Source organism: Lactuca virosa, chromosome 8 (assembly GCF_052849685.1).
Source record: "Lactuca virosa cultivar CGN04683 chromosome 8, Lactuca_virosa_CGN04683_v6, whole genome shotgun sequence".
In the NCBI taxonomy this organism is placed as follows: domain Eukaryota; kingdom Viridiplantae; phylum Streptophyta; class Magnoliopsida; order Asterales; family Asteraceae; genus Lactuca; species Lactuca virosa.
In genome coordinates this window covers 224,911,687-224,983,775 of record NC_136433.1, presented here as the reverse complement: position 1 = coordinate 224,983,775, position 72,089 = coordinate 224,911,687, and the positions used below count along the sequence as shown (strand labels likewise).

Below are 72,089 nucleotides of genomic sequence, written 5' to 3'. Positions count from 1 at the left end.
TGATGCGAACTACTTCAAGATCAGAGAGTTTGAATTATGCTTTCTCACATTTTTTGCATCATAAATCAAATTTGGTGAAGTTCATGATGTCGTTTGATAGTGCAATGGAGAAGCAAAGGCATCATCAATCTTTATTAGATTATCAGTCCACAACTACTACCCCCAAGCTAAGGACTCCTTTGGCTATTGAAAAGCATACATCGAAAATTTATACACATAATATTTTCTTGGACATTCAGAAAGAGTTATACAAATCTGTGTTTTATTGTGTTCAATAATCTGTAGTTATTGAAGATGAAAGCGAAGTTTATGTTTTGAGAGATAAGAAGAAAAAAAAGTTGATTGATAAAAATGTGAATGAGGATGAAGATTCTGATGATTTTTATCGAAATAGTCTTCCTTCTCATTGTCCTAATACTCGTTACAAGGTATGTCTATTTGTCCTAATACATTTTATTAAATATAAAATGTAGTTTAAAAATGCACACTGTGAATGTAGGATGTTTTGCTAATTCACAGTGTGAATTTTTATAAAGTTATAAATTTTTAGATTAGTATGGAATATGTATTTTTTTGTGAATTTGATTTGAAGTACATATTTATATTATAGTATTATGATTTCTAATGTCCTGTTGATTAATAATGTGAATCGATGTTAATTTGTATAATTTTTGTAGGTTGTATTTAGTAGAAGGGGTGATAGCATTAGCATCAGTTGTAGCTGCATGCTTTTTGTCCAGGAAGGATTGTTATGTCGTCATATGTTTTTCATATTAAATATGAAAGAGTATGATGAAATTCCATCAAATTTCATTTTGAGGAGATGGGGAAAAGATATCATAGCTGATGGATTGTTGAGAAAAAAGTACTCATATCCTCATAAAGGCAGTAAAAATGAATGTTTGATTCAAGATGTGTATGTTATTCTTCGTTTGTCCATTAACAAGATAGCAAATAATGAGGATGAGTTGGCTAAATATATAAAGCAACTTCAGGAGGTTGATAGTGGTATTCCTTTATGTACCTCATCAAGGGCATCTTCGAATAGATCAGTTCACATTGAAAAAATTATTGGAGCTGCAGTACCTGATGTTATCAACATTCATAATCCAGAGGGGATCAGAAACAAGGGATGGACCAGTGGTAAAAGAATCAAGAGCACTAGAGAGAAAGTGATTGAGAAATCTAAAAAGGGTTCTAGGTTGTGCAGTTTATGTCATAAACCAAATCACAATGCTAGGAGTTGCATTTTGAGGTTAAAGAAGTCTGATTTAGAATCTGAAGTTACAGAAGGCTGATTATTTCTAATTTTTTCTTTTTAAGACTACTAAAATAAGATTTGATTTTTGTAGTGATCATTCAATGGTTAGAAATGTTGAAATATTGTTGTTAATTTTGATATTCATTGTTTTAGACTTTATTTCTAATAATAGAATATATTTTTTTCAAATTTAGTGTTTTTGGTTAAAGATATTTTTTATTGTTAGTTTTTTGAATATTTTCTAATAAAAATTTCATGCTAATGATTTAATTTATGTATATTATTGTTAATCTCATATATAAAATTTTCATGTTAAAGATTGTCTTAATGTAATTTAATTCACATTGTGAATCTCAACAATTAATTGTTCTAATGATCTATATGTACCATAATTCACATTGTTAACCTCACATATAAAATATACATGTTATAATATGTACTGTAATTCACATTGTGAATCTGACATATTAAATATTCACAAGGTTAACATATAAACAATGTAAATTTTCATATTTTTAATAAAACATGTAATTGTATAACATACATGTAGACATTCACATGAAAATATAAACATCTTTTAAGTATTTAGTAAAGTTCATTATATTTGATATAGAAACTAGCATCAAATTGTAACATAACAAGCATGTATATGTTCTTAAAGAAATTAAAGTGCATCTAAACTTATACTAATTATGAATAGAAAACTAAGTTTTAAGTTTTACACTTCTTTTTCCAATCCTTGAAGTACTATATCCTTTCTCCCCTTTTTTCCCATCCCTTGTTGAGCAAATCTTTTATTTCTTCATTAGTCTTTTTTGCAAACTTAGCTGTTTGTGCAATGATTTTTGACATGTATGTGTTTGTGTCACTCAATAGTATCTTTGTCAAATACTTAATGCGTAACTCGTTTAACACACTTTGTTGTTGTTTTGATTCTTTTGGCAACCCACATGTCCAATTTACTGTTATCTCCCATATATGTCTCCATATGACGCATGCAAAAAACTCCACAGTCAACATGATTATCCCTCGTGCGCCAATTCATGTTCACCCTTTCTAGTTCAACACCCTCCAAAGTTGAAGCTGATTTGTGATTGACCCTCATCAAGTACCTACTAAAAAGTATTTTCTACAAAAAATAAATTGTCATTTTCTATAATTATTATCTTATTTAGATTATTAGTATATTAATACTTATATTTATAATGTAAATTTATTATTCTTACCAATTCATTAGGTGCATCACGATAAGCTCTAGGAATCTTTGCAATTGAATTCCTATTGTCAATGACATCAACCGCTGGTTCCTCTAAGTTTATGCAGATGATGTAAAAGTGATTTTTTTGATGAACTGGGAAAAACACCTGTTTAATAATTTGAATTGTTAAACTTTGTTTAAAATATGTAATATATTCAACAAATAGAACAGTTTATTACCAAGTGAACTTTTTCAAATGTCAGAAGTTCTTTGTCCTTTTTCATTGCATCTTTGATATTTGACTCAAATTTATCAAATCTTTCATTGAAAGGGATATATTTGTCAAATATGAACTGTCTCTGCATAAAAAATTAAATATACATCAAATTTTAAAGAGTAAATTGTTAAATTCACAATAAGGTAAATTTTAAATTTATAATTATTCACACTGTGAATTATAATGGGATTCACTGTGTGAATTTTATTTTATGCAAAAAAAAAATTAAGAGATTCACATTGTGAATCTGTGTGAATGTGAGACATACATCCAAGATTCACATTGTGAATTTATGCACTTAACAGCAAAAGAGTTTGAGGTTCACCAAGTGATGTACACATACACATATTGAGAATTTTTACAACTATTTTGTTCATAGTGAATACAAACAAAAGTGTTGATCAACTTGCAAAAAAAAAAATAATAAATAAATTTAAGAGATTCACATTGTGAATCTTTGTGATTGTGAGACATAGATCCAAGATTCATATTGTGAATTTATGCATTTAACAGCAAAAGAGTTTGAGGTTCACCAAGTGATGTACACATACACATATTGAGAATTTTTACAACTATTTTGTTCATAGTGAATACAAACAAAAGTGTTGATCAACTTGCAAAAAAAAAAATTTAAGAGATTCACATTGTGAATCTGTGTGAATGTGAGACATGGATCCAAGATTCACATTGTGAATTTATGCATTTAACAACAAAAGAGTTTGAGGTTTACCAAGTGATGTACACATACACATGGTGAATTTTTACAACTATTTTGTTACTTATTCAGAACTATTGAAAATTTTATTTATTATATTATCAACATTAACTTACCACCATTGATGTATCAAAGAAATACCGATTCATTTTACAATTTGATTTAAGCTTTTCTTCATAGTTCAAAATATCAGTTCAAGCATCAATGACATGTGCATGTACCCATAATCCTGTCTGCATTGTTTCAATCTGTGACAACCCGATATTTTTCAAGTCAATGTATCATTCAAAAAGTCAAATATAATGATTTTTTTTGGAAGCAATGAAAATAGCATCAAAATGGAATGTTCTAAAATCTAAACTGGGATGCATAGAGTGTTAGATATCGTGTCAAGGTTTCCAAAAATATAAAGAACACTCAAATCCGAGTTATAACGAAGAAGTTATGACCAATCGAAAATCCGCGACACAACCGGTAAAACACTGTTAAGCATAAAATACGAAATTCCAATAAAATACTTTTTAGCCTTAAGTATCTAAACGAAAGTCGTAGATTATGTTAAACTGTGAGCGTACATAAAAAGAACGCCCAAATCTGACTTCGTATGAGGAAGTTATGATTTTTCAAAGTTCCAGACATAGCAGTAGACAACGAAAAACTCGAAATGGAGATCGAGCGACCTTTAGCCAACGCAACCTAAACGAGAATCGAGGATCTCAACAATGGTAGCACAACGGTAAAAAGTCTGACGAAAACGGACATCGGATGAAGAAGTTATGGATTTTTAACGAACTTTTCCAGTCCGGGCCTGTTAAAATTATATTATTAAAAATAAAGTCAAAACTAGCAGACGGAGTCTAAATAAAAGTTGTAGAGTACAGTCTCACCTACGCGTGGATATAAAGAACGCCAAAAACGGAATTCGTACGCGAAAGTTGCGTAATTTAGAAGTGTGGGAATTCAAATTACGCCCCGCGTAAGGAGGTACCCCCCGCGTACCAGGCGATAAGGGCCTCGTCCCATCGGTCAGCAGCTCTCCCATCGGCCATCAGGTCCGAGACGTAAGCAGTGACGACTCCGGAGTTACGCCCAGCGTACTCCTAGAGTACGCCCAGCGTACCGAGGCGGTTCAGCCTTCTATAAAAGGGGTGCGAGGGTTCTGGACATATTTGCTCATTTCTTCTCCTTCTCGTGCCAAAGCTCTGCGTTTAAACCCTCGGAGCCATCCCGAAGTCCCGGTTTTCATATTCAAGTTCGGAAGGAAGTTTTACGCTCCCGAGATTTCCGAGAAATCAACTTTTCAGGTGTAATGTGAGTCCTACTCCAAGGTCAATTTTTCCCGAACTTATCACATCTTTGCTACCAATGACATCGGCGAACGTCTAATCTCCTAAGGAAATCTTTGTCCAAATACTTTCATCCTTCTATTGTTAGAACTCCACCAAAATCACACTCTTATTTAATGGTTAAACTATGGTGATTGAGTTCACGGATCACTTTCATTATTCTCACTCTTAGGGAGACCGAAGCTTCTACAATTGGGAGACATTCAACTTCACGTACTTTCAAGTATGCAGTTAAAGTCCTGTATTATATACCATAATCTCTTGTAGGGAGAGCGTGATTCTTGTGTATAGATCTATACGGGGTTGACAATGCCGCACCTAAACTGTTAGCTACAGTTAGACCGGCAGGTCTGGGGTGACAAACGTCATATCATTCCAACGCCTGAAGAACGTTGTTACAGGCAGTCTGGGTCAATAGCATGGTTATAAAACTCACATGGAGTATTAAAAACACGTTGATTTATGGGGTTATCAAATGCCTTTGTGATTTTTACATATATAAATCTACTATTCTAGGCATGAAAAACATTACTGCATTACAGTTTTGGAACTATTAAACTACCACACACTTATGGAAAAACATTGGATTTCTAGAAGCAAACATTCAAATCAGTCGAGTCTTGGTAGAAGACTACTTTTATACTAGTAGGAAATATGGGATTTTCTAGGAGTTTTCAAACATATTATAAACAATTTCATTCAAACTTATATTAATATTGACATTAAATACTTATGAACTCACCAGCTTAAATGCTGATCTACTCTTTCAAATCTACTTGTATTTCTCAGGGATTCAGTAATACAGGTAAACTTCAGCTTTTGGAGAATGGACGTTAAGGCGTCAGTTTTAAAAACTCATTTGGTCATCATATTGTAATTTGTTTTTGCAACAAGTATCTTTCAACAATGTAACTTTTAAATTATATATATGATGGTTGTTTTACTTTCTTTACTATGTATTCAACTGTTACGATACTACATGAAGTCATCCGCCCTCGAACGATTCCGCCGTTCTGGTTTGGGGGTGTGACACAATCATTCCTCTTCCAAGCACATAACCTCTCTTAGTCTGAAATACCTTCTCACTTAGTTTGTAATCAAATAAAACAAAAAAGCAGTTAATAGAAAATTAATTTGTATTTGTATTTATATACTATTGTATTTAAATAAAAGATAACATGAATTATTACCTGCTATTACCAATTCTGGAAAAAATTCTATCTGATACTTTTACTTCATCTGGATCTACAAATTTTGATGCACAAACCTCTTTTTTATTATAAGGAGAAGATAGCTTCAGTGATGGTTTTTTTAATCTTTTTCCTACTTCTCTTTTTTTGTCTTCATCATCTTCAATTCCCAAGATATTATTGTCACATTTTGTTTCTTCTGAATCATAACTTTCTCCTTCATCAAGTTTTTCATTTTTTATTGCTTTCTTCATGTGTTCATCTTCACTGCTTTCATCTCCTTCCTGAAACTCTTGTGTTAGACCAAGACCAAGTCCAAGCGAAAAACTAGGCATTGATGATTTTCTAGTAATTTTTTTTATTTTTTTTATCATCTATTATTGTTTTTTTATTTTTTTTTTCTCTAAAACTTTTTACATTTTCAAAATCATCATAATGGTCAAAATTTAAAATACATTGAATAGAATCAGCAATCTCAAGCACTATTGGATCATTGTACAAATTTCCTGGTGTTACCATGATTGGTTGATTCTTTATTCATGTTCATTCAAATTCTCATCGCTCTTTTCTTCATCTTCATTTTGAGTTTTATAAATGAATTCTTGTTCAAAGACTTTCTTCATATTTTTCAACTCATCGCTTTCTGTGAATTTTGTTGTTGAAAACTCAATTAACTTTCCAAACTTCAGTTTATCATTCACTAGTTTTTTGTAATTCTTTTTCGCTTTGAATACCAATTCCTGCGAAATGAGATAAAAAATGTCAATAAAAATGAATTTTTTTAACTTTCTTCTATAATAAATTACAGTTCCAGAATATGAATGCATTGATGAGGTATCACATTTTTAATGCATTTTAATAAATTACATATTCACTTTGTGAATATATTATAGAAAAAGTAATAAAATACACTTTTATATTCACAATGTGAACCACTTTATGAATTTCATCTTAACTACAATTTTATAACATATATCTGTAATATAACTTCAATTTTTTTTAAATATATAGATTATTAACTTACATCGAGTTTCATATCTTCATTTTCATCAGTGTCGGATTCTTCATCATTCTCTATAACATCATCATTCCATTCCAAAGTTCCAAAGTCACCACTCTTTAACTCAGCTTTTTCCCTTTTCACCATCATTTCATAATCCCAAAAATGTAGTGCATGTATTTGTCTTTTTTCATTCTTATCATTCCTCATAAACTCCAAATAAGCTAACTGTTTATGTAAACAAAATTATGATTAATTAGTTTTCTTATAATAATATAAATAAAAGTGTTAATTATAAGAATTTTCCTTACCAATAATACAAGAAGTGGCCCACAATAGTAGTTTCCTCTATCGGTTTCATCCCACGTCATCTTTGACATTTTCATGCAATTGGTTATAAAACCACACCAGTCAATTTCTCTCATATGTGTTTTGCCTAACAAATGTGGCAATACTATTGTCTTATAAGTTCCGGGCTTATTCTGTTCACAGATGGTATTAACAAACAGTAATAAAAAGTTTGTTCTGAAAATAATCCCTGAATCTAATGATTCTTTAATTCTCTCTTCAACAGCTGATGGTCTCATAGCCTTGAAATTGTACTGTTGCTTCCAATCCATTAATTCTTTTCCTTCACATTGATTAGTGTTATATATATCTTTTCCACCTAGAGGAATTCCAAGCAAATCATGAACAAGTTCTGGTGTTATGTCTATCTTCGCATTACGTAGATGGATTTTCATATCTGATGGATTGAATGAATTCACAACAAAACGTGCCAATTTCCCAGAAATTCCATTGGTTGCAATTCTCAGCAAAGATCCCAATCCCATTTCTCTAACAGCTTTTTTCTGTTCTTTGTTTAAAGATTTAACAATATCATAAAACTTCTTTGGACTCATTCTTGTTCTCAAAGATACTCTGTCATTTGGATTTATTGGCACTTTTTCCTTTTTTTCTTTGACTACTTCAAAAGTCTTTGTTTTTCTTTTTCTTTTTCCTTTTAGTCAATAATTTTCATAAGCTTCTCATAATATAACATATATACTATAAAATAACTAACAATACAAGAAATTCACATGTGAATTTGTTTTGCAAAATATAATATAATACATAAAATAAACATGTGAATTTGTTTATAACTTTGTAAATTAAACATGTGAATAGTAATAAACAAACCTATTACTTTTTCATCAGATTCTTTCTTTACAAGGATATCATCAACTTTAATAGGAGTCACAGATTTTTTGTATTCAATCATTTTAAGTCTTGGACTCTGTCTGATTTCTGTTCATGTTTTAACAAAATTAATAAGAATTAATTTTATAATATCAAATTCAATTATAATTTTATAAATACTAACCTTGAGTTGTTTTCTTTTCAGGTGTCTTGAAAACAGATTTGTCTTGCTTCATCGACTTTTTCTTTTTTGTTTCTTGTAATCTTGGACTCCGTATGATTTCTGTTCATTTAAAAAAAAATTAAAGATAACTGATTTTATATATTAAAGTATATTATAATTTTATAAATACTAACCTTGTGTTGTTTTCTTTTCAAGTGTCTTCAAAACATATTCATCTTGCTTCATCAATTTTCTTGTTTGCTTTTTTTGAATCTCATCACCTTCTAAACTTTTTTCTTTTTCAACATTTTCATCAATAGTCTTTTCATCTTCATTTTTTCTTAATTTATTAACTATTTCCACCACGGTTCTCCTTGTTGTGTTCTTGGTATATTTTTTTGAACCTTTAACTACACAATGTGAAATTTTTAATATCAATGTCAAAAATATAAGTAGTATTACGAAATACATGTTAAACAATATAAAATTGAACATGTGATGATCAAATTGCAAAAACTTTTTAGAAATTCACATTGTGAATTTATGCATTTAACAGCAAAACAGTTTGAGATTCACCAAGTGATGTACACATACACATGGTGAATTTTTACAACTATTTTGTTCATAGTGAATACAAACAAAAATGTTGATCAACTTGCACAAATATATATATATATATATATATATATATATATATATATATATATATATATATATATATATATATATATATATTAAGAGATTCACATTGTGAATCTATGTGAATGTGAGACATACATCCAAGATTCACATTGTGAATTTATGCATTTAACAGCAAAACAGTTTAAGGTTCACCAAGTGATGTACACATACACATGGTGAATTTTTACAACTATTTTGTTCATAGTGAATACAAACAAAAGTGTTGATCAACTTGCAAAAAAAAAAAAAAAAATTTAAGAGATTCACATTGTGAATCTATGTGAATGTGAGACATACATCCAAGATTCACATTGTGAATTTATGCATTTAACAACAAAAGAGTTTGAGGTTCACCAAGTGATGTACACATACACATATTGAGAATTTTTACAACTATTTTGTTTATAGTGAATACAAACAAAAGTGTTGATCAACTTGCAAAAAAAAAATTTGTTTTTAATAAGTGTGTAGTATATGATTAGATAACTAGTTATTTTAATCTGAATGCGAATGTTCTAACCTTTATTTTTATCTTGAATATCTTCAATTTTTTCACTTGTAGTTGAAAGTAGAACATCTTTTAGATTTCTTGTCAATTTCATTCTTTTCTTATTATCCTTTTTTTCATTGTTCTTTTCTTCATTTCCTGTTTTTGATTAACAAATTAGTTCAAACATCAATTTCGTGGTATGAAAGTTATGATTTATTCATATTTTTCACAATGTGAATCAGGATTACAAATGAATTTAACATAATATTTATTCACATTGTGAATTTAGTTTGAATCAAAACATTATCAATGCAACTCTTTATAAATTTACAATGAGAAACACATTAAGAGATACAATATCAATTAAACATAGATGCATCATAAAATTTCACAAGATGAAAAAATCAAATGTAAATGATAAATCACCCTGTGAATTCACAATTTGAATAAATGATATGTTAAATTGATATATAATCATGATTCACTTTGTGAATTGTCAAATAATGTAATACTCAGAAACATTGAATCCTTTCAAAATAATCAAATGTAAATCACAAAGCACACGGTGAATTCAAAATGTGAAATTAGTTTTTCAGTTTAATGAATAAACTCATAAACCACTTAGATTCACAAAGTTTTTAGGAAATTACGGTTTGTAATTTAGATATTCATGATTTCTGTATCGATTTGAAGAAATTTATATCATTAGGTTTTTGGTAATTATACAAATTCTCAAAAATTCATGAAATTAGGGTTTCGATTTACTTAATAAACTCATATTCGAGTTAGATTCACAAAGTTTTAGGAAATTTCAGTTTGTAATATAGATATTCATGATTTCTGTATCGATTTCAAGAAATTTAAATCATTAGGTTTTCGTTATGTATACAAATTATTAAAAGTTCATCATCCGAGGGTTTCAAATCAGTCTAAAACGATTTTGTTAATAAAATAGTGTATTCACAGATTCATCGAATACATAATGTAACAGATAGTTTAGATTTGTCGTTTTGAAATTTATCAATCGAAAAAATATAATGTTGAAAATGCATTAAATGAGATAATCGGAAATGAATAGCAGTCAAATATACCTTTTAGATTCATTTTGACGAACTTTTCGGGAAGATTCACTGTGGATATTGGCTGAATCGTCGCCGGAGATTCGTTAGAAATCGATATTCGTCGGTGAAGTAAAAGATCGCTTTCAATGAGAGGGTAAAATCGATTTCACTGATATGTGAAACTGATGAACTAAGGTCGTTAATTAACAGTGATAGTTAATAAGTTTTAGGTTGACGAAAATGCCCCCTTAAGTTACGTGTTTGGTTATAATCAGCTGGACACTATTGTTTTTCATACTTTTACATCTCAAATCCAATGACTGTTAATTTTTTGATCCAACCATCTTAATAGGTTCCTTGGTTCCTCCATTCATATTGGTTCTCTATTGAACCCCTCCCTATATATATATATATATATATATATATATATATATATATATATATATATATATATATATATATATATAATTTTCAATTAGTTCATTAGTTGTAAGCTAATAATGCTAGGACTTAATGATGAGGTCAACGTCAAATATTAAAAACAATATACTTATTATATCTATAACGTTGATATTGATCAATCATTCAAGTGGTACGTGAATGTGATGCAACGCGTCACTATTTTTTTATATGCAGTTAGGTTCTTCGATTCCATGTGATTCAAATTCGGTTGTCTAAAACATTTTATATTTTTTATTATGTACCTACTTAGAAAAAAAAAATTAAAAAAAATAAAACATGATTTATATGACTGAAAATGAAAAGGCACGGCAACGGAGAAGAGGAACAAACGGAGGTAAGACGGCGAAGGCAACCGAAGATCCGATCGGACAAGGAGGTCACTTCCTTTCATGTGTCCTATACTCCACACAAGCAGGGGCGGAGCCGAGATTTAACAATAAGGGGGGCGACAGCCTCACGTCGTAATAATATTTTAAAATATAATTTTACTATTCCTATATGGTTCTGGGTGTATATTATGAAAATCTTTTTTAGTATTATCACTAACCGGATGCAATATTGGATGACACATCTTCTATTCGTTTGAAAAAAGAACTTTCTCGCTCATAATTTACCGTATAAATTTATAATTACAATCAACCAAATTATCAAAATCGTAACTAAATTATTAATTAGAAATTACAGTAAATAAAGTGTGCAATAAAAATCAAAATTTACCTTCTTAATTAGAGAATTGAAATCATTGATGTAACAGTGTTGCCAACAATTTATTAATTGAAAATTAACCTCTTCGACGAATAAAGGTAGCTTCGCATTGGCTGTCTTGAACTCTTGTTGGATCATCGAATAACAAACAATATTTATAAACAAATAAGGTATTCTTGCTACTTACAAATAAATAGATGAATATTGATTAATAACCAATTAAAATAAAATAGATAGATGAATATTGATTAATAACCAATTAAAATAAAATAGATAGGGTGGAGGCGGTGGTTATAAAGTCGGTCTTGCCCTCATAATTCCCATAATCTTATGCGTCATTGTTTTATGAATATATAATAATATAATAATAATTGTATTTTTAAAGTAATTAGGAAGGGCTAAGTATTTATCAATAAATCGATATGGGATAGGAGTTTATCATTGGCTTACCTTATAAAATATAACTGCAATTTGAAAGGAGGTTGGAGGGGGCAGAGTACCCGGCAGCCCCCTTACTGCCTCCGCCACTGCACACAAGTCCCATAAATTCAAAAGGGTTGTGGATATGAAGAAAGATAACATCGGCCTGAACTTTGCATTCATCTATGATTATTGGGTGTAAAAATGTCAAAAACAAAATGCATGATAGGCAAGCAGTGACTCAGATTGAAATTTTACTAGGGTCCAATATATAATTAATATAATATAATAAATAAAATAAAATAAAATAAATAAAAATAAGGGTACATTAAACGAATGGTCACTATGGTTTGGGGTAGTCTTAATGGTTGGTCCCTAAAAAGAATTTTTAACTCGGATTGTCCCTAATGTTTGTGTTTGTTTTGATTTTGGTCCCTGACCAACATGAAATGACCAATATGCCCTTTTGAATTATTTTAACTGTTTATTTATTATTAACTTATTTATTAAAAAGATTTTTTAATAAGTGTGGGTCCCATTCATGGATTTCACTGACGAGAGGGAAACTCAAACCATGAACCACAAATGGATTTCTGAACTTTGTTTTTGGGTTTAAGTTCTATGATGGTGGAAAATGGTTGTGATTTGTATTCCAGTTCAATGGTGAACCTGAGTCTATCCCGCAAGTATTCCAAGTGAACGAGAATTTTCGTCTAGTTGTTTTACCTGCAAGTTCAGTTTCAGAAACAACAACAGAAAACATAATGTGAGATTTGAGTAAGATCCCTATTATTGTAGTCAAGATGTTTGATGAAATAATAATCATGGAGCGTAGGAAGGGATTTAGAGTAAACCGATCTAACTTGTGGACGAACAATGGTAGAGATTTTTTCAAGATCTTCATGGGAAAGGTCAATGAAGCAGCATTAAAATGGGTAGTTATTAAAGGACTATTTACAAATCTTCTACTAGAGAGAGAGAAATACTACTAGAAAGAGATTAATGTTAAGAATCTTGGACTCCTTGACAGAATGAATTTGTTAGAGAGGCTTGTTAAGATAAACACATAGGGAATTAACAGAATCAAAAACATACGCTATAAATAGATACATCGTTAAGATATCTTTGGAATTAAAAGAATCATATACTTACACAAGATACTTACACAGGAAAAAAGAATCAGAGATCATTTATAGAACGAGGAAGAAGGATGCTGAATGAGGAAGAAGGATTGCAACGCTTGATGATTAGACACTAAAATATTGATCACCAACACAGACGATATAGATTTAATAAACCGTAACCAAACATGTTTGCCAATATGACATGAGTTACAAGAAAAAGAACTAGGGTTTTTATTACAGGCAATAAGCTTATTTGAAAACAAATATTGAAGGATACATTGATTGGGATGGCCAAGACACATATATCATAAGGACAGATTGCATAATATAAAAGCGGACCGAGTGAGAGGTTTCAAAAAACTGGATACTGGTCACCCAAGCTATCACACCTTTGAAGAACTGTAAAGTCACACCGTATGATCTGATGAGTCAAACACTGGACACGCTGATCTGTCAGCGTCATCGTCTACCACATCTACAGTGCCAGCGTGTCAAGCTTATCAACGTCAACTTATAGTTTAGTTATCTATTTGTATATTAGGAAGATATCTTTGTATATTAGGTAATGATATAGATAAGTATAGAATAGATCACAGATCCAAAATCTTTGTGATAAGATCGGTTCTTAGTATAGATTAGATGCAATCCCTTAAATCAAGGGATATACATGTATAAATTAGTATATATACAACATTAGGGCAAACCCTAATGTTGTGATTGTGCCTTTGTGTCAATCGTCTTTGTGACAAACCCGTCTTCTTGGTAAACACAAAACTATTTCTTGGTGAAAGAACAATTTGGAGAACTTATATGTCTTTTACTTTATGTTTATTATTTTGCTTAGATTAGTTTTACGTTTTGTTATTCATACTTGAAGTGTATCCGATCGATACAAACCTTCAATTGCTATCAGAGCAGGTTTGTGATACACTCAAGTAATCATGTCAACCTCTTTCATTCCAAAGTCAACTGTCTGTAACAAGATTTCTCCGTTTGACAAACAAAACTTCTCTGAGTGGAAATCAAAGGTCATGGAAGTTCTAGAGTTCAAGGATTTCGATTTGCTCGACATCGTCAACAAAGGTCCTATAACTGCTATGCATAAATAATTCAATGATGGTGCATCTGGCAGTAAGCTGAAAAGGAAATATGTTCCCAGTTATAACAAGGAAGATAAAAGGATGTTGAATATCGATCAAAAGGCTAGAACTACTATTGGAAACTCACTCCCTTTTTTTTGTCTATCGTTTGGTCCAAAACTGCTCAACTGCTCAAGAGATAATGACCACTCTATCATTTGCTTTTGAAAAGGAAAACTCTTCAGACCATGAAGTTAAGTGTCTCATGGCTCAGATTGTTGAATCTCATGCTGACACTTCACATGACAACGTTGGTATCCTTAATGCTGATTCTTGTTACTGTGCTAAAGACCTCAAGTCAGAATGGGACGATATGTCAACGTATCAGGTAAAAAATCATGTTAATCTTTCCTCTATTGATAATATCAGAAAAGATGACACGATCGATCTCTTACGTTTCAATTTATTGATCTCAAATAAAGAAAAATATTCTCTCAATCTTTAGCTAAATATTCTCAAAGAAAAAATATGCTCTCTAGAAAAATCTCTTTCTGCTTAAAAAAAAATTGTATGTCACAAGAATCATTCATACTGAAAAAGAAAAAGTTGTTGATCTTGCTAATCACACTTAGCTTATTTTAAATTACTGGGCATCCTCTCACTTTAATGTCACAAGAATCATTAATGCTCAGATTCCAAAATCAGTGTAGGAAAATTCTTGGAGGTGATATAGAAGGTGTTGTCTCTTTAACCAAAGTTGAAACTAAACCAACCTTTTATAAAGCTGATTGATTAAAAGAAGACTTTAAGAGTAGATTTGTGAGTTCGTATTTTATAAATCAAACTTTAATCAATACTCATTGCTCTACTGATTCTAATGGAATTACTAAATGTGTTTCTAAATTATCTACTCTTGATCCTTCTCTCCAACATTCTAATCGTGAGTATGTTCTTCCCTCTACTAAGATTTTGCTAAAGTTTCCTATATGCAATGGTGAAGTTCATTCTGTAAACGAAATTCTTAGCATGTTTCCTCAGTGCTCGGTTAGCAATTTTGAACCTGAAGATCAGTCAAAGCCTTCTACTCCTGATAACTCTTCAAATGATCATGAGTCTCATGACAAGGTAGTATATGAGCATACCATTGATAACATTCCTTTTTCCAGAACTAAATCAAGAACTCTTAAGTCAAATAATCAAAGTTCTTCAGATTCAGCAGTTGAAAAGAATTCAAAATCTAATGTTAAAGGAAAGAATATTGGAATTAAAGTTTGTTATCCATGTGGTGATGCCTCTCACAAAGTCAGCGAGTGCATCTTTGAAAAGAGCATCGTTCGCGCTGATAATCTCATGACTCGAAATGATAAGTGGATCAAAAAGGGAAACTCGTTGAACTGTCTCCCTGATGATTGTTATAACATCTTTTCTTAGTGATCCTTTGCAAATGGGTCAGTGTATATTTTTTTATTTTTTTGGACTTACTATACATCTTAGTTTCAGTGAAAAGAGCATATTTGGTATTTAGACAACGGCTGCTTAAGACATATGAACAGATTCAAGTCTTTCCTAGAAGATTTCATAAAGAGGGATGGTATGTCAGTTGCATATGGAGATAATGGCAATGAAGCTACAAAGGGATATGGATCCATCAAGTGCAATTTTGTGGTTTTCAAGAATTTCTCTTATGTAAAAGGTCTTTAGCATAATCTCATTTCCATCAGTCAACTATGTGACGCTGGCTATTAAGTTCTCTTTAACAAGAGAGAAGGAAAAGTTGTTGATCAAAAGAACATCACTGTTCTTACTGCAAATCGACAAAACGACATCTATGTTCTGGATATGTTTTCTGCTGAAAACTCTCTTCGTCGTTGCTTCTTCTCTCGTGCTCAGTCTCATCTAAATTGGATGTGGCACAAAAGGCTATCGCATCTGAACTTCAAGAACATATCAAGGATTGCAGGGAATCAACTTGTGAGAGGAATTCCTAAAATGCAATTTCTCAAGGACAAACTATGCTCTGCGTGTGAAAAAGGGAAGAAAACAAAGTCTTCATTCAAGCCAAAGTCATATTCTTCAATCATCAAACCTCTTCATCTCCTCCACATGGACCTTTTGGACCAGTTCCGATTAATTCAAGAGTTGGGAAGAAATATACTCTTGTCATTGTGGCTGAATTTTCAAGATTTACATGGGTAATCTTTTTAAGAAAGAAGAGCCTTGTTGTTGATGAAATAATTGCTTTCATTAAGCAGTGGGAAGTCCTCTATGATCACAAAGTTAGGCAACTACATAGTGATCATGGAACTGAATTCAAAAACTCATCTCTAGAAGATATTTGCTTAGTCTCAGGAATCTCTTAAAACTTGTCGGCGGTTAGAACTCCCCAACAAAATGGTATTGTAGAAAGAATAAACAGAACTCTCATTGAAACCGGAAGAACTATGGTTGTTGAAGCTGGTCCAACAAAAACCAGACATCAGTGGCTTGTTCTAACGCTGAGGCTGAATATGTTTCCGCTAGAAGATGTTGAGCTCAGATTCTATGGATTCAGAATCAGCTCTTGGATTATGGTCTAAACTTCTCAAAGACACCCATCTGTTGTGACAACACCAGCGCCATTCATTTGATACAAAATCCAGTGCAACATTCGAAGACCAAGCACATCGACATCCGTTATCATTTCATCAGGGACATAATTCAAAAGGGAAAAGTGCAATTATTTTATATTCCATCCACTGATCAGTTGGTTGACATCTTCACCAAGGCATTGGATGAAAAGAGTTTGAACAAATTAATTGCAGATCGTTGCATGCTTTCTATGTCTTAATCGTTTTCTAACTGTTTTTTATTATGATTACAAAATCTTACATTTTGGTATTTACATGTACTTTCTCTCAAGCCTATCTAAGATTTATCTGCATCTTATTGCTTCAGAATTTGTAGGGACTGGAGCTTTCTTGAAGGATCTCAACGCTCTTGGTATTGAGAAAAAGAGTGGCATCATGTCATTTTCTTCTTGAGGATACCCTCTTTCTCCTTCACTCGTTGTTATGGATGCAAAGAGCAACTATCAATGCAGTATATCTTGTTTTCATCTACTGACTCATGATCCTATAAAACCTCGAATGCCCTCATATTGATCTTGAAGACATGATGGTTTTATTGACAAACCTTTCTTCTCGGTGAAGACAAAACTCTTTCTTGGTGAAAGAACAATTTGGAGAACTTCTGTGTCTTTTACTATCTGTTTATTATTTTGCTTAGATTAGTTTTACATTTTGTTATTCATACTTGAAGTGTATCCAATCAATACAAACCTTCAAGAACCTAACAAGTTGAGAAAATTGTGAACGTAAATGAGATTTTTGTTTGTATTAGGAGCAACAAGGACATTGTAAAGGTGTAAACAATGGTGATTAGTAGACAAGTCGGTATGTCCAATGTGTGTTATAGATATAGGTGAACCATTTCCAACAAGCACTAAATTAATTTTGCTCTTATCGCTAACGGATTTGAGAAGAGTTTGTCTGAAGCCAAGTGTGAAGTCGCGCCAGTGTCCATGCCCCAAGCAAAGTTGCCTGGTCTGAAATTGACATCGATTTCATGTCATGGGCAATGCCAGTGGGTTGGTTTGGGCCCGTGGGTAGAAACCACTCCCAAGGAGGGATGAGTTCTGATGTTTTGGAAGTTGTGTGTGTTGGTTCAGACCCCACAAAAACACACACACTCACGCACACTCAGAACTTACGTTATATAGATTTGTGTTTTCACCTGAACATCTTTTTTGATCTCACAATTTACATTAAATAAGAAACATACAAACGTGATCCTAAATAAAAGGTACCTATCCTACTACTACGTGAACTTTCTAAAATCCAGGAAGAACAAGCCCATGACTTGTGACCAGGTAAACTCTAATATAACTTGTAAAATAAAAGAATAAATGAGTGAGTTACAATATGCTAAAGATGTGAACTGATCCACAACTTCAACCCATGACCGGGTGATCCACGAACAAACTGATTAACCCAACAGTGTGGAAGGTTGTAAGTGGCTGAGATGGGGTAAATCTGGGGCAGGGGCAAAGAACTCTATATTGACAGGTTTGAGTTGCCGACGTGACTGTTACAAATGATAGGCAATGCAAGGGAGCTACCTCCGGGCTATAGGCCATCCAAAAGGGCTTCACGTCATGGGATACATCTGTCATGGCAACATGTATTGTTGTTGCTGGGAAGAGTAGTCAGCGGCGACATTGGGAGGCTGCAGGGGCGGACACAGGATTTCATAATAGGTGTTGCCGGTGGCACATTTTTTTACGAAGTGGCACAATAGTAGAAAAAACAAAAAATTCAAAAAATTTTACACTGCGTCCGAAAAAAAAACAGGGGTTGTCGGTGCCACTATGGACACCATATTGGAACCGCGCATGGGATGCTGGTGGTTGTCATATGGTTGTTGTCGACGGTTGTCGTGGTGGCTGCCACAATTGTTGCCGTAATTGTCGGATCCTCTAGTGTTATCATTTTAGGATTGCAAGGTTGAATTAGAACCGATGTATATCATAGTCAGGGCGAAATCATGGTCCAAATGAGCGGCTTGTGGTGGATGGGATTGTGAAAAGCTTTGCTCTTAGAGTAGGATCATTGATCGAGTTTGAATAAAGGTGGGAGAGATTCTTGGTGACGAATGATCACGATAATATGATTGAACTTCGACAAAATCTCGTTGATTAGATAGATTACAAGGGTCTTTTCCGGTACCGGTGACCGGATGTTGCAGGTAGTTCAAGGAAGGAGTGGATCGATAGTAGGAGCCCTTTACAGCTCTGATATTATATTAGGTTTAGAATAATTTTCAGTCTTTACATTAACGATTGAATAAATACATAATACATATTAGAATGGGCCAAGCGTTGGACTAGGCTATATACAAACAATTAACTGCAATACAACATATTTTACACTTTACTATGAATTACCTTGTTATAATATAGAACAGAAATATAATTTGGCATTCCAACAAAAAGTTATTTAACTTTTGTTAAAAAATTTACTCCCTCCGTCCCAAAATTATAGTCCATCTTTCCTTTTTGGTTTGTCCCAAAATAATAATGTGTGTTTTTTGTCTGTGGACAATAATATTGGGACGGAGGGAGTATATTTTAAAGATCCACGATATAAGATTTATATTCTTTGTAAAAACATTTAGGCTCCGTTTGATACGCATCTTTCCAGGTCCAAACAGATCTTTCTGGCTGAATGGACCGGAAAGACTGTTTGATTTGCACAAAAAAAGGGTCTTTCCCGGTAAGATATGTCTTTCCCAGAAAGCTCCAAAATCATATCTTTCTGGCTGAATTGGCTGGAAAGACAATTATGCACCAAACCCGGCCTCTTTCTTTCTTTCTTGGATTATTAATTTTTTTAAATAACTTTTTTAAAATTTATTTTTTATTGAATTATTACTTTTTTTTCATCATTCAGCATAGTCAATCAGATGTACAATCAAACAGCATGGTTTCTTTCCCAGTCAGAAAACTTTCCCAGACAGCACTTTACCAGACTGCACTTTCCCAGACAGAAACTATCAAACGGGACCTTACTTTAGCAAGTCATCAGGTACTAAAATGTGTGCTCTTGAAAATATAGACCCAAAAACAATCAAGAATATTGAAACTTGTGTTTTGGAAAATAAGGACCTTGAAATTTTGATTTTAAATATATACTTATTAATCCCTTTTACACGTTACACCATTGAAAACCACGAAAACCCAACCAATAGACGGAGAATCATGACTAAAAATGAAACTTTTATTACTGAACAAATTTCAATATTCAATAACATCGAGATCACGAATCGAAATTCAAACAAATTTAAAGCTAAAAAAAAGACACACGACCATTTTCCAAACAACATTTCTACAGTTGTATTGTATAACCTAATATTCGTAAAAACAATCTACGGATTTAAAAACTTATCAACTTTAATATTACTCAATCTTGAAAGAAACTTCATGCAAATCGGAGGATTAACACCCGCCAAAGCAAGATCGAACTCGGGAATGTCCAAATCCCATCGCCACAAATCAACCCAGAAGCCACCGCGGGCCCAAACGCCTCCGCCTTCACCTTATTAACCCTCGACCAAATATACAAAATCAAACTCCCAACACACATATCAATCGTGAAATACCCTCCAATATAGAACAGAATCGCCATCGTCATCGCCATCGGAATCAGAATAAACCTCTCCCAGTTATTCCCAAGGGAATCACCTATTCTATTCATGGAAATCGCAAACACAGAGAAGATATAACAAAGCATAACACACCAAGAGGATAACGCCGAAAACCCTTCGACTCCAAGGACCGCCATGTTTTGGTAAACCAAGGCGTACGTTGCGGGGTACTCGGAACCGGGGATTCCAAGGTCGTCAAATGCTTTATAGAAGAGCCAAAATACAAACGGGGAAATGATACATCCCATCGCGATCCCAACCACTTGGGACACGAACATGGACCGGGGCGACGCCAGTGTCATGTACCCGGTATTGAAATCCCACATTAAATCAGACACGGTTGCGACAATATTTATCATGATACCACAAGCGACTAACCCCGCTAGAACCCTGTCGTTCTGGCCGCCGGCCCATGCACCGATTACGAAGATCGCGAGCTTTCCGTAGGTTGAAGCTAACGACCAATCGGTGAGGCCGCATCCGTAGGCATTGCAAAAAGCTAATGTGGGGGCAAATTTGTAAATTGTCGCGATGTAGTACTATTTGAGTTGGTGGAAGATGTGGCGGAGAGTGGCGGCGGAGACAATGGTGATGGCGAGGTAGCCGGTGATGGCGATCCATACTGGGATCTGGTCTTTGCGGAATAATCGAGCGCGTTTTTGGTCTACGTATGATAGGGAAGGGAGGTCCGGGGGAGAGTTTCCGGTTATTGGGGGTGTTGGGGTTGAATCTATGGTCTTAGAAATGGTGGTATAAGCCATATAATGTGTGGCCGAGGACTTTTATGAAGTTGTAGAGCCCATCTCCGAGGATCATAGCTATATCGATGAATACCTGCAATTACGTAATTATGTAACATAAATAGGTTATACTACGTTTGACGTGCATGAAATCGACATAGACACAACATGATAAAATTGTACTTTTTTGACCTACCAAAAAGATGGGGTAGATAAAATAGGGTTAAAAAGCTTTTTTTTGATAAATTTTGGACTGGTTGTGTCATGTCATGTTATGTAGGGGTGTGTGTGGTGCGGTTTGGTGCAGTTTAGAGCCAAAACCGCAAACCGCACCGCATATGCGGTTTGAGTTATTTAGAAACCGCAAACTGCACCGCGAACGTTCAAAACCGCATTATGCGGTGCGGTTTGGTGCAAGCCGTTTACATGCAGTTTTGCGGTTTGACTAATTATTTACTTTAAATTTAATGATAATACTATCATTGTCATCACTAACGGCTCACTAAGTGGTCATTAAGAAATTTGGTGGTCAAATAATTGTGGTCATTAACTACTTATGAATATACATAAGTTAAGAAAACATAGTAATGGTTACTGAATCTTAGTTGAAAATGAATTTGAGACTAAAAAAAATAAGGTAACTGCCTTAAATTTTGGATTAATTAAGATTACATTTTAAAAACTTAAGATAATGTCACTAATTTAGGACATTTGAAAATATTTTTGAATATATATATATATATATATATATATATATATATATATATATATATATATATATATATATATAATCATTAATTGATTTTATCAATGCGGTCCGGTTTAAACCTCAATTTTGTAATCGTAAACCGCAAACCACACCGCATAATGCGGTTTAATAAAAATACAAACCGCAAACCGTACCGGGAGTGTTTTAAACCGCGTTATGCGGTGCGGGCGGTTTATACGGTTTGTGCGATTTATTGCACACCCCTAATGTTATGTCATGTACAGTGTACAAATGCAATGTACAATCTTGGAGTTAAGAAGTTTACTCGGTAACCTTGCAAGCTGTGGAGACTGCTTGACTTGAGATCTGCAGGGTACCAATCGCCTTTTTTTTTGTTTATGGGTGGCCACATTATACCCCATGAAAGAATTGATCCGACTAGTAAAGATACGTTGATCAAATAAGGGCAAATCATGCCCACAACAACGTAAGTTACTGAAAAGTCGAAAAAAAAAACCTGACTTTGATGGAAAAAGAAACTTGTTGACAAGAATATTTGACATAAAAAAAGCTAATAACTAAGATGATAATAACAAACATTTTCTAGATTTGTACATTTTTGAACAACTATTATTAAAAATGTTACTATAGAAAAAAACAAAAGTAGGATGCTATAATAAACAAATAAAAAAATACATTGTTATTTCGTGCATTTAACGATAAAAAAACACATACTTATTTTCATAGGCCTTAAGACCAAATGTCGGGAAGTTTGAAAATCCACATCCATCTCCACCTGTGAAGAACCATCGAAAGAACCCCCATAAGAAACTAAATGACAAGAATTTACCTAAAGCTCTCACTTATTTCATGTAGTAATTAATTAAAATCAATAGACTAAAAAAAATTACAAATTAAAGAAAAAGTGATTGTGGTTTAACTTGGCCAGCTTGGCACCCTGGGGAGTGTGGAAACTGTTGATAAGGTGAGTTGTTGCAGTGCCACTTGGGTAAATCAGTTTGAAGTCGCTAATCATTATCTGCAACACAATGAATAATTAACAAAAAATTATATTATTAAAGGAATTTTACTTTTATTAAAACACATGGATATTCTTTATTTTCCGAACAACCTTTGAGTTGGCCCACACCGTGCAGAGAGCATATGTAAATCATGTACACAGTGGTGGCCTGCTAGTTGGCTGACATAAGTGTTTAATCCACATTGGAATTAAAACTCTTGACACTGTAGATGTAGATGCTCAGACAGACTCTAACAGAACAGACTGAAAAGGTTATTAAATGTACCTTACAGACTAACAGAACAGACCGACAAGGTTATTAAATGTACATTGCTAAGAGGGACACGGGAAAAAAGGGCAAGGAAGCTAACAACGAAGAGAAATGTAATCATCCATACAAGAGAGGGGTTCTTGGTGTTTTGTACAACGTTTGCTTCATGTGATTGTTTGGCAATAATTTCACTCATGCCAAACAAGTAACTACCAAATCCACCTATAAATTTTTTTTACAAAATATATAAATATTCATCAATTGTAGTGAGATAAATCCATTTATAATTAATATAAACAAAAGGCCAAAACCACAAAAATTCGGAGTATTTTTTTAGTGAGTTTTACTACAGTAATAAAGTTTTATTTTGATTCTTTTACGTCGCATAATGCTGCAAAAGTTGTAATTTGTAAAATTATATATATATATATATATATATATATATATATATATATATATATATATATATATATATATATATATATAGAGAGAGAGAGAGAGAGAGAGAGACAGAGAGATTCAATTGATACCATATTAATTTTGTGAGACCGTAATACGCAATCTAAAATTAATTTTAAAATACAAAATAAAAGAAAAATCTGAAAATTCTTTTTTTAATTATTATTTTCGTCATTTTCTTTACCCAAAAAAAATTTAAAAAAAAAATAAATAAATAAATATTTTCCGTTTTTTTTAAATACGTGAAATATTCTAATAGAATATTACACTGTAAATATTCCAATGTGATTTTTAGAATGTTAGAATATTCTATTCTAGTAGATTTGTACCCATAAAATTCAAGCCAATTTAAAACTTTTAAAACATTTCCAAAACCATTAACCATTACAAAACTTGTTTTCAAAATGTATCATATCAGAGTATCCCAGAAACAAAGTCATAAAAAGTGAGGAGTTGTATGATCACGCATTGGCCTTGTCGTGATCCCCTGATGTACCTGAAACAATAAACTGAAACTGTAAGCCCGAAAGCTTAATGAGTTCCCCCAAAATACCGATACACATACAATCCACATAAACATGTCAACAATATCATAACATAACAAACCGAACAACATGTAATGGGTCCACAACTCACCGATCGGATTACCCCCTGGGCCCACAGTGTGAGTCTGGATTGCCTTCCAGGCCCACAGCTCACATCTGGATTGCCACCGAGCCCACAGTACGAGTCTCCCTTAGCCCGTATCTGGAATGCTCTCGGGTTTGTTGGTTACCGCACGGAGCAGTATCACCTCAACCCATCCCCCATAACATATCAACATATAACATAACTACTGAGCATGCAGATAATCATATAACAACATAGGTAGTCCTACAGATCTACCTAACTGGCATAACCACTAGCATGAAACACTAACTCATACTTAACATCTAACACTGCTAGGATAACATATCCAATGGGCCGGCCTCGGTGCCTTACACCCCTTAGTATAGTGAGGATAACTCACCTCGCAACTGTCGACTCGAAAGACAAGCTCAACCTCTCGGATCACCGACACGAACTCCACCACCTATAGTTATCATCGAACCATATTCATAAATCTCCAATTTCCCAAATGTCCCTAGAAGTCCACTGGTCAACCCTTGGTCAAAGTCAAAGTCAACGGTCAAGGTCAACAATCCATGTTGACCTCAACTCGTCGAGTACCGTTATATACTCGTCGAGTTCCTAGCATAACGAGGAAACTCACCGAGTCATTATAGTGACTCGTCGAATTCCTACGGTTTGCGGCCGTAACCTCATTCGCCAGCTCGACGAGTTCCTCTTGCGACTCGCCAAGTCCATACGTGTCCAAAGGTTGGGGAAACCCTAGTTGTAACATCCCAAAAATACGGTCATAAAATTTCTTTTTAAAACATTAATGAAAGCCTTAATTACCAACCATTTCATTCATAAGCAGAACTGTTATACCAAATCAGAGTGTAATTCCAAAACATATTCTTTTTATATCAGAGTAAAACATCCCAGGCTAAACAAACAATGGTGTGTGCCATGCGATCACCTCGAGCTCATCCCTCCGCTACCGGAAGTACCTAAAACCAAAACTGAAAACGTAAGCACGAAGCTTAGTGAGTTCCCCAACCTACCACATACCACACATATCCACATACTGCAAAACACTGGGCCTCGCCCGCTACATCGGGCCCCGCCCGACCCCATGCCCCGCCTGGCTTCGAGCCCCACCCGGTATACAGATCTGTTTCTCTTAGGCCCCGCCTGACTCTGGGCCTCGCCCGCTAAACACATACCAACATATATCATAACACATAACAAATAGCTAATCATACTCTACTTTACTCCTGATCTAAGGCCCCGCCTAACTTGGGCCTCGCCCCTGTCCTGTTATTAATGAGTCATGGAACCCCGTCCACGCTCCTGCTGATAGTGAGATACGGGCCCCCACCCACACTCACCTCCCTCCTAACTCGGGCCTCGCTCCTGCTCTGCTACTAATGAGATACGAAACTCCGTCCATACTCGGATAGTGATGAGATACGGGACCTCGCCCACTCTTACCTCCTTACCAGGCACATACAAGTATCACATAGACAACAAGTATAACTAGCATACTAACATTCCTCGGGCCTCGCCCGGCATCGGATCGTAATCCGGAACATATATCATAATAATGCCTAGGGCTAACCCCCGGGTCTTCCTACTATACACAAACATAATAGGCCGGCATTGTGGCCGTAGACCCATGCACACAGTGAGGAGACTCACCTCGCACTGCTGAAGACTAGCTGAACACTTCTGACTGCTAACCGACAACTTCTGAACCACTGACCCTTCGGCTTCTCGAACAATCAATACCCAAAATAACATTTACACAACAATAATCCCAAAAGTCAACCCTGGTCAACTTGGTCAAAGTTAACGGTCAAATTCAACCTCCAGTTGACTTGACTCGCCGAGTTGGTCTACCAACTCATCGAGTCCATACTCCTCCAACCCCATACAACCCCGACTCCACTCGTCGAGTTTAGCAAGGACTCGACGGGTTCTCCTTCAACCATACAATCGGGACCATCTTCATCCGACTCGCCGAGTTCGACCTTGAACTCGTCGAGTTCATCATCCACATAAAAATGCGTCTAGGCTGTGACTCGCCGAGTTGTATGAACTACTCGTCGAGTCCATCTTCATAAACTAAGGAGATTTCCTTAGACTCGCCGAGTTCCTCCTTGAAATCGTCGAGTACGATGAACTTCATGACCAATATGGACTCAGACTGGCTGAGTCCCTAACCATTCATCTCATACCCTTCAGCAGAAGGGTTTTGGGGCAAGAACACGGTCTGACTCGCCGAGTCCCAAAAGTGACTCGCCGACTCGGTCTATTTCCAATTCTATTCAGACGATCTCAGTCGAGCACAAGGCATCCAGGACCAAGATCTAACCTTCTAGGGTCGGAATATCACGCAAAGCTACTGCCTTTACATCCGTGCATGGCCCTTTTTGCTTAAAAGGCCCAAACAACCTCTTAAACTTTGCATGGGGAGTTCTAATGGCATAAAGCTTGCACCTTTATGCCATAACAGCCCTTAGTGGTGCTATATCTGAAAACACAAGCCCTTGGGACTTCCATTCCCCTCATGCTATGGTTCTTGGACCAAAAACCCCCAAAAGTGACAAAGAAGAGATCTACTTGCATAATGATCAATGTGGAAGCTTTCTTACCAGAAAATGATGAAGATGAAACAAACTTCCTGGATCTACCACCTTCTCCTTGGACCTCTAACCTCCTTCTCCTTTCTCTAGCCTCCAAGATCACTCTAAATCCTTCAATAATGACTCACACACTCCAAGAGAACACTAGGGTTTCGTGGGTTAGGCTCTGAGCAATGGAGGCTACAAATGAGGCTGATAGAATGAGAATGAGATGCTTAAATAGGGTACCAAGTCCTGAAATTAGGGTTTCCCAACCCAGACCAGACTCGTCGAGTCAGTCCCCCGACTCGTCGAGTCCGTCACTTAATCTGCGACACGGAACTCGTTCCTACTCGTCGAGTTCCTCCCTGGACTCGACGAGTTAACTCCTTGACTTAGGGTTTTCCTTTCCTCTCTTGGTCTGCTGGATTAGGGGTGTTACAACTCTCCCCCACTTAAACTAGACTTCGTCCACGAAGTCCACCACGGGCCACTACTCCGCAACCTCTTATCCTAATCGCCGCATACCTTGTCGGCTCGGTCCAGTCCTCGGACGACCGCCTCCAATGGCCTTCCGTCCAATCTTCCGCATAAGCAATTCCTCGGAGGCAAAAACCTCGTGAGCTCTTCTAATCACTAACAATTTTGGGAACACTACTCTTACCCGTCTGACGATCATTTCGGTACTCCCCAAGTACTTATGTTGGGCATATTAGGGGTTTACCCCTTTCTCCTGCAAGTTCACTGGCCTTCCCAAGGCAAATCCCCACAACACCACCTTCCCTCTTTCTGTGAAGGACATATCCTTCGCCGTATCAACATCTCCGGCCACTCCCAGTGATGGTCACTTCACTGACACCTATTGATTGATTCCTCTTGCTATATCCTGGTGCTGAAGACCCATCCCAGCGAATGGATCAGATAATCCTTCGAGTAAATGATTCATCTCTGAAACTGTTAGACTCATACGAGAGCTGCGAGACAGGGTCAAACCCTTCTTGCTGAGATTATTCAACACTGTCGTGAGTGGCGTAGCACCTCTCGGTCAACTAACTGCTCCACTAGGAATTCTCCTATCTCTATCCCCGACCAAAGGTCCTGCTATCTCCTATTCGCTTTCCAGACGAACCGAGACCACCCTGGTCCCAACTAGTCTGCCATAATCTGGGTTACCGGACTCTCACCGGTTACTGGACCCAAGCTCAAACGCTCAGTCGCTCTCAGCGTCCTCCAAAGAAAACTCCGGCTCACTAAAACTGCTATATTCGTCTTCCGTAGGAAACGGGACCTCCCAGGTCCTAACTTATCCATCCTCTATCTGGAATACCGGATTATCCCTGGCTACTAAACCACTGATCACTTTCTCAGTCGCTTCCAGCGACCTCCGCATAAAACTTCATCCACACTGCCACTCATGGCCCTATCGATCCTAGAATCCCCGATCATGTATCTTGACCCTAAGGCCTCTACCAGGTCCCACCTGCGCTGCTATAATCTCATGGGCCTCGCCCACGGGTCTCACCCAAACTATATCTTAGCGCGGTCTCTCTCTCAAGTCTCACTTGTCTTGCTACTATCGCAAGGGCCTCGCCCACGGGTCCCACCCAAACCATGCTACTGAGCGACCCTGCCCCCGGTCTCACCTATCTAGGGCTACGCGGGTCCTAAACCATCCTGAATCCTCAATGAACTAACCCTTCTCGATCTCTATCAGGCTTACTAGGAGATACGGGCCTCGCCCACACTCCGCTAACTAGGAGATACGCCCCCCCCCCCCGCCCACACTCCTCTAACTAAACTGTCAATGATTGCTACGGCTATCCCGCAGTCTTATAACACTTTCCCATACGGTCTAACTGGTGGCTACCAGCCTGAATACATCCGACAACCAACGCTCCACAGTCTAACATCCTGATTAACTCGCGTACTATCGGGAAAACATCAACCTGGTTTCCCAAACCAGTCCTCTACTAATGCGAATACATGAACTCAATGTCGGGATGTTTCTCAAACTCCCGACTTCCTTGCTGCTCTAGCCAAACGGCTACCTCGACTGCTTTCCTTCTCAGCAAGGATGCGAACACTTCCAAGTTGCACCTCCTAGCTCAGCTTCCGACTACTGGGATAGTACTCCCCCACTTCGATTCGACTAGATTGCTACAGTTCACAACTTGGAAAAGATTCCACTCCTTCCTGTTATCCCATGACGAATCTTCTAATAACCCAACGCTTATTGCTGCTAGTGATCCGAAACTCACTAGTGTCAAATCCGAACCGCTCTTGAAGACTAACAAAACACTTCCCGAACCCACTCACACCTGTTACAATGACTGCATCCTGGGAACCGATTCCAAAAAGGGGTACCACTATGAACTACCGCCCGAAAATCCATGGTATGCAGATGGCATATGATCCGAACACGAACAAAAATAAAATTCTAACATATATTCACTAACATAGATGCAGTACCATAATGATATAATAATGAATAAAAATTGACAGGAAGGAAAAAGGTACACACGTGCAACGTCCGGTGCTGCACGCATCTCCACTGTAGACAGCTGGAAAGCCCTGCTCCCCACCGCAGGCGCCCTGCTCGGCCCTGACGGCCGTCGGTGATCCTCATGGTTGCAGGGGCAGGTGCCATCACTTGTCCTGCTGGAAGCAAACTTGGACATTGGGCCTTCTTGTGGCCCCTCTGACTGCAATGGAAACATATCAAATCTGATCCCTGAGTGATGGTAGCAGTACAATCCCTGCTGAAATGACCAGTTCGGCCGCACTTGAAGCAGCCAGAATCACCACCACTACCCATGCACGCACCCTCGTGCGTCCTGCCACACTTGCCACAATGACTGCGACCCTGAAAATCCCTCGATCTCACATCCGACTCCTTGGGTCTCTTGCCTGAACCTGCAGGTACCTGAATCTCCTCCGACTTCCTCTTCCTGAGGTGCTCTAGGTCGATCTCCCTCTCCCTGGCCCGAGAAATCATATCCTCCAGCGTCTTGCAGCTGGACCTGCTCACAAACTCCCTGGTATCATTCCTCAGAGTCTCGTGATATCGGTCCTTCTTCATTTCCTCGTCCGCGACATACTGCGGAACGAGAAGAGCCCTCTCTCTGAACTTGGCGGTGATTTCCACCACTGTCTCGGTAGTCTGCCGCAAATCCTGAAACTCTCGTGCTAACTATTGCACCTCAATCACTGGTGCAAACTCGGCCCAGAACCGGGTCGAGAAATCACTCCATGTCATCGCGTCCAACGTGGCATCATCCCCAATGGCATGACCAACCTCCTCCTACCAATCCCGTGCTCTGTCCTTCAGAAGACAGGAGGCAAGTCAGACCTTGTCTCCCTCGGGACATCGGCTCGTACGAAAAGCGTTGGCAACATCGGCCAACCACCTGCCGCTAGCGATGGGGTCCTTGGCGCCATGGTAATCCGGAGCTCCGTAAACTCTAAACTCTCGGAAAGTCAGCGAACGCGCCCCCATCATGGCCATTATCTCAGTACGAAAAGCTCCCAGCTTCTCATTCAGAAGCTCCAAAACACCCTCCTTGACCGAACCAAAGATCACATGAGTCTGGTCTAGAATACTGTGCGTAACCTCAGCTGAAATAAACTCGCTCATCCGCTCCTCGAGCTGCTCGGCTCCTGAACCTGAGCCTGATCCCTCTCCGGCACCTGATCCGCCCACTGGTCTCTCACGCAACGTTACGATGTTGCAGTATATCGTAACAACCATCCGAATACACATCACTACCGAGGGACCACACATTCACTACAAGTTCCCTGGTTTTATCTCGGCCCTTCTTGAATCGAGTACGGATCCTCTGCTTTCAGTAGTATGGGCCCCTACTACCTTCCACATCTATCCGTACTTTCCTCAAGAATTGCCTCGACTCCACCAAGTCCCTTACTACTACTACTGCTCCCAGCACTACTCTCATCCTAGGGTATCCTCTAACTCGCTATCTACCTTCAGCTGCATAAGAAGTTCCTGTTACCTCTCCCTAACTAACTTGCGAATATCATTACATATCACTCAGACTAGATAAGTCTTTGAATGAGAGATCCTACCCTACAACGGTTGGACTCAGACAAGAGCTGCGGAATAGGGCTAGACCTAACCTTCTGAAATTATTTAGTCCTTGCAATATGTAACTTAACATATTCGTTCACTGGTTAGTTAGAGATAACTAGAACTCCTAATAGCACAAAGCAAGCAGCATTCGGGCATTGGGAAAACTAACCACATAATCCAATCAAGTTGTTCTATCCTATAATCAGGAATATATACTAGCATGCAACACATAAAGCTCATACACATATACAAGCACATAAGACATCCTCCTAGATCCTTAGTCCTAATCTAGCATGCAGTTCTCATAAGCATATCATAACATAACAAACATGTATGGGTAATTTGGGAGAACTTACTTGAGCTCGGCTGATTGCATGCACCACACCCTTTTCTCTTTTTCTCAAAATTCTTATCTTTTCCCAAAAGTTCCTTTTTATAAAAACGATTTTCTTGAAAATTTCCATACCAAGTCCTCAGTTTGAGTTCAGACACACCGAGAGTGTATCCGAATTCCTCAAACCAAGGCTCTGATAACAACTTGTAACATCCCAAAAATACGGTCAGAATATTTCTTTTTAAAACATTAATGAAAGCCTTAATTACCAACCATTTCATTCATAAGCAGAACTGTTATACCAAATCAGAGTATAATTCCAAAACATATTCTTTTTATATCAGAGTAAAACATCCCAGGCTAAACAAACAATGGTGTGTGCCATGCGATAACCCCGAGCTCATCCCTCCGCTACCGGAAGTACCTAAAACCAAAACTGAAAACCGTAAGCACGAAGCTTAGTGAGTTCCCCAACCTACCACATACCACACATATCCACATACTGCAAACACTGGGCCTTGCCCGCTACATCGGGCCCCGCCTGACCCCAGGCCCCGCCTGGCTTCGAGCCCCACTCGGTATACAAATCTGTTTCTCTTAGGCCCCGACTGACTCTGCGCCTCGCCCGCTAAACACATACCAACATATATCATAACACATAACAAATAGCTAATCATACTCTACTTTACTCCTGATCTAAGGCCCCGCCTAACTTGGGCCTCGCCCCTGTCCTGTTACTAATGAGTCATGGAACCCCGTCCACGCTCCTGCTGATAGTGAGATACGGGCCCCCGCCCACACTCACCTCCCTCCTAACTCGGGCCTCGCCCCTGCTCTGCTACTAATGAGATACGAAACTCCGTCCATACTCGGATAGTGATGAGATACGGGACCACGCCCACTCTTACCTCCTGACCAGGCACATACAAGTATCACACAGACAACAAGTATAACTAGCATACTAACATTCCTCGGGCCTCGCCCGGCATCAGATCGTAATCCGGAACATATATCATAATAATGCCTAGGGCTAACCCCCGGGTCTTCCTACTATACACAAACATAATAGGCCGGCATTGTGGCCGTAGACCCATGCACACAGTGAGGAGACTCACCTCGCACTGCTGAAGACTAGCTGAACACTTCTGACTGCTAACCGGCAACTTCTGAACCACTGACCCTTCGGCTTCTCGAACTATCAATACCCAAAATAACATTTAGACCACGATAATCCCAAAAGTCAACCCTGGTCAACTTGGTCAAAGTCAACCTCCAGTTGACTTGACTCGCCGAGTTGGTCTACCAACTCGTCGAGTCCATACTCCTCCAACCCCGACTCCACTGGTCGAGTTTAGCAAGGACTCGACGGGTTCTCCTTCAACCATACAATCGGAACTATCTTCATCCGACTCGCCGAGTTCGACCTTGAACTCGTCGAGTTCATCATCCACATAAGAATGCGTCTAGGCCGTGACTCGCCGAGTTGTATGAACAACTCGTCGAGTCCATCTTCATAAACTAAGGAGATTGCCTTAGACTCGCCGAGTTCCTCCTTGAACTTGTCGAGTACGATGAACTTCATGACCACTATGGACTCATATTGGCTGAGTCCCTAACCATTCAACTCATACCCTTCAGCAGAAGGGTTTTGGGGCAAGAACACGGTCTGACTCGCCGAGTCCCAAAAGTGACTCGCCGACTTGATCTATTTCCAATTCTATTCAGAAGATCTCAGTCGAGCACAAGGCATCTAGGACCTAGATCTAACCTTCTAGGGTCGGAATATCACTTAAAGCTACTGCCTTTACATCCGTGCATGGCCCTTTTTGCTCAAAAGGCCCAAACAACCTCTTAAACTTTGCATGGGGAGTTCTAATGGCATAAAGATTGCACCTTTATGCCATAACAGCCCTTAGTGGTGCTATATCTGAAAACACAAGCCCTTGGGACTTCCATTGCCTTCATGCTAGGGTTCTTGGACCAACCCCCCCCCCCCCCCAAAAAAAAGTGACAAAGAAGAGATCTACTTGCATAATGATCAAGGTGGAAGCTTTCTTACCAAAAAATGATGAAGATGAAACAAACTTCCTGGATCTACCACCTTCTCCTTGGACCTCTAACCTCCTTCTCCTTTCTCTAGCCTGCAAGATCACTCTAAATCCTTCAATAATGACTCACACACTCCAAGAGAACACTAGGGTTTCGTGGGTTAGGCTCTGAGCAATGGAGGCTACAAATGAGGCTGATAGAATGAGAACGAGATGCTTAAATAAGGTACCAAGTCCCGAAATTAGGGTTTCCCAACCCAGACCAGACTCGCCGAGTCAGTCCCCCGACTCGTCAAGTCCATCACTTAATCTGCGACACGGAACTCGTTCCTACTCGTCGAGTTCCTCCCTGGACTCGACGAGTTAACTCCTTGACTTAGGCTTTTCCTTTCCTCTCTTGGTCTGCTGGATTAGGGTGTTACACTAGCCGACTCGTCGAGTCACTCATCTGACTCGCCGAGCCCACGACAATATTCATCGGACTCGCTGAGTCTTCCATGAGACTCGCCGAGTCTCTTCAGTCCTTTATCCGTACAAAGTCTTTTTAAGCCAGGCAAGGGCTCCAGATTGCAGATCCAACCTTCCAAGGCATGCTTATCACGTAAAGTTGCAAACTTTACGTGCATGCAAAGCTTTAAGGCCCTAAAATGACAAAACTAAGCTTGAAATGAAGTCCAACACTTGAGGGAAGGCTCATACTTGCCAAAGCTGCTACCTTTATGGATCTAGAGACCAACAGGAGTCCAGATCTGAAGTTGCAACTTCAGATCTTGGCTCAAACACAAAACCCTTTCCTAAAACCCACCCAAAAATAGGTTAAAGATGAGACGAGCCAAAGAGACAACTTAATACCTTCCAGAGAGTGTCAACTGATGTATATCTTTGCTTCCCACGAGTTCCTAGCTTCGATTTTACTTGTTTCCTCCAAGTGTTCCTCACCACGATCTCTCTTCCAAGCTCTATCACCCAAAGAAACACACATACACGATTTAGGGTTTAAGTGTGCCAAGGAGCTGTAAAGGAGAGGCTGGGGGTGGCCAATGATCCTTTCAATAGGGTGCAATACCCTGGGATTTAGGGGTTCATCTGCCAGCTCCTACTCGCCGAGTCCCTTCTTGGACTCGGCGAGTAGGTCACTAAAACACGCGGACCAACCCGCTGCTACTCAACGAGTAGGGCAACCAACTCGTCGAGTAGACCTTGAAATCAAGAAAATTCTTATATAAAATCGATACCTGAGAATCGGGGCGTTACAATTCTCCCCCACTTGAACTAGACTTCGTCCTCGAAGTCTGCCGCGGTGAACAGTTCCGGATAGTGCTCCTGCATCTGTGCCTCCAGCTCCCACGTCCACTCAGATCCCCTCCGATGCTCCCACTGTACCTTTACCAAAGGTATCTCCTTGTTCCGCAGAACTTTCATCTTCCTCTCCAGTATGGCCACAGGCCTCTCCACGTAATTCAGGCGCTCATCGACCTGAATATCATCTAATGACACTACTGCATCCTGATCCATAATGCACGTTCGCAACTGCGAGACGTGGAAAGTGATGTGGATCCGACTAAGTTCCTCTGGTAGCTCTAACCATTAAGCCACCTTGCCAACCCTGGCAATGATCCTGAACGGACCAATGTATCGGGGACCCAATTTCCCCCTCTTCCTGAAGCGGATCACACCCTTCCAAGGTGAGACCTTCAGGAGAACCATATCACCCACCTGAAACTCTAACTCAGATCGGCGTCTGTCGGCGTAACTCTTCTGCCGACTCTGAGCAGTCTACAGTCGCTGCCTAATCTGCTGAATCTTCTCGGTAGTCTGCAAGACTACCTCCGTCCGCCCCATCAACCTGTGTCCGACCTCACCCCAACAAACCGGGGTGCGAGATCTCCGCCCATACAACAGCTCGAAAGGCGGGGCACCAATATTGGAATAATAGTTGTTGTTATAGGCAAACTCTGCAAGGTGTAGGTGGGAATCCCAGCTCCCACCGAAGTCAATGACACACGCCCTCAGCATATCTTCGAGGGTTTGTATGGTTCGCTCTCTCTAACCGTCAGTCTGCGGATGGAATGTTGTGCTAAAGTGAAACCGCGCGCCCAGTTCCTCATGGAACTTCTGCCAAAAACAAGAGGTAAATCTAACATCCCGGTCAAAGACAATGGAGACCGGAACCCCATGGCAAGCCACGATCTCGCGGACATACACGTCGGCCAACTTCTCGGCTGATGAACTCTCTCGTATGGCCAAGAAATGGGCACTCTTGGTCAATCAATCCACGATGACCCGTATAGCATCAAACCCCTTCGTCGTCCTCGACAACTTGGTGATAAAGTCCATCGCGATCTGTTCCCATTTCCGCATGGGAATCTCCAGGGGCTGCAGCTTGCCTTCGGCCTCTAATGCTCGGCCTTGACCATCCTACAAGTCAAGCACCTCTCGACGTACCAAGCGATTTCTCGCTTCATGCACGGCCACCAGTAACTCAAGCTCAATTGTCGGTACATATTGGTGGCCCCCGGGTGAATAGAGAAGTGAGACTTATGAGCCTCCTCCATCACTGTCTGTCTGACCCCTCCAAACATTGGAACCCAGACCCGACCGCATCGGGTCAATAATCATCGGCTATCCCGCACAAACCGGCATGCCCTCCACCTGAGCATCCCTAATCAAACTCACAAGCGGAAAATCCACCACTATTCTCATACATACCGCTGGGGTGGAAAACCCAGCGGACTTGCGGCTCAGAGCGTCCGCCACCACATTCGCTTTACCGTGGTGGTAAAGGATCTCGCAGTCGTAGTCCTTGACAACATCCAGCCACATGCGATGCCTCATGTTCAGGTTTGGTTGATCCATCATGTGTCTCAAACTCTTGTGATCCGTGTATATGGTACATCGGACCCCATAAAGGTAATGCCTCCATATCTTGAGAGTGAACACCACCGCTCCCAACTCTAAATCGTGAGTAGGATATCTTGTCTCATGCGGCTTCAGCTTCCGCGACACGTAGGCTATCACCCCTCCTCTCTGCATGAGGACCGCCCCCAAAACTGTGATGGATGCATCACAGAACACCACAAAATCCTCTACTCCCTCCGGGAGTGTCAAGAGTGGAACCTCGCACAAACGCTGACGGAGGGTCTCAAACGCCCTCTGTTGTTCAGGACCCCACCGGAAATCCACCCCCTTCCTCGTCAGACGGGTGAGGGGTACTGCAATCTTAGAAAAATCTTAAATAAACATCCGGTAGTACCCTGCTAATCCCAGAAAACTCCTAATGTCCGAGGGAGACCTCGGCACCTCCCACTGCATGACTGCCTCGATCTTGGCCAGGTCGACCAAAATCCCCTCCTGGTTAACGAGATGTCCTAGGAACTGGACCTCTCGCAACCAAAACTCACACTTGGAGAACTGGGCATATAGCCGTTCTCGTCTCAGAACTCCCAAGATGTCATCTATGAACACAATGACCGAGCGATCAAGCATCGGTCTGCAGACCCGGTTCATCAGGTCCATCAATACTGCTGGCGCATTGGTGAGCCCAAATGGCATCACCACGAACTCGTAATGACCATAACGAGTCCGAAACGCAGTCTTCTCCACGTCCTCCTCTCTGACCCGGACCTGATGATACCCCGACCTCAAATCAAGCTTGGAGAACCAAGATGCACCTTGCAACTGATCGAAAAGATCATCTACCCTCGGGAGTGGATACCGGTTCTTTACCGTCAACTTGTTCAACTCCCTATAATCAATGCACATCCGGTGCGAACCGTCCTTCTTCCTGATGAAAAGGATCGGCGCTTCCCATGGAGAACTTCTAGGTCGAATGAACTGCTTGCCCAGCAGTTCCTGCAGCTGTGAAGACAGCTCTTGCACCTCGGGTGGCGCCAATCGGTATGGCGCCTTGGCGATAGGAGCCGCACCCGGTACCAGGTCGATCCGGAACTCGACCTGCATCTCTGGAGGTATCCCTGGCAACTCCTCCGGGAACACGTCGGAAAACTCCCTAACCACTGGAACCTCTGTGATTGAAATCTGATCCCTGACTCGCGTATCCACCACATACGCCAGGTAACCCACACACCCGTGCTGAATATACAGTCGAGCCCTGTCAGCCGAACAAAACCCTGATCCCACTCTCGTGCCCTCACCATATACAATCAGTTCTCCCCCACTTGGGGTTCGAACTACCACTTGTTGGCCCTCACATTCAATCATGGCAACGAACCGACTAAGCCAATCCATCCCTACAATCACACACACCTCCCCCATGGGGATCGAAATCAAATCTATTGGAAAGGACACCCCGAAAATCTCCAACTCACACCCTCGGTAGACTGAAGAAGCAGAAACCCCGTGTTCGTTGGCGATGGAGACTCGCAACGGACACTCTAACTCGCCCACTGGCACACTGAACTCCCTTCTAAACGACTGAGATACGAAGGAGCGACTCGCTCCCGAGTCAAATAAAACCAAAGCAGGCAAAGAGTTCACTAAAAACGTACCTATTCACAGGTACGACAGATAAGCATAAAACAAATACAATAAATGAAATAAAGGATAGAAACATACCAGCAACCACATCTGGTGCTGCCCTGGCCTCCTCCGTTGTAAGTTGGAAGGAACGCCCCTGAGCCTTCGGAGGCTCTGCCTTAGCTGTCCTCCCATCGGAAATCCTCAATGTAGCTGGCGCGGGAACCTGCGCCGGCTTAGCGGCAAGCAACGGGCAGTTGGCCTTCATGTGGCCAACCTGATCACAGTGATAACACAACCTCAAACTCAGAACCGGGGTGGCCTGGCGACAGTCCTTCGCATAATGCCCCTCCTTGCCACACCTGTGGCACCCACTACCAGCTCGACAAACCCCATAATGACTCCTGCCGCACTTTCCACAAGTGCGGCTCTGCTGACCCCCGGTCCTAGAATCAGCGGTCTTAGACCGCTTAGGTGCCGGCTGCGACTGTGTCGGGACCTGCCGCTGCTCCCTCAAGTGCAGCTCAATCTCTAACTCACGCCGCCTAGCGGCCTCCTGCAACTCCAAAAGAGTATCACATCGCTAGGTAGACACAAACTGACGGATGTTAGTCTTGAGCATGCTCAGATAACGGGTCATCTAAGCCTGCTCAGAAGCAAACTCTGGGCAGAACATTTCCCTCTCTGTGAACATGCGGGTGATCTCCGTCACCGACTCCCCCTCCTGTCCCAAACTCAAAACTCCTGAGCCAATCGTTCCCGCTCGACCCGTGGGACGTATCGGGTGCGGAACATATCCCTGAACTGTTCCCAAGTAATAGTAGCCCTCTGCTCATCGTTGTACAACCTTGTCATCAACCTCCACCAGTCCTTGGTGTCGAGCCTCAGCATGTTCAGGGCACACCTGACCTTCTGGTCAGTAGGACATGAACACGTGAAGAAACAACCCTTCACGTCAGATAACCACCTCATGGCTCTAATCGAATCCTGGGTACCATTGAATGTCGGGGGCATTGTGTTATCGAAGTCCCGGTACTGGAAGCCCCGACTGGCTCCACCTCCTCCTGCCGATGTTACAGCCGATGCAGGTGCAGCGGCAGCCGTCTTTGCAAGGGCTGCGTAACGCTCGTCAAAGTACTCAACCATAGCGGTCTTAATAGACCCAAACATCTCCGGCAGCTGTGCCCGTAACATAGCAGTAAACTCATCATGCAGGATCTCTCGAATCCTGGCATCCAACTCCTCGGTACCCATCTGCACCATAGGCTTAGGTGCTGTTGGCCCCTCCTGGCCTCCGTCTCCTGATCCTGATCCTGAACCGGATCCAGTCACAAAGGGTCTCGTCATCACCATTCTGAAACATACCACAAGATATCAGATAACCCACATGAATAAGTGGGAACCAACCCCCGACTAAACCCTAGGGGTTGTGACTTCCTTGATACGCATATGGGTCCTGTGCTTTCAGTAGTACGGGCCCATACTACCTTCCACACCAACCCATATTTGTCTCAAGTATCACCACAACACCCTAACAATATACATAAGCATAGCGAGCACTCAATCCTCACTCCTGGAGGAAAGCTAACTGTCTCACAACTGACCTACCGGTCCCACCCAACTCACCCATCCATGAAACTTCCACCAACCCTGTAGCACTAGTGTATGCTAGCCATACATAATGTTAGACCTTATAGACTTCCGAATATCCAATCCTACCCTAAACCCTAATCGATAAGAACAGAGCATAAGGCCAAATCAAACATTCTTGGGCTATAAGATCTTAATTATGTACAGCCGTGATGCATACACAAGTAACTACAATAATGGTGTCAATCTCACATAAAGAAACCCTAGGCTAGCAGGCATCACGAAATCAGGCAATTCTATCATGCAATTCCTGAGGATTCCTAGCCTAGTACTAGCATGTTGTTCTAACACATCACAATATCAAATAACTGTACGGTATTTTGGGATCTACTTACTGGCTCCGGCTGATCGTACACTTCGCATCCTCCTTCCTTATTTTGAAAACCATTTAAAGTTATTTCGAAAATCTTTTTCCTTAGTTTGAGACTGGATTCACACGAATGTTCCTCCAATTCACTCAAACCAAGGCTCTGATACCAACTTGTAACACCCATAAAATTCAAACCAATTTAAAACTTTTAAAACATTTCCAAAACCATTAACCATTACAAAACTTGTTTTCAAAATGTATTATATCAGAGTATCCTAGAAACAAAGTCATAAAAAGTGAGGAGCTGTACGATCACGCCTTGGCCTTGCCGCGATCCCCTGATGTACCTGAAACAATAAACAGAAACTGTAAGCCCGAAAGGTTAGCGAGTTCCCCCAAAATACCGATACACATACAATCCACATAACCATGTCAGCAATATCACAACATAACAAACCGAACAACATGTAAGGGTCCACAGCTCACAGACCGGATTACCCCCTGGGCCCACAGTGTGAGTCTGGATTGCCTTCCAGGCCCACAGCTCACATCTGGATTGCCACCGAGCCCACAATACGAGTCTCCCTTAGCCTGTATCTAGAATGCTCCCGGGTTTGTTGGTTACCACACCGATCAGTATCACCTCAACCCATCCCCCATAACATATCAACATATAACATAACTACTGAGCATGCAGATAATCATATAACAACACAGGTAGTCCTACATATCTACCTAACTGGCATAACCACTAGCATGCAACACTAACTCATACTTAACATCTAACACTGCTAGGATAACATATCCAATGGGCCGGCCTTGGTGCCTTAGACCCTTTAGTATAGTGATGATAACTCACATCCCAATTGTCGACTCGAAAGACAAGCTCAACCTCTCGGATCACCGACACGAACTCCACCACCTATAGTTATCATCAAACCATATTCATAAATCTCCAATTTCCCAAATGTCCCCAGAAGTCCACTGGTCAACCCTTGGTCAAAGTCAAAGTCAACGGTCAAGGTCAACAATCCAAGTTGACCTCAATTCGTCGAGTACCCTTATATAATCGTCGAGTTCCTAGCATAACAAGGCAACTCGCCGAGTCATTATAGTGACTCGTCGAGTTCCTACGGTTTGCGGCCGTAACCTCTTTGGCCAGATCGACGAGTTCCTCTTGCGACTCGCCAAGTCCATACGTGTCCAAAGGTTGGGGAAACCCTAGCCGACTCGCCGAGTCACTCATCTGACTCGCCGAGCCCACGACAATCTTCATCGGACTCGCCGAGTCTCTTCAGTCCTTTATCCATACAAAGTCTTTTTAAGCCATGCAAGGGCTCCAGATTGCAGATCCCATGCCCGGATTAGAGCGTGGGCGAACAGGGCATACACACAGGGCCCATTTATTTTAGGGGCCCAAAGTTTTTTTTCTTTATATATTATATACACGATAGCCCAACAAGAAACGGATGAAGGTCATCAATAGCGCCCGTCGACCACACACCACCAGAAGAGAAGACAGAAGAAAATCACACAACTAGTCAACCAGCTCTGTGAAATTGTCCAGCGATTCAGCAGCGTCCCAGCGTGCAACATAGTAGCAGCGTGCAACGATTTTCAGGTAAAAGCTTTCTACTTTTCTTTTTGTTCCAAGCCTTGAATCGGAATTGCCAAATCACTGAATTATCAGATTATGAGGTTATGTTGATTGTTTAGTGTTTATCAGAAATTAGATTGTCGGCTAGCAAATGTAATACTATTAATAAACTTTCAATAAATCAACATGATTTATGTAAGTTTTAATTTTCATACCACTCCAGGTTACTCCTAGTTTTCCTAACCCGAATCTTTGAGTTTTTTTTAGTATCTGTGAACACACTATCAAGGTTCTACCACTCCAAGTTTAGTAAATAACATCTAGGTAGGATTTTAGGCTAGAAAGAATGCATACACATGGTTTGAAACCCCGTAAATCAACTCACATAAGTTGTAACTTCTGTGGAGTTAATCAATGAATGTGTGTGTTCCTGTGTAAAGAAAGTTTCTTGCACACACAAGACTTGCAGAAATGTTCTTGTAATTTTTCTTATTTTAAGGATTAACACCAACAAATTTGTATCAGAACGTATGTTGCAGAGTTCAAAAGGGCATGTAGCAATCTGGTTCATGGAGTTAGATTGAGTGTTATAACTATGGATGATACTCTCCATGGTGAAACATGTAATAGCTGTCACCAAGTTGAAAAGATCTTGGTTCAACCACATTTTCAAGACAAAGTCGTATTTTCGAAAGCCTTAAAAGTTGGAGGTTTTCAAGAAGTTGAAAATGTACACCTTATAAATGGTGTTGGTATGGCGATAGATCCAGATGCAAAGATTTAGGAGAATATTTATGATGTTTTTGAGGGTTTTGTAAAGAAACCAAATAATGAAAATGGAGTGTTGAAAGAAGAATTGGATAATATTTTGTTGGGTAATAAGAGGTTAAGGAACGTCTTCAAGGTATGGTTTGATGGATATTAAATTATGTAAATGAACAAGTGATATACAGTGTGTTGGTGAAACATGTCCTTTACCTCAAAATTGAATGAAAAAGATAAAAAGAAGGGGTGTAGACATAGTACATGTTTATCCATGAGTTTTCAAGAAGGGTTATATTTATGTTACACATGTGGAGTGCGTTACGGGTTGTCGGTTAGCTGTTACACGTTAGGACCTAAGGGCCTTTTTTTGGCTCGTCCTGGGCATTTAAATCCTTAGAACCGGCCCTGGCAGATCCAACCTTCCAAGGCCTGCTTATCACGTAAAGTTGCAAACTTTACGTGCATGCAAAGCTTTAAGGCCCTAAAATGACAAAACTAAGCTTGAAATGAAGTCCAACACTTGAGGGAAGGCTCATACTTGCCAAAGCTGCTACCTTTATGGATCTAAAGACCAAAGGGAGTCCAGATCTGAAGTTGCAACTTCAGATCTTGGCTCAAACACAAAAGCCTTTCCTAAAACCCACCCAAAAAGAGGTTAAAGATGAGATGAGCCAAAGAGATAGCTTAATACCTTCCAGAGAGTGTCAACTGATGTATATCTTTGCTTCCCACGAGTTCCTAGCTTCGATTTTACTTGTTTCCTCCAAGTGTTTCTCACCAAGATCTCTCTTGCAAGCTCTATCACCCAAAGAAACACACACACACGATTTAAGGTTTAAGGGTGCCAAGGAGCTGTAAAGGGGAGGCTGGGGCTGGCCAATGATCCTTTAAATAGGGTGCAATACCCCGGGATTTAGGGTTTCATCTGCCAGCTCCTACTCGTCGAGTCCCTTCTTGGACTCGGCGAGTAGGTCACTAAAACACGCGGACCAACTCGCTGCTACTCGACGAGTAGGGCAACCAACTCGTCGAGTAAACCTTGAAATCAAGAAAATTCTTATATAAAATCGATACCTGAGAATCAGGGCGTTACAGGATTTGTCAGATATGTAAAATATTATAATATAGAAATTAGAAGACATAAATATCAATTTTAGAAAACAAATAGTTTTGTTTTTAAATAACGTATTTGTTTGTAACGAATTTTAATACTAGCTCTTATGAACTGTCTAACATCATGAATATGATTATTGTTTAAAATCGTACCTAGATTAGTAGGTTTGTAAGAATCCTTGAGATTTTGCTCAGAATTATTTATAGATTCTTGGATTCGTTGTATTCTTAAAAGAATATCTCTATTAGGAATACAATTCATCAAAATTTTGTTATACATAAAATTCAAGCATGAATTTGATTAATTTGATTATTAAAAACGAGTACTATTTTAACAAAAATTTCAAATCTTGTAGAATTAATAGTTAGAATAACTCGAAATGAAACTATCATGGAGAAATAAATTTAATAACAACAATATAATAATTGAATAAAATATTTTAGATTGTACCTTCTTGTATTAGGCTTGAATTACAATCAATACATACATCTCGAGAAAGAATTATCTGAAAATCTAGAGACTTTGAACATCTACTAGTAGAAAGAGAGATTCTTGGAGATTTTTTAGACATGAGAAGAACATTTTTTAGAGAATGAATATTTTTTTACTTGCCTCCTTCTACTGACATATGATGTCTATTTATATTCATCTTGAAGTCTTCAAAACCTTGAAATCTTGTAGTGAAATTTTGCCGTATGATTCAATGGCCAATCAATTATTTTTAAGTGGTTGTCACTTTCATCTTTTGAAAAAATTGTCGTTTGTAATCAATAAATATCACCTTTTGATAAAGCATGTCTTCATAGAGCATCTTCTAAAGTTTTTTGTCTTCATATTATCCATCATAGAGCATCTTGTAAAGTTTTTTGTCTTCATATTATTATTGATGATGAGAACAAATAATTTTGATAATAAATTTGATAATATTTGTTTTATACACTATAAATACATATAGTGTATATTAACACAGTATATACACACTCGTATTTGAAAATAATGAATTTGATAAATAGAAGAAACGAAATACCCTACATTGAAGGTATTACACCAAATTTAATGATAAGAATTTCTTATTCTTCATAAGGATCATCAAAAGGGTCTTGAGCGTCTTGAAATAAACCATTCTTTATAGATTTTGGAGAATCGTCAGAAACTGATGGAGTTTGACGAATTTCTTGAAGTAAGTTTTGAAGTTCTTCAGGAGAAGAGGTAGCAGCATCTTTAATTCTTGAAATTAGATCCACATCACTTTAAGGAAGACTTTTGATAAAAGTGGCTTCAACCTCTGGTTTTTGAATATAAATTTCTTGATAATATTTAATTACTGTTTGTTTACTGGCTTGAGAAATCTTCATTTTATCCCACCATTTTGAGCGAAATTGTCGATTAAGCCAGGGAGGAGAGGAATCCTTTGCTTCTTGATAATGAAAAGTCCAAGACATTATCCATGGAACTTTGAATATCATAGTGAATTGTAGCATATATTCAAATTCTGGAATTTGTTGAATAAACAATTCTTTAAATTTGAGATATCCATCGTAAATTTCTTTTGGTAAACAATTTGGAAGAATTCTCATATATTTGTACCAATTGATAAACCATCTTGGGTATTCACAATTGAAGTTCAAATCAAAGAAGATAAACCATGAGTGTGAATAATTCCGAATAAAGAACGCCTTAGTCCAGGCATCTTGATAATCATAGTAAGAAAATATGGGATAAGCAGGATAACTTATAAGAGGTTTTTCAGAATGAAGGTTTGGAACCCAACTTTCTGGAGAAATGATTTTGATGATATGAGCTTTGCTAAAATCAATGTTTCCCTCTTTTGAATTATAACGATGAACAAAATTGACCGAACCAGATTCTTGCAAAATAGCTTGATAATATTCTCGAGTTTTATATGAATCAACATAAAAGGTTTTCCCTTGACCAAAGAGATGATTTGTGAGAATATGAAAACCTTGATGTAACTTATGGATTTGAAAATCTTCAAGAATTTGAACTCTTAAGAAATTTGGATTAAGAACATAAGGAGTTTTTGTAGGAGGGCTAGGAGTCACAGAATTTTGAGTTTGAGGAGTGAAAGGTTTTTACAAAGGGCTTATCGTGTTTGTTGGAGTAACTTTTGGAGTAACAAGTTTTGACTGAAGGATATTAGAATAAAGTTGCGAATTCTTAGAAGTAGGAGTTAAAGGAGAAAAACGATTTTGATTTTGAAATGGAACAAGCTTTTGAGAGAAAGGCTTCTTGTCATCATGCTTGGAAGAGGATGACGAACTCATTTTCCCTGCAAAAATTCTCGAGAAAGAAAGTCAGGAAGCGAATTATTTTCTCCTTTTATAAATTCTATTTCGAAATCAAAGTTACCTAAGAGGGCTTGCCATCGAGCAAAAATTTGCTTGGAAATAATATTTTTCACATCTTTTTCTAGAATAGTTTTTGCAGATTGACAATCTATTCTTAATAAAAAACTTTTCATAAATAAATCATCTTCAAATTTTTTAATACATAAAACAATGCTTAAAATTTCCTTTTTACAGTTGAATAATTTTTTTGTGTATCATTCCATGCACCAGAGTAATATCGAACCAATTGTTCCTCTTTTGAGTTAAAAAAATTTTGTTTTAGAATTCCTCCGAATCCAATATCACTAGCATCGGTTTCAACTATGATATTGACATTGGGATGAGGTAAATTTAAACATGGCAAAGTAGGAACCTTTTGTTTTATATATTTAATTATATCTGTATGTTTTTGAGTCCATGGTTCAAGATTATCTTTTAGTCTATTATAAAGTGGTTTACATATAATCCCTAAATCTTTGAAAAAATCATGGATATAATTTAAGCATCCTAAAAATCTTTGAATTTGCTTTTTATCCTTAATTTCATCAGGAAATTTAGTAGAAAATTGCAAGCTTCTTGTAATAGGTCTACTAGTGTTTTTGACAATATCATGTCCTAAAAAACGAATTTCATTTTTAAATAAATGCATTTTTGCTGCAGAGACAGCTAAACCATTTTGATAAATTAAATCATAAAATTGATTTAAATGTTTGAAATGTTGATCAATTGATTTTGAAAAAATTAGGACATCGTCAATATAAGCAATAGCAAAACTACTTATAGGAGTTACGATATCATTCATAATATTTTGAAATTCAGAAGGGGCATTTTTTAATCCAAAAGACATTACATTCCATTCAAAATGCCCGAAGGGAACATTAAAACCAGTTTTATATTTATCTTCCTCATGAAGTTGAATTTGCCAAAATCCTGATTTCATATCAAACTTTGAAAATATTTTTGAATCATAAAGTTTTTTTTAGCAAATTTCGTTTATTAGGAATAGGATAACGAATCCATTCCAAAACTTTGTTTAAAGGTTTATAATTGATAACTAATCTTGGTGATCCTCTTTCTAATTCTGCGGCATTCATAACATAAAATGCTGAACAAGACCATGATGATTTAGAAGGTCTTATGAGTTTTTTATTTATTAAATCTTGAATTTCATTTTTACAATGACTTTCTAGTTCACTATTCATGTGAATGGCTCTAGATTTTGAAGGAATATCCTTTTCATCAAAAAAATTTATATACGGTAATTTTACAATATGTTGTTTTCTATTCCAAAAGGCATTAGGAATATTAGAACAAATATTTTTTTCAATTTTAATTTTAAACCTATTATTTTATTTTGAATATTATTATCATTTAATTGATTAGTTATTCGAACACTATTTATTTCGTTAATAAGATATTTGGCTTGTTGTGTTTTATAATTAAGGACATTAATCGTTGAATATAGAGGAGGTTCACAAAATTTAAATATAATTTCTTTTCCAAAAACATTGGTTCTTATACCATCATCATGAACCATAAAAGGATATACTTTTGTAATAAAAGGTGTTCCTAAAATTAAAGGAGAAGATAGATCTTTTACTAAAATTAGGTGAGTTTTATAACAGTAATCTTGGTTATTACAAATATGAACATCGGAAACTTTATAATTTACAATTAATTTTGTACCTCCGGCACCAGTAAGTCTAGATGCAGTTTTTTCATAGAATTGTGTAGGAAAAATTCCTTCTTGAATACAATTCATATCAGCACCACTATCAATTAAAGCAGTTAGGTTGATTTTAAAATTATTCTTGACTAAAGTAATTTGAGTGTTCCATTTTTGAGAAACTTGATTATTTATAATTTTACCAATAGTTACATTTTCAATTTTATTTTCTTCTTCTTTATTAATTTCTATATTTTTGTTTTTTAAAAATAGAAGGTTTTTCTTTTTCTAAAATTAAAATTTTATTTTTTATTTCTTTTATCTGTTGTTTTACTATTTTTAATTCTTGTTGAAGTTCTTGCATAGAAATTGGCTTTGCTTCAGTAAATCTTTCATATATATTTTTTAAATTAAAATTTTCATTATTAGCAGGAGTTATGTTATTAGTTTTATTAAGCATCTGCTTTATTAGTAATTCTTGGATATTTTTATCTTTTATAGAATCAAGAGAGTTTAAAAGATCTTTATCATCTTGTGAAAGAACGTTAATAGAACTACTAGTAATTACATTGATTAAATCTTTACAATGACATTTACCAATACATTCGCAAACATCAGAATCTTCTGAACTTGAAGTAGTATTTTCGAGAATATTTAAATCATTTGTTTGAAAATCAGAAATACTTTCATCAGAATCTGAATCAGTATTTAAAATAATTTTTCTTATTTGTTCTTTTAAATCATCGGAAACATTTAACTCATTTATTTTTGTCTTAGCATAACAATTATTAGCTGTATGACCATTACGCCCACATTTATGACAAATAATAATATCTTTTGATTTTCTTTTAGATTTTTTATAATTTGGTTTATAAGGTTTTTTAGATTTTGACGCATAATCTTGGCCTTTTTTATAATTTTCTGGAAGATTATAATTCTTTTTTCTGAAATATTTTGAAGATTTTTTCTTATATACTTTAGATTTTGAAGTAGACGGACCATTCAAGGGCTGATAACCATATTGTTGGCAAAAATTTCCAATTCATTTTTACTGTTAATTCTATCTTTTTTGAGTTTTTCCTTAAACCTAAGATCAGCACAAACTGTTAATCCCTCTTTATTAATGTAGTTTATTAGATCTCCATAAGTTAAATTTTGATAAGGGATGGTATTATTATAATTTTCTCTTAATTTTTGTCTAACTCTTTCTGCAAAGAGTTTTGGAAGGCCAGCAATAAAACGTTCTTTCCAATAAGACTCTTTACAATCAGGTCTCGAAAAAACTTTAACAAGATAATTATCTTTATACCATCTAAAATCAGTAAGTTTTCTGCAATGTAAATTCATGAAAATTTCTGAAGTTTTTTCTTGAAAAGTAGTAGGATCTCCTACAAAGTTTTTGATAATAGCAAAAATTAAAGTGTTAACCATATCATCTTCAAACGTTTGTATTTGTTGATTATTTTCTTGTTTTATAATAGTTTTCTTAGCAGATAAAATATAATCTTTTTCTTCTTGTGAAATATAGAAATCCCACCATCCTTTAAGACTGCCAGTAAAAGCAGAAGTAATAATATTAACAATTTGAAGTTGAGTATTATTATGAGCTTTATAAGCATTAGCAGCCATAGTCATTTCTTGTACAATATTCATAATTTGATGTTCAGAATGGCCATCAACGATCCATTCATAAACAGAATTGCCATCATATTGAGAACGATCAAATTGAAAAGTTCGTTCTTCTAGTTGAACATCTGGAAGAGAGGGCCTATTCCAATAATTTCTTATGGTTGGTTTTGGATTTTTTCCGAAAGTGCTTCGCTTTGATTGATGAATTTTATTAAGATTTGAAAAGTCATTAGTGAGTTGACTAATATCATCATTTGAATTAACAAATTCTTGAGCAAGAGTTTCAAAATTTGTTTCACTATTAATATCACTATTTTCAGATTCATCATTTGTAAGAGTATTAATATTGTTAGTGTTTGAAATATGAAGTTTTGAAAGTCTTTTTTCTAATTCGTTAATTAAATCCATATTTCCTAGATTAAAATTACCATCGATTTGACAAGGAACAAAACTTATATTACTAGCGCTTGCCATATCTTGCTTATTATCATTTTTGTCTTTGAAAATTTTTTCTTCAATTTTAACTAAATGCTCGGTAATACTAGATAAGGTTTCGTTTGCATAATTATTTTGGTAAATAATTTTTTGAAGACCCTTTTCAGTAGTTAATTGATTTGGGGCTTGAATTAAAGGAGTCGCAATAAACATATCGTTAATAATAATTTCTCCTTTTGGTGGAAAATTAGCAATAATTTCTTTATTAGAAATAATATCTTTATATTTTTTCTCTAAAATGGGAGTGATAGAATCATTTTTAAATGGGTAATTTATTTTATGTTTAGGGGCATAAATTAACTCAAACCATTGAAAAAAAGGAGAATGAATTTTATTTGATAAAACATAATCTTCCCAAAGGCCTAAATGGAGAAATCTTAAGTAGTATGAGAAATTTTCTTCATGCCAAGCTCTTTTTTTATTATTGTAATCTTTGTAATACTCAATATTTTTTAAGTAATCAAAGTCAACTTGATATTCTAAATTCGAGAAATTCATTTTAACAGGTTGTTTTTGTTAGGATTGAAGAAATATGTTTTATTGATTCTAAATTATGACTTCGTGATTTTTCGTATTTTTTTATTTCTATCGTTAGCTTAGAAATTTTTTCTATTTGTTTATTATATTTATTAGTATATGGAAGTATTTTGTATAAATTATAATCTTCATGAGTTCTAGTTTCTTCTAAATGTTGAATGGTTTTGCATATATTAGAATTTATCTTTCAATGTCTTTTTAACATATTAGCCCAAAGCTTATTATTTTTTGAACAATTAATTTGTACTTTAGAACTCATATTTGTTGTTTAAAATTTTGAAGTTCATCAATAAAATCTGATTTAGTAGGACTAGGAAAACTATTTTCACTATTTTGATCATCTTGATATAATGGTTTGGGAATAGAATTAGTATAGTCAACAGTTTTTAGTTTTAAAGATCTTGACTTTGATAACGAAGATTTTGAAGAGCTTGTTTCTGGGATAAAAGAAGTTGATAATCTGGATGATGAAATTTTTAAGGAAGAAAAATTTATATCTACTGAACCATCATTATATTCTATAATATTTGAGATTTGTTTTGAAGAGTCTAGTGGTTTTGGATCGATAACATTTTGTAAATTCCAATTACATGATTGAGTTATATCATACCATTTTAACCTTTTTGGTGTGTGGACTTTGGTATGGTTAGTATTTGCTTCAAAAATAATTGTTTCATTTTTAGGACTTGATAAACGTGTTTTCGGTTCAAGTGTAGTTGTCATAGTTTTGTAACAGACACGATAAATTATTGTTAAAGGTTTTGTATCATCTTTAAATTCTAAATTTTTTGTTTCTACAGTTAACACTAAAGTATCTAAAATATTTTTATCAAATAACCCTACAGAAAAATTTGGATAACAATTGAAATAAATAGGTCCGTTAGCAATATTTGTTTCAGCCATAGCTAAAATAGAATTTTGAAAATTTTTATGTCTCTTGTCTCTTAAAATAAGGAGAACAGGGGCATCTATTCCAAGTCTGAATAGAGGCTTGATAGCAATTTGGACTAAACCGACATGTAAAAATTTATATTTCATTCTATGTTCTAGAATAGATCGTGATGATAATAAATGTAAATTTTGTTGGTTTTGACCAATAGACAAATTTGTTCTGTCATTTTAATAGAATAACCTTGAAAATAGTCAAAAGTTCCTATTCTATATATTGTATTAACATTAGTTTTAGGTATTGTCCAATCATTCAAACTTTGTTCTATGTCATTAACAGTTTCTTCAATAGAATTTATTTGATTATCATAATCTTGTTCATTGTCGATATTTTTACCAGGAATATATTTTTTGGATAGTATGCGTGAAAATTTACTCATATTCAATTAATTTTGCTTTAAAATTCTATAAGAAAACTTACTTGTTTTAATAACGATGAACAGAGGCGAATCGTCTCGACGATGATTGTGGTCCGGCACCGCGACTTACGTCCTTATCTGCGCGTTTTACGCTAATCCAACCAATCACTGGTCTTGTCTCTTAATCATACTTATTAAAACTTGTAAATTTCTTAGAGAATATTAAACCCAAATTAAATAAATATGAAATAAATATATCATGCATAACCACCCCCAAAAACTTTTCTTGGCTCTGATACCATTCTTTCGCTCATAAGCATTTAGAAGACATAAATATCAATTTTAGAAAACAAATAGTTTTGTTTTTTAAATAACGTATTTGTTTGTAACGAATTTTAATACTATATATATATATAAGGAACAGTAAATTTTGGGCATTGAGATATTGGCCACTAATTTTCAACACTTGGGCAAATTTGGCCCCTAATATTGGTTCTTTTCGATGCTGGCCACAAAAGTTTTGACCATTTGTAATTTTGGTTACTCGCATGTTTTCATTCGCCTCAATTTCGTTTAAACAAAAAAAATTGTGTTTTTTTCTTTCTATGTTCTAGATCGTTCTCTACACTTCCTTTCGTATCTTTGTGATGAAAACAATTTGAGATGGTGAGAAACGAGTGAAAGTAATTTTGATTCAAGAGCAACCATCGGTTCACCGGTTCAAACCGGAGGTCGTCGGTGGCAGGTGGAAGACGGTTTGAAACAAAAACATATTGTACCTTTTCTTCCACAATATGCGCTATTTCAGACAGTGTTGTAAACGTCCGACCTTTTTCTACCTTCTAGTCGTTCGTTTTTTTTCTCAAATTAATTTCACCTCTCCTTCTTGAATTTTTTTCCTGCACCTTCTATCGGTCTTCGTCGATGAAGCATTGATGTCGTCGGTTGCCATGATCGACGTCGTTCGAGGTTAAATAGATCAGGCCGTTGTTCGATTTAGGGGTTTTGTCAAGGGTCGGATTGTTAGAAGTCAAACCCAACTTAGTCAACACAAGTCAACAAAAAAAGGTTAAAAATAAAATTCAAGAATGGTTATCAACAACTTTCTTAGTTGCTAAGTCTTCTTAGATATTAAATTTTCTTAATCATTAAGTATTCTTAGTTATGAATTTTTCTTCGTCATGAAGCATTCTTAACCATTAAGAATACTTCCTTAAGTTTTACTTAACCTTTAAGTTTTCTTCTAAGTTAAGTATTTCTTAGTTTTGGCTAACTATATAAGGACCTAATGTTTGTAAGAAAAATGGAAGTGAGAAAGAAAGTAAAGTAAGTAAAATAAAAGTTAACGGAGTCGTAGCTCTCGTTTAAATAGTTGAGTTGTTCTTGTGTGAGATTAATTTTACTCTATCGTCTTTCTTTATAACCACCAACAAGTGATATCAGAGTCGAGGTTATGTTCGACGACGAGAAGATGGCGAATATGATTCAACCTCAAATTCCAAAATTGACGGCAACAAATTACAGGAACTGGAGTATTCAAATGAAGGTGTTACTCGATTCTCAAGATATTTAGGATATAGTTGAATACGGATATGTGGAGCCGACAGATGCAGTTGTTGAAGCAGCTTTAACAGATGCTCAAAAGACAAGGTTAAGGGAATTCCGGAAAAGAGATAAGAAAGCTCTATTTTTTATTTTCCAAGGTGTTGATGAATAGACCTTTGAGAAAATATCAGACGCAAAGACATCAAAGATAGCTTGGGAGGTTCTGCAGAAATCGCTCCAAGGAGCAGAAAAGGCGAAAAAGGTACAACTCCAATCACTCAGTGCTAAATTTGAAACATTAAAGATGAAAACTTCAGAAAGCTTAAATGATTATGTTACTCGTTTGAAAACGATGGCGAACGAAATGAAAAGAAACAGTGAAGCTCTTGATGAAGTAAGGATAATGGAAAAATTACTTCGTTCATTGATCAAGAAATTTGATTATGTAGTCACAGCTAATGAAGAATCAAAAGATTTGTCTTTAATCTCCATGGATGAGCTCGTGGGTAGTCTTCAAGCCCATGAACAAAGAATAAATCAAAATGATGATACTGGAAAATTGGAGCAAGCTTTACAAAGCAATATGTTCATTAAAGAAAACCAGGCCAAGGCCAATAGCAAAAACATACGAGGCAGAGGAAATCATGGTGGTTACAGAAGTGGACCTAGTAGATGAGGTCGTGGTAGACAATTCTTTGACAAAAGTCTAGAAAATTAAAGATATCAGCCCACTGAAAGATATCAGTTCTCTGGTCGTGGTCGAGGATTTCAAAGCAGAGGAAGAGGAAGAGGCAGGTTTCAACAACAAAGTGACAAATCTCAGGTTCAATGTTATAACTACAATAATTATGGTCACTTTAGTTATGAATGCAAATATCCAAAAGTGGAAGAAAGAAGTCATTGAAGATAAAGATAAAGATGTTGGACCTGTTGTATTTCTCACATACAAAGGAGACGAAGAAGGAAAGAAAAATATTTGGTCTTTTGATAATGGTGCAAGCAACCACATGTATGGTTATAAGGATCTATTTGTGAAGTTGGACGAGGCAGTCAATGGAGATGTTAGCTTTGGTGATTTATCAAAGATTCTCATCAAAGGCAAAGGTACAATTATGATTCTCTCAAAGAATGGTGATAAGAAGTATATACATGATGTTTATTATGTACCTGCTTTGAAAACGAATATCATTAGTCTTGGTCTGCTTCTTGAAAACGGATATAATATTCGTATGAGAGATAATTCTCTTACAGTCAAAAATCAATTTCAAGAATTGATTGCTAAAGTTCAAAGTCAAAGAATCGGTTGTTTTCCGTTAACATACAGACGGAAGTTCAAAGGTATTTGAAGACTGTCATTAAAGATGACTCATGGTTGTGGCATTTAAGGTTTGGTCAACTTGGTTTTTCTGGTTTAAATTTGTTATTAAAAGCGAAGATGGTGAATGGGTTGCCAGAAATCAATCAACCAGATCATTTATGTGAAGCATGTATCAAAGGAAAGCAACGCCGACAAAGTTTTCCAGTTGGAAGATCACGGAGAGCTAGAAGGCCATTAGAGATTGTTCATACAGGTATTGTTGGACCATACGACATACCTTCACTTGGTCAAAACAGGTACTACCTAACATTCATTGATGATTTCAGTAGAAAAAGTTGGGTGTACATCATCAAAGAAAAATCAGAAACTCTTGATAAGTTCAAAGAATTCAAAGCAATGGTCGAAAAGCAAAGTGGGGAATATTTGAAGATTCTCAGATCTGATAGAGGAGAATACACATCAAGTTTGTTTAATGACTTCTGTAAAGAACATGGGATCATTCATCAGTTAACAACAACATATACACCACAACAAAATGGCGTTGCAGAAAGGAAGAATCGCACAATTCTCGATATGGCAAGAAGCATGTTAAAGGAAAACATTTGCCAAGAACATTTTGGGCAGAAGCCGTTATATGTGTTGTTTATTTGTTAAATCGTTGTCCAATTAAAAGTGTAAGATTCAAGACTCCAGATGAAGCATGGTGTAGTCGCAAACCTTCAGTTGGGTATCTAAATTTTTTTGGATTTATTGCTTATGCCTATATTCCTGATCAAAAGATTATTATTTCAAGCATCAAGGCATATAGGTTATACAACCCACTGAAGAAAAAGATCATTATTTCAAGAGATGTTAAATTTGATGAAGGTGATTATTGGAGATAGAGCAACGAAGAAAGAAAGATCGAAGGTCTCTTCTTTGACGATGATGATGATGATGATGATTTCAACACACCAGATGATGAAAGCAATGATCAGACTCCTCCATCAAGTCCTAGTCCAACGACTCCTGCATCAACACCATCAACATCACAAAGTAGCAGCAACGACAATAGTTCAGGGGGAGTACCACCAAAGATGAGAAGTCTAGATGACATCTATGATGCAACAAGTCCAACTGCTACCCCATTTGATTATTCATTATTTTGTTTGATGGTTGAATGTGATCCAGTAAAATATGAAGAAGCTAGAAAAGAAACCAAGTGGAGTAAATCCATGGATGAAGAAATCAACTCAATCAAGAAGAATGACATGTGGGAGCTTACAAGCCTTCCAAAGGGACACAAAGCAATTGGTGTCAAATGGGTCTATAAGACAAAGACCAATCAGAAAGGAAAAGTTGAAAAGTACAAGGAAATGTTAGTTGTAAAAGGCTACAAGCAGAGACATGAAATTGATTATGATGAAGTATTTGCTCCAGTAGCAAGAGTCGATACCATCAGACTTTTGAGAGCAATTGGAGCTCAAAATCAGTACATGATTTATTAGATGGACGTGAAGTCAGCATTCCTAAATGGATATCTTGAAGAGGAAGTTTATATTGAGCAACCTGAAGATTTTGTTTAAAAAGGTCAAGAAGATAAAGTCTATCAATTGAATAAAGCCTTATATGGTTTAAAGCAAGCTCCAAGAGCCTGGAAGACAAGAACAGATGAGCACTTCCAGAAGGATGGCTTTGTGAAGAGTCCATACGAACATGCAATTTATACAAAAAGAAACCAAATTTGAGATATTATGATTGTGTGTTTGTATGTGGATGACATGATCTTCACCGAAAACAATCCAGGTGTGTTTGAAGATTTTAAGAAAGTAATGACTACAGAATTTGAGATGACAGATATTGGCCAAATTTCATACTTTTTTGGAGTTGAAGTAAATCAAATCAAGGATGGAATATTTATGTCACAAAAGAAATATGCGGAGCAGATTTTACAGATGTTCAGAATGGAAGACTGTAAACCAGTCAGCACACCAGCAGAAGCAGGAATGAAGCTAAGTATTGAATCGGTTAGATAATTTGTAAACCCAACATTGTTTAAAAGCTTGGTGGGAAGCTTAAGGTATCTGACTTTTACTCGCCTAAATATTATGTATGTAGTTGGAGTAGTCAGTAGATACATGGAGAAGTCGAAGCAAGATCATTTCATTGCAGCTAAGAGAATTTTGAGATACATAAAAGTGTTTTCATGGTCTTCAAAGAAGCAACAAACAGTTGCTCTTTCAATATGTGAAAAAAAATACATGGCAAGCTATTTGGTTGAAGAATATTTTGATTGAATTATATTTCAGATATGAAGATCCAGTTAAGGTGTATGTTGATAATAAGTCTGCTATCTTACTCTCGAAGAATCCTGTGTCACACATTCGAAGCAAGCATATCAACATAAAGTACCATTTCATTCGGAAATATGTGAAAGATAGAGTGGTCGAGCTGGTGGTGCATTGTAGCACTGAAGAGCAACTAGCTGATATTTTTACAAAGCCTTTGAAGACAGAAAGATTTCAGAAAATGGTGAAGATGCTTGGCATGCATAGTTGGGTTTGAGGGGCAGTGTTAGAAGTCAAACCCAACTTAGTCAACACAAGTCAACAAAAAGAGGTCAAAAATAAAAGTAAAAAATGGTTATCAACAACTTTCTTAGTTGTTAAGTCTTCTTAGATATTAAATTTTCTTAATCATTAAGTATTTTTAGTTATGAAGTTTTCTTAGTCATGAAGCATTCTTAACCATTAAGAATACTTCCTTAAGTTTTACTTAACCTTTAAGTTTTCTTCTAAGTTAAGTATTTCTTAGTTTTGGCTACCTATATAAGGACCTAATGTTTGTAAGAAAAATGGAAGTGAGAAAGAAAGTAAAGTAAGTGAAATAAAAGTTAACGGAGCCGTAGCTCTCGTTTAAATACTTGAGTTGTTCTTGTGTGAGATTAATTTGACTCTATCGTCTTTCTTTATAACCACCAACACCGTTCACACCACCATAGATTTGCGATTTGCAGGTAAGTGAAGGGTATAGCGGAAAGGTTGCTTTCTTAATCTTTGTTTCATTTGGTCTATATCAATCAGCTAACGATTTATTAATAATTGATTCTTTTATAGCTTTACAGGGGAAGAGTAGAAAGTACAGGCTAAAAGTCGTCGTATTTGGGGTAAGAGGGGAAAAATCGGAAAAGGTCAGATGCCTAAACCTAGGGTTCTTGCTTTACAGTAGGCTGATTTCAAGAGCATGAGGTACTACTTTTTTTTTTTATCAAAATACGTCCAACTTCATTTCCAATTCTAGTTCTTGAAATCTTACTGAAATTATAAATATTGTTGTGAATATGCCAGGAATGCATGTCATAAACTAGGTGCTATGCCTACAGAAAATCAATGCACGGGTATATTGAGATCATTGCAGATATTGATCTTACATGGAATGATGGTTTAAGGTAAAGTAACATCAAATTAACCGTCTCTTTTTTTGGTTTTTAGAAAGTTGTTGCATTTCTTGTCTCACCTTCATTTTCTGTTTTTGGTTGGTATATCCACAGAAGAGAATAGATAGAGATTCTAATGAACCAGCATCCATTGATAATAGCAGACCATTGGAGTTTCTAAATTTCTTGACTGTAGTACCCACCATATATTTGATAAAATGTCACAGCCAACTCTACCTTTTCTTGCTTAGTTTGGTTTCTTAATCCAATTTTTGTGTTTCAATAATATGTGGATCCATGAAAAAGTGATGATGATGGCTGTAATATTGAATATGGTGGTGCTAAAATTGATGATGATTCTTGGTTGTAACTTTCAGGTTTGGAGCCATAGACATTTCAATAATACCTTTGTGAAGCGGTTTTCATCTCTACAGGTTGTCCACATCAAGTTAGAAATAGACAGGGTAGATTAGATCATGCTCAAGTCTTTTTTTTTGTGACTTAATTTAGAAAGCTATATAGTTATATTATTGGTTCATATATGAATTACGGTATACATCATGCATAAAAGTGGTTCTTGACTTTGTGTCACCAGATAATGTTCAAGGGTGCATATGTTTAACAGAATAGTTTTCTTTTATTTGTTGATTTATTTATTGTTTTTCTGATCATTAAAAAAAAGTTTCTGTCCAACGTGTGTAAAATTATATCTTTAGTCAATTTTTATCATGGTCTGGAGTAGAATTGGCCAATTTCAGTTTGATATTACCTAATCAACTATCTTATTAATGGAGTTGAGGATGATAAATCTTGATTTTTTTATTTCATGGGCTTATAGTTTCATTGCAACATAATGCTTGTTAAGAAAATCGGTTAGTGATAGAAGCCTTTGGCTATAGAGGGGCAGAAGTCCTCCACTACATAAACTAGATATGAAGGTAGTCATGGGTTAAATTTCTTAATGAAACATCACGTTAATGAACTAAGTGGGAAAGTGGTAGATTTATCAATTAAGACTCTTTTTACCCCAACTACCCTTTACCTTAAATTCCAAATTTATAAACAACCTTGTATATATCTTTTAATTTGCTGTATAAATTTTTCTTCAAGTTTTGAAGATAACGTTTCTATTTCTCAAAGCATTTATTCCATTTTCTCTAATGTTTCTTCTTCCTCATAATTTGTTTTTTTAATCAACAAGAAAATGTTATGGAAAATTAATCACATTCCTTTACTTGCTATGTAAACTACAACTTTTTTGTTGCTATATTTACTTTTTTTATCAACAACATTTTAAGACTAAGTTTTCATAAAAATCCTACTACAATTGCTTTCTTAATCTACAAAATTTTCATAAATGTTCCTTACTGTGTGAACTAATATCTTAATTATTTATGGGGATATTATTATATTAATATCTCTTTCTTCTTTTATTATGAATGGTGTTTGTTAATATTTCAAATTCATTTTTAGAGGAACATTAATATATCAGGTTTCTAATGAAAACTTTTCAGGAATATGATGTACACGGTTTTCGTTAGTATATTTTTAACAACTCAGGTTTATGTTGAAAAGAATTTCATTATTGAAGCCATTGGATTGTTTTCAAATATATGCTCCAGAGATCAATGGATTAATGTGTCACAGTTGTTGAAGGCATACTTAATTCAAGCATTCATTCGTGTTGATAAATAAAATCACTATGTCATGACAAAAGGCATCTTAGCTACCGACCTTCATAGCGAAACATCCTTACAAAATGTGTATCATAAATGCGGACATATACAACGATACATTCATACGTGTTGGTAAACAAATTCACTGCACCATGACAAGAGGCATCTTAGCTACCGACCTTCAGGGTCTTCATCATCGACTTCGTTTTTGCGATTTCTGGCCACTGATGACATTTGCGATTTTCAGTTTTTGATCGATTAACCGAATGGACGATACGATCGTGGGAATTAATTTTGGGTTGTAACATCATTTGGGAACGACGATTTTTTGAGGACTCGATCGATTTTCAGTTCTTGATTTTTGGAGGTGTCGATTTTTTTCATGGTCGACACTCATAAAAGTAAAAATCAGGTCGAAAGTTTGCTTAGTGGGAAGAAATCGATTGCAGAAATCGCAAAAACGAAGTCAACTATGAAGACCCAAAAGGTCAGTAGCTAAGATGTCACTTGTCATTACGCAGTAAATTTCTTTACCAACACGTATGAATGTCTCGGTGTATATGTCCGCATTTACGATACACATTTAGTAAGGATGTCTCGTTGTGAAGGTCGGTAGCTAAGATGCCTTTTGTAATGGCGCAGTGAATTTATTTACCAACACATACGAATGCTAGAATTGAGCATGCCTTCAACAACTGTGGCACATTAATCCATCGACATATTTGGAGCATATATTTGAAAACAATCCAATGACTTCAATCATTAAATTATTTTCAATGTAACCTTTGATCAACACGTTCCAAACAATTAGATTCATATGGTCATCACTTACATTTCCGAGCAAGTTCTCCGCATCGAAGAGCCTTTTGCAATCTGTATAAGCTTTCATCAATTTGTTGATCATGTGACAGTTCACCATGAATCCACATTTTATAGCAACTCTGTGGATCCCTGTCACGACTGTCGGATGCAAGACTGCATCAGAGGCGCAAAGGGCAAATGTGTAGTTTTCTATCCCCGATCGATGCAAGTTTGGATATCGTAAGATCCTTCCTCCCCTTAAGAAATTCTAGGTTTATAAAGGTTAAAAATGTTGTCCTCGCACACAATGACAATATATTTTTGCTTTTGGTATACATTTCTTTAATGGATAGGAGGAAAAGGAAAGTGAGGAAAATGAAAAAACAGGGGCTTGTCAATAATTTGTGAAGAATCGATCTAAGAATTTTAGGTGGAGGGTGTTATGCTAACCTTGTGAAATAATGTAGATATGGAGAATATGACGATAAATATGGTGATTTCTTGAGCGATGAACAAGAAGGCTTCGTAAGTGATGATACCAAGGAAAGAATGAAACAAGGATGAGAGATGTGTGCGTGTGTGTGCGTTTGTGTGTATGTGAAATTGAGTGTGTGCGTGTGTGTTTCTTTTTCAGTTTTCTGTGTTAGTAGTGTGTAGATGTTTGTTGCACCCCATGGAAAATCTTTTGTAGGGTTTCTGTATTATTAGTAGTGTGTAAATGTAGTGAAACCGGTGAAAGATATTGAGGGATAAAGCTAATTGGGGTACCCATTAAACCGGTTTAAAAGTAAAAAAAAGAAAAAAAAAACAAGTTATTGCAAAACATTTGGTTTATTGGGAAAAAATCAAACATTTTGGTTAGTTTTCCCAAAAAAACGAAATGTTTTACATGTTCTTTTACTTTTAAACCGGTTTAGTGGGTACCAAAATTAGCTTTTTCTCTTAATATTTGTCATCGATTTCACTATATCTACACACTGCTACTAACATAGAAACGGTACAAAGATTTTCCATGGGGTGCAATAAAAACCTACACACATAACACAGAAAAGTGAGAAAGAATCTCTCTCTCTCTCTCTCTCTCTCTCTCTTTCTTTCTCTCTCGTATCATGGCTCATGAAGCCTTGATGTTCATCGCTCAAGAAATCACCATATTCATCGCCATATTCTCCATATCTACATTATTTCACAAGGTTAGCATAACTCCCTCTACCCAAAACTCTTAGATCGATTCTTCACAGCATTCTTGACTACCGCCTATTTTTCATTTTCCTCACATTCATTTTCCTCCTATCCATTAAAGAAATGTATACCAAAGGAAAAAAATTATTGTCATTGTGTGGGAGGACAAGATTTTCAACCCTTATAAACCAAAATTTCTTAAGGGGAGGAGGAGCTTATGATATCCAAACTTGCATCAGCTGGGATAGAAAAATACCCAATTGTCCTTTACGCCTCTGATGAAGTCTTGCATCCGACAGTTGTGACAGGGATTCACGGACTACCTATAAAATGTGGATTGATGATGAATTGTCACATGATCAACACATTGATGAAAGCTTATACAGATTGCAAAAGGCTCTCCGATGTGGAGAACTTGATCGGAAATGTTATCGATGACCATATCAATCTAATTGTTTGGAGTGTTGATCAAAGGTTACGTTGAAAAGAATTTCATGATTGAAGCCATTTGATGCTTTCAAATATATGCTCCAGATATCAATTAATTAATGTGCCACAGTTGTTGAAGGCATGCTTAATTCAAGCAATCATTTGTGTTGGTAAATAAAATCACTATGTCATGACAAAAGGCATCTTAGCTACCGACCTTCATAGCGAAACATCCTTTCAAAATGTGTATCATAAATGCGAACATATACAATGAGACATTCATACGTGTTGCTAAACAAATTCAGTGTGTCATGACAAGATGCATCTTAGCTACCGACCTTCAGGGTCTTCATCATCGACTTCGTTTTTGCGATTTCTGGCCACTGATGACATTTACTATTTTCAGTTTTTGATCGATTAACCGAATGGAAGATACGACCGTGGGAATTCATTTGGGTATTAAGATCATTTGGGAACGACGATTTTTGGAGGACTCGATCGATTTTCAGTTCTTGATTTTTGGAGGTGTCGATTTTGTTCATGGTCGACACTCATAAAAGTAAAAATCAGGTCGAAAGTTTGCTTAGTGGGAAGAAATCGATTGCAAAATTCGCAAAAACGAAGTCGGCTATGAAGACCCTGAAGGTCAGTAGCTAAGATGTCTCTTGTCATTACGCAGTGAATTTCTTTACCAACATGTATGAATGTCTCGGTGTAAATGTCCGCATTTACGATACACATTGAGTAAGGATGTCTCGTTGTGGAGGTCTGTAGCTAAGATGCCTTTTGTCATGGCGCAGTGAATTTATTTACCAACACATATGAATGCTAGAATTGAGCATGCCTTCAACAACTGTGGCACATTAATCCATCGATATATTTGGAGTATATATTTGAAAGGGGAACTAATTCGTACACAACACTTTTTCTCCGTACACAACAATTTGTTCTTTAAAGTGTTGTATTGTACAATTCTATAATGAATAAATTGTTGTGTATGGAAAAAATTGTTGTGTACGAATCACTTCCCATTTGAAAGCAATCCAATGACTTCAATCATGAAATTGTTTTGAACGTAACCTTTGATCAACACGTTCCAAACAATTAGATTCATATGGTCATCACTTACATTTCCGAGCAAGTTCTCCGCATCGGAGAGCTTTTTGCAATCTGTATAAGCTTTCATCAATTTGTTGATCATGTGACAGTTCACCATGAATCCACATTTTATAGCTACTCCGTGGATCCCTGTCACGACTGTCGGATGCAAGACTGCATCAGAGGCGCAAAGGTCAATTGCGTAGTTTTCTACCCCCTGTCGATGCAAGTTTGGATATCATAAGCTCCTTCCTCCCCTTAAGAAATTCTAGGTTTATAAAGGTTGAAAATGTTGTCCTCGCACACAATGACAATATATTTTTGCTTTTGGTATACATTTCTGTAATGGATAGGAGGAGAAGGAAAGTGAGGAAAATGATAAAATAGGCGTTTGTCAATAATTTTGTGAAGAATCGATCTAAGAGTGTTAGGTGGAGGGTGTTATGCTAACCTTGTGAAATAATGTAGATATGGAGAATATGGTGATTTCTTGAGCGATGAACAAGAAGGCTTCGTGAGTGATGATACCAAGGAAAGAATGAAACAAGGATGAGAGAGAGAGTGTGTGTGTGTGTGTGCATGTGTGTGCGTTTGTGTGTATGTGAAATTGAGTGTGTGCGTGTGTGTTTCTTTTTCAGTTTTCTGTGTTAGTAGTGTGTAGATATTTGTTGCACCCCATGGAAAATCTTTTGTAGGGTTTCTTTATTACTAGTAGTGTGTAGATGTAGTGAAACCGATGAAAGTTATTGAGGGATAAAGCTAATTGTTGTACCCATTAAACCGGTTTAAAAGTAAAAAAACAAGTTATTGCAAAACATTTGGTTTATTGGGAAAAAATCAAACCTTTTGGTTAGTATTTCCCAAAAAATCCAAATGTTTTACATGTTTTTTTACTTTTAAACTGGTTTAGTGCGTACCACAATTATCTTTTTCTCTTAATATCTGTCATCGATTTCACTACATCTACACACTACTACTAACACAAAAACGGTACAAAGATTTTCCATGGGGTGCAATAAACATCTAAACACATAACACAGAAAAGTGAAAAAGAATCTCTCTCTCTCTCTCTCTCTCTCTCTCTCTCTCTCTCTCTCTCTCTCTCTCTCTCTCTCTCTCTCTCTCTCTCTCTCTCTCTCTCTCTCTCTCGTATCATGGCTCACGAAGCCTTGATGTTCATCGCTCAAAAAATCACCATATTCATCGCCATATTCTCCATATCTACATTATTTCACAATGTTAACATAACTTCCTCTACCCAAAACTCTTAGATCGATTCTTCTCAGCATTCTTGACTACCCCCTGTTTTTCATTTTCCTCACATTCATTTTCCTCCTATCCATTAAAGAAATGTATACCAAAGGAAAAAATTTCTTGTCATTGTGTGGGAGGAAAAAAATTTCAACCTTTATAAACCCAAAATTTCTTAAGAGAGGAAAGAGCTTATGATATCCAAACTTGCATCAACTAGGGATAGAAAAATACGCAATTGCCCTTTGCGCCTCTGATGAAGTCTTGCATCTGACAGTTGTGACAGAGATTCACAGACTACCTATAAAATGTGGATACATGGTGAATTGCCACATGATCAACACATTGATGAATGCTTATACAGATTGCAAAAGGCTCTGCGATGTGGAGAACTTGCTCGGAAATGTTATCGATGACCATATCAATCTAATTGTTTGGAGCGTGTTGATCAAAGGTTACGTTGAAAAGAATTTCATGATTGAAGCCATTGGATTGCTTTCAAATATATGCTCCAGATATCAATGGACTAATGTGCCACAGTTGTTGAAGGCATGCTTAATTCAAGCAATCATTCGTGTTGGTAAATAAAATCACTATGTCATGACAAAAAGCATCTTAGCTACCGACCTTCATAGCGAAACATTCTTACAAAATGTGTATCATAAATGCAGACATATACAATGAGACATTCATACGTGTTGGTAAACAAATTCACTGCGCTGTGACAAGAGGCATCTTAGCTACCGACCTTCAGGGTCTTCATCATCGACTTCGTTTTTGCGATTTCTGGCCACTGATGACATTTGCGATTTTCAGTTTTTGATCGATTAACCGAATGGAAGATACGACCGTGAGAATTCATTTGGGTTGTAAGATCATTTGGGAACGACGATTTTTTGGAGGACTCGATCGATTTTCAGTTCTTGATTTTTGGAGGTGTCGATTTTTTTCATGGTCGACACTCATAAAAGTAAAAATCAGGTCGAAAGTTTGCTTAGTGGGAGGAAATCGATTGCAGAATTCACAACAACGAAGTCGGCTATGAAGACCCAGAAGGTCAGTAGCTAAGATGTCTCTTGTCATTACACAGTGAATTTCTTTACCAACATGTATGAATGTCTTGGTGTAAATGTCCACATTTACGATACACGTTGAGTAAGGATGTCTCGTTGTGAAGGTCGGTAGCTAAGATGCCTTTTGTCATGGCGCAGTGAATTTATTTACCAACACATATGAATGCTAGAATTGAGCATGCCTTCAACAACTGTGGCACATTAATCCATCGATATATTTGGAGCATATATTTGAAAGGGGAACTAATTCGTACACAACACTATTTCTCCGTACACAACAATTTGTTCTTTAAAGTGTTGTATTGTACAATTCTATAATGAATAAATTGTTGTGTATGGAAAAAATTTGTTGTGTACGAATCACTTCCCATTTGAAAGGAATCCAATGACTTCAATCATGAAATTGTTTTGAACGTAACCTTTGATCAACACGTTCCAAACAATTAGATTCATATGGTCATCACTTACATTTCCGAGCAAGTTCTCCGCATCGGAGAGCCTTTTGCAATCTGTATAAGCTTTCATCAATTTGTTGATCATGTGACAGTTCACCATGAATCCACATTTTATAGCTACTCCGTGGATCCCTGTCACGACTGTCGGATGCAAGACTGCATCAGAGGCGCAAAGGTCAATTGCGTAGTTTTCTATCCCCTGTCGATGCAAGTTTGGATATCATAAGCTCCTTCCTCCCCTTAAGAAATTCTAGGTTTATAAAGGTTGAAAATGTTGTCGTCGCACACAATGACAATATATTTTTGCTTTTGGTATACATTTCATTAATGGATAGGTTTATAAAGGTTGAAAATTCTAGGTTTATAAAGGCTGAAAATGTTGTCCTCACATCGAAAACAAATCACCTTAGATCGGTCTTTTTTCCTATTTTTCCGATTCTTGTCACAACAACAATTACAATTTTTGCAATTGTTGGAATTAGATTGAGATAAATCAGAATTAGAATTGGGCTCCCCACCTTGGGCTTGTTTTGTTTTAAACCCATTTGGACCTGATCCACTTGACCCACCATTCGACCCGGTTCCCTGGTTAAACCCACTCGACCCATCATTCCCTTTCCAGTTCCCTTTTCTTTTTTCGTCTCGCTGATGCCTCGATGATCCGCCATAGCCAAACGACGGTGATTTCTTAACATCACTCTCGCCTGACCTCCTCCGTCGTCCTCTTCTTCTTTTATTCTTTCTTCGTACGCCTTGAGTCGTCCGACGACATCTTCAAATCCCACCGTCTTCAGGTCCAAGACCTGCTCAAGGGAGGCAACGATCTGGATGAACTTCGATCGGGGCAGAGTCTTGAGGAACTTCTTTACCAACTTCGATTCATCAATGGTTTCTCCAAGGGCTGCTGATTTGGACACGATTCCAGATAGCTTTCCAGCATAGCTATCAATTGTTTTAGACTCCTGCATCTTCAATCGATCAAATTCTTCATTAAGGGTTTGCAATCGAGCCTCTCTCACACGATCAGCACCTACATATCTCGCCTTAATCGCTTCCCAGAGTCCTTTGGCAGATTCCACATCTCCGATTTGCATGATTAGATCCTCCGGGATTGCCTGATACAACAATCCTATTGCAAGGTAATCTTTCTCTTCATTCTCTTCTGTTCCAGGATCTATTACAGTCCAGGCCTTATGGATTCTGAGAACTACCTTCATCCTTAGTGACCAGACCGTGTAATTTGTTGGGTTCAGCATACGACACGCTACAGTGGTCCCCAATCTCCTTCACTCTCACCGGAGGGGGCTGTGCACCACCTTCACCATCCGACATGTTGACCTAGCTTGTCAACAGGTAACAAAATTGATCTCACAGCCTTCGATTCCTTGGCTCTGATACCAATTAAAGATCAGAATATGTAAACACAGTTATATTAATCAAAATAGCTCTTTGATTATTGTGAGAAAATCACTCAAAACTCACGGTGTTTACAATGTTTTCCGATGATCATAGCTCGACCTAAAACAATGTGTATATAATCCTAACTACCGACTTGTAATTTGATTACAATTAGGAAACTAGAAACCGGCTTGTTTATGATTTCCTAAAAACTAGGTTGCTATTGTTTGGTCTCCAAGTCCTACTCGACTTAGGATTCCAACAAAATCCCCTTGTCTGCCAATGATTTCCCCATGGCGTTTCGTGGGCGTTGATCAAGGCTTTCACCTTCATCCCTTCTACTCCAACATGTCTGATACATTCCTCTAAAAAAGAAAAAAAAATTCTTATTCTTTTATTATATCATCTTCATTACTACTTGACATGTAAACGATATTTTTTCTGTACGGTAAAGCAAAATCGATACCAAGTTACTGGTTGATTATTGGAATAATTAAGGTCAAGTGGGGATCCAAAATATTCATTCATTGCACAGGTAATGTGTGATTCCTTCAATTTAAGTTTCAATCGTACCAAAATTTGTGTTCTGTTACGGTACTATTTCACTGCAAGTTTGAAATTTAAAGCTCCTTAACAGTTATTTTCCTATGATTTGGGTTCCATAGAGGCAATGTTAAGACTAATATTGGCAGTGAGGGAGTATTCGATTAAATATTACAGGTTTTGTTTCTACATTTTACATACTTCTTTAAAGTTCTAGAAACTAAACTTGTATAAATAGTGTTAAAGCTTTTGCTTATTCTTACCAGCATTTATAGCTACAGAAGATTATTATGACACACTTGGAGTAACTAAGAATGTCATGGGTTCAGAAACCAAGAAAGCATATTATGAGGTTTGTGTCACAGATTAGTAGGTATTTCTCTGATCCACATTATTATTTCCAAGTCAAACAATCATTATGTCATAAACAAATTGAAGGTTGTCCTAATTTAATTCCTGCACTAGGTAAGTGTTTCCCTAATTTTGTTTTTCTTTAGTGTAACTGATTTTTTATTATGGTTTGATTTGCCTCTTTGATTAGTAGGTATTTCTCTGATCCACATTATTATTTCCAAGTCAAACAATCATTATGTCATAAACAAATTGAAGGTTGTCCTAATTTAATTCCTGCACTAGGTAAGTGTTTCCCTAATTTTGTTTTTCTTTAGTGTAACTGATTTTTTATTATGGTTTGATTTGCCTCTTTGATTCGTAGGAGAAAAAATAAAATATTTTCCTGTCAACTTCTTTTTTCAGGTGCTTTCTTTAAATACATGTTGTTCACTTTTTTAATAAATGCCAATGTGGGTTTCTCATGACAAAGATCCCATCAACATATTCCCATTGTTAGTTCAAGATTTGGGATGGGGACTAACCCTTTTTTAAGCATTTTCTTTCTAGATTGATAACAATTGGATTGTTTTGTTCTTGTATTATAAAGTGTAATAGTTTAATCTTTGATTGGTAATTGGTTTTACTCTATGCACATTACTATTTGGTAGAACTTGGAACCATTTTATGTCGAGTGATAATTCTTGATCAAGCATCAATGTATCTTCTGTGAAGTTCTTGTATTAATTGGTGTAAATGTTGCTCAAACCAATAGTATTAGATAAACGTGTGGTGTGTGTAATCTATCATTATAATTCTTACATGATCTGCTTTGCCTTTTGGGAATGGCTGGAGTATTTTATTTACATATATTGCTTGATATACTTGGCTCCTTTTTCAAACATGATTATGAAGTGGCCATGATGGAGATTCATTATGGATGACCTTATTGCTTTAACAAGAGCCAAGGTCTCCTTTAATGTGGCCCTAAACAGAGCATTGATGTTTTTAACCGATTTTCCTTGAGAATGTTTGGAAAAGTGTTTGCACTTGTGAGTTGTACTTAAGAATCAAGTACCTAATATTTTACATGAACATGCAGTTATATCATATGAATTACTAACAACCAATGCGGCTTCCAAAGTTCACTTTCTTTGCAAAACAATGACAAACATCCAAGTAAGTTCTTTTGCAATTTGAATTAACATTAGCAGAAATATTACATACTGTTCTTGAGTGATTAATGTTTTCTTTTTACATGTTAAACCCATGAATATTTCCCACATGGAAAATCATCTAATAAAACCGAAATTAATGAAATTTTGGACATCACCATGATACACTATTGAAGAATGATCATGTAAATAGATTTATTTAAAGATAGTTGATCCATGTTTAATTGTTATTGTCAAGTTTCACTTCTATAATCAAGTTGTATTTTTAAAAGTACAATGCCCTATAAGGACTAAGTTTCTATAAAATTATGTTATAATAGAATAGCACAAGGGAAAATTATTCTTTTAAAGGAATGGACTTAGTACTTACACTCGAACTTCCTTCTTATTTGTACACAAACCAAGTCAGGATGTTGTATATACTCCAACTCCAAAACATGTATAATGCATGATTGTGTAATTTCAAATTAAGGTAAAAAAATATATTATGTTACATTTTATAGAATAAAAAAAATCACACAATAATTAAAGTAACTGAAAGTTCAGTGCATAACTAACCATTAACAAGTCTACAAAAAATTGATTGATGGCAATAGTTACTAATGTTGTTACAACCGACAATGTTTTGCAAGGACTATTCATTAATCTAATATGTTGGATATACTCTGTGTAATAATGAGTTCAATGCATATTTAAATTATAATGTATTTATGAACTGTTTTCGTATTTGTATTTTTTTGGGTTAGCTTTTACATTTTTTTTTCATTTTCATTATGTAATACATATAATTTTGCTGAAAGGAAACAACACATGTAACAATGTTTGTTACATGGCAAATATGCAACTGGGTAATAAAAGGAGATTTCCTGTTCATGGATAACAGTGGGACATCAAGCAAACATCACCTATTGGTTTTACATGTTTACTTTGCAACCTTAACATGCATTGTTTATTACATTTTCTGTAAGGTTTTATTCAAATATATAGTTATTCTAATTTTTTAGTTATTTTAATTATTTGATTAGTTTAAGGTTTGCTTTTTATTATATGTTGATCTTTTTCGGAGGATTTTTAAGAGGTTGTTCGTTGGGAGTATAAGATTGATCCTTTGAGGTGCATATCAATGCATGGTGTGAATAAAAGTCGTTGTAACCAGTTTTCTATCATTTATGCTGTTACCAATCATATTTACATGTAGATTATTGCATACAAATCCTTGTTGGACATATTATGATTATTGCATACAAATCCTTGTGGGACATATTATATTAGCTATCCGAGTGATTTTTGTTATAACTTTTTTACTTAAATGATCTGTAAATAAAGATTCGTTTTGCAAGTTCATTAAGTTATCTCATGCAAATCACTGCTTCATTGGTAGAAAGGGCGGGTATAACACTACTTCAACTGTGTGCACAGTGTGTGTCAGTGTGTGTGATGGAGTAATAGCGACGAATCAATTCAACTTACCGGAGAAGGCAATGTCTGAATCACAGTAATCTCTTGCCTCGTGAAAGGCTGCTTCAACAAACCAGATTTATCAAGGAATTTCGTCCAAGTCTTCACGAAGAAAAACCCTAACAGTCAGGCGGAGACGTTGAGAGAAGGAATGATTCCGGTAGTAGTAAGATTAAGCTTCATAACGATGAAAGTGAACAGAATCCCCAAAATAAAACTCACCACGAAAGCCCGAAGTGTAAGCTGGTTCTGCCATGGTGGAACCTTCTTGCTCTCGAATATCCTCTCAACCGATTCCAACTCCTCAGCGTCCGTGCTTCTCTTCTCTCCGTTTCCGTTCTGCAGATCATCTTCTCGTGAAATGTTAGAAGAGGTTCGTTCCATCGCCATAACCGATTGTTGAGTTCTGATTCTGAAACTTGTGAAACTAGAGGTGAAATCGAAGTCCTGAAGTGTGAAATTCGGGGTTAATTAATGGTTTTGCGGGCTACGATTCTCATTTGTTACTGGGGGCTTTTGAATCGGTGTGAAGGGGGAGGGGATAGTCGTATTGGCCTCGATGTGATAAATAAAATCATAAAACTAGTAAAATAGTGAATGCTTTGTCAGTGTGTTTGTTTTGGTTTTATATAGCGGGAGGGGTAGGGAGACTGGATCGGAATGAAAAGCAAGTTGTTTGAAATTTTCAAAGATAATTTTTCCTTGGTTTAAGATCACAACCATATACGTCTTAGTATTACCCTTCGGATATTTTTTTTTTTTTGTCTTCTTTTAAACACAAGAACCGATTAGTTTAAAGTTTTGTCCAAATGTCTTTTCCAACTTTTGATAAGACCGGAGACTTTGAGGTACTTTTTACCATGTGGTTTTAATTTTTAACTATTTTTTATGTGTAAAGACAATTGTGGATGCTTAGCATATCTTGTTGCAGATTTTGTTTAAGGAGTAGAAAATCACACGTTGACATGTGTATAAGAATTGACCTTACAATGAATTGGCAAAAAATAAAAAAAATTTACGCTTCGTTACGTGGTTGATTTTACATAAAAGTTTTGAAGGGTATTTCACATTAAATAGTTCCAACTTAATTTCCATGGTAATTTAAGCTTTGATAAAGGGTTGTAATTTAACATTAAATAGTTCCAACTTAATTTCCATGGTAAGTTGTAATTTAAGTGGTTTAAATTTTATTATTAGACTCACGTAGAGTAATTATAAGGATTATTAAAGTTATATTTTTTTTTTTTGGAAGTAATCTTATTCTATTTAAAAAAAATCAATTTACAAGCTTTCGTAAATTTTATTATTTGGGGAAACGCATTATTAATGCACTACCTATGTTTTATATATGGTGTAAATATGTTGATGCTCTTTATTGCACATAATTGCTTTTGATTAATATTAATCCGAATTAACGATAATTTGAATGGATTGAAATTTGTTTAATATTTAATATTAAAGAATCAAGTATTAATTATGAGAAAGTTGCCAAAATTTCATAGCAATCCGCTTGTGTGCTGGCATTAGCAAATTTGGTTCGTAAATTTATTTACACTGCTATGACATAAAAATATTG

General features: G+C 36.7%; 1 protein-coding gene, 1 long non-coding RNA gene and 1 pseudogene across 3 annotated transcripts in view; 2 read left to right on the top strand and 1 right to left on the bottom strand.

Annotated features, from left to right (window-relative positions):
• The window catches only part of LOC145131293 (protein FAR-RED ELONGATED HYPOCOTYL 3-like), a 2,413-nt gene extending 1,115 nt beyond the window's left edge, over positions 1-1,298 (top strand). Inside the window, exons 4-6 of the mRNA XM_079066007.1 lie at positions 286-428; positions 551-565; positions 678-1,298. Coding sequence (XP_078922133.1) covers positions 286-428; positions 551-565; positions 678-1,298 — 779 coding nt within the window. The remainder of the gene's footprint in view (positions 1-285; positions 429-550; positions 566-677) is intronic.
• A 19,014-nt stretch (positions 1,299-20,312) lies between these two features.
• Positions 20,313-71,111, bottom strand: LOC145129666 (putative metal-nicotianamine transporter YSL7; annotated as a pseudogene).
• On the top strand, positions 56,518-58,246 carry LOC145129667 (uncharacterized). Of its 2 annotated transcripts, XR_013717593.1 has the most exons (4): positions 56,518-57,224; positions 57,325-57,456; positions 57,556-57,656; positions 58,022-58,246. It is a non-coding gene; the product is annotated as an uncharacterized LOC145129667 (long non-coding RNA). The 2 variants fall into 2 exon arrangements; XR_013717592.1 differs by having other exon boundaries at positions 57,556-58,246.
• Positions 71,112-72,089: the final 978 nt, after the last annotated feature.